This window comes from Chlamydotis macqueenii, chromosome 21 (assembly GCF_036417535.1).
Source record: "Chlamydotis macqueenii isolate bChlMac1 chromosome 21, bChlMac1.mat, whole genome shotgun sequence".
NCBI classification, from domain to species: domain Eukaryota; kingdom Metazoa; phylum Chordata; class Aves; order Otidiformes; family Otididae; genus Chlamydotis; species Chlamydotis macqueenii.
The window spans coordinates 2,930,471-2,999,810 of NC_141576.1; the positions used below are offsets into that span (position 1 = coordinate 2,930,471).

The 69,340-nt window shown below is 45.5% G+C and overlaps 2 protein-coding genes across 5 annotated transcripts; both read left to right on the plus strand.

The window, feature by feature from the left end:
* Window positions 1-6,598: 6,598 nt before the first annotated feature.
* Window positions 6,599-35,796, plus strand: SSU72 (SSU72 homolog, RNA polymerase II CTD phosphatase). The gene is made up of 5 exons (XM_086764283.1): window positions 6,599-6,818; window positions 13,900-14,043; window positions 32,035-32,174; window positions 33,979-34,097; window positions 35,134-35,796. The coding sequence occupies exons 1-5, from the start codon at window positions 6,739-6,741 to the stop codon at window positions 35,233-35,235; spliced, it is 585 nt and encodes a 194-aa protein (XP_086620409.1). The 5' UTR covers window positions 6,599-6,738; the 3' UTR covers window positions 35,236-35,796.
* A 6,281-nt stretch (window positions 35,797-42,077) lies between these two features.
* Window positions 42,078-58,125, plus strand: TMEM240 (transmembrane protein 240). Of its 4 annotated transcripts, none has more exons than XM_086764659.1 (4): window positions 42,078-42,110; window positions 43,158-43,264; window positions 54,408-54,616; window positions 57,690-58,125. In XM_086764659.1, the coding sequence occupies exons 2-4, from the start codon at window positions 43,173-43,175 to the stop codon at window positions 57,836-57,838; spliced, it is 450 nt and encodes a 149-aa protein (XP_086620785.1). In that variant the 5' UTR covers window positions 42,078-42,110; window positions 43,158-43,172; the 3' UTR covers window positions 57,839-58,125. The 4 variants fall into 4 exon arrangements, with proteins under 4 accessions (XP_086620785.1, XP_086620784.1, XP_010114145.1 ...); XM_086764658.1 differs by lacking the exon at window positions 42,078-42,110 and adding an exon at window positions 42,541-42,929 and having other exon boundaries at window positions 43,123-43,264; XM_010115843.2 differs by lacking the exon at window positions 42,078-42,110 and adding an exon at window positions 42,541-42,929.
* The last annotated feature ends 11,215 nt before the right edge of the window (window positions 58,126-69,340 follow it).

The window sequence follows — 69,340 nt, forward strand, 5'->3', positions numbered from 1 at the left end:
GCTGAAAGGAGAAAAAGTGGCAGCTAACAGTTAACTGTGTCACATTCCTGGTAAAGGTTTAGGAATTCTAGCAGTGCAGCTTGGACGAGGTCTTTTGCAGTTTTAGCCTGAGCAAATATACCCTGACTGGTATTGCTTCATCATAGACCTGGTCACTGCATCTCCTGTCTGATCTCATCCGGGAAAAAAATGCCCAGTCCCCTTGTTTTGTTTTCACCTGAAAGAATGTTTTTTGAATTTTTCATATCACAATGTTTGGCTTGTCATTTAAAATTCGCTGGCAGTATTTTCAGCCTGCTTTGCTGAGATGTAAATGATAGCACGTGCAGTACGGTATTTATACAATGTGCCAAGAAAACCCCTCCAAAAGTGATTTGGGTGGAAAATTTTTCCAGAGGAGATCTCTGGGCATTGCCCCATAGACCCTTTGGGAAAATAGACATACACATTCAGCGAATTAATTCACTAACCTGATATCCCAGAACTACCAGATGATTTGCAGGGTTTCCTTTGCCGAATAAGAAGTAACAGAAGAGCGGGAATCGCAGCCAGCGAGGCAGATTTATGAAGAATGGCTGAGAGGAGACCCGAGGCAAGAGGTTTTTTTGCAGAAAAGGCTGAGCAGAAAGATAGACAGGTTTCAGTGGGGAGTGCAGAGGGGAGAAACATGGGCGGGCTGTGCTGAAGAGCAGCGAAGGAAGAGAAGGAAAAAAAACAAAATCAAAACCCAAACGCTTTGCCGGGAGGGAGGCAGGCGCAAAGGAAAGGAAAGGGGAAAGGCTTTTGTCGGGAGGCGCTGAGGGGGCGCGTTTGGGCGGGAAACGCTGGGTGGCAGAAGGGCTTCATCCGCGCGCGCCGGGGCCGGACGTGAGGCGGGAAAATCTGAGGAGATGGCGGGCGGCCCGCCGAAACGGCTGAGGGGAGGGAGAGGGAAAGATTTTGCGGGGAAAGTCGAGGGAATAGTGAGGGAAAAGGTTGGTTTGTTTCTTTGTTTGTTTTTAACGGGAAATGCAAGAGAAGAGAGGTTTTACCGGGACGCGCTGAGGGAGGGCGAGGCTTTTGTGCAAAGTGCTGAGAGGAGAGCGACCGGTTGCGCAGGCAGGTGCTGAGGTGCGGAAAGGCGGGAAAAGGCTCCACTGGAAGTGCTGAGCGGGAAGAGAAACCGTTTGTCAGGAAGCGCTGGGTGTGTGAGAGAAGAGACGTTTTGTAGGGAAATGTCAAGGGGGTAATGGGGAAAGGCTTTCTGTGGAAAGCGCTGGAGGGAAAAGGCTTTTGTCCAAAGCACAAGGGGCAGGAGGAAAGGATGAGCTGGGAAGCACTGAAGGGAAAGAGGTGAAAGACATCTGTGGGAAGTGCTCGGGGGAGAGAAAGGAAGAGCTTTTCTCAGAAAGTTCTGAGGTGATAGCGGGGAAAGAATTTCTCAGAAAGCACAGAGGGAAAAAAATTATTAATGGGAAGGCAGTAAATATTTTTAGGAAACACTGAGGAGAGAGAAAGCACCTGTTCCTGGGCAAGGAGTCCTGCCTCACTAGGTGAAGTTCAGCTGGGCTTCTTCAATGTCCCGAGCTTGTATTTCTCTTGCTCCCAGTTCCCTGCTCCTGCCATGCAGAAGTGAGCAAGATGACAAAGGTTTTGGAGAAACTCCAAGCAATGAGCAGAAGAATCCGCAAGTTCACAAGGCCAATGGTGCACGTCCCAGGAGATGGAGGAGAAGGATGTGGGACAGTGGCACTTCTCTGAAGGTAGGGCCTGGGATGCAGATCCGCGTTCCTGTCTAATCTGTCATTAGTCTTTGTCTTATTTTCTGTATTTCCTTTTGTTCTATAATGGAGCTGCAAGATCTGTGTGAAAACATGCTTGTAAGATGGTTTTATAGCTCTAGTTATGTATGAGAAAAGTTCCTGAGATATATTCAGCTGGTTATTTTGTTTATGGTCTGTTATCTTCTTCTTACTTTAAGCACGCTATTCCTGCTGTCTCTGAATTTTCAAGTTATGAATTTTGCCATTTTTTTTCATTTCCTCACGTAAGTGTGGAGGTACTTTGCTCACACATCCTTTGTTGGACCTTGTTTCTCTAGGGGTACTTTTTAAGAGCAAGCAAAGGCATGTGAGTACTGGGACCACTGTGTAATTATCTTGGGTCTTTTTCTCCCAGATTTCTGCTCTATTGCAATAAAAATTTTCATGGGGTAAATGCAGCGGGAGATTGTTATTTCGGTTCTTGCTTTTGGAATATATATGTCCTGAATTCTTCTGCCCTCAGTAATCTCACATTTGCAAGCTTTGTGTTTTGAGGTGTTATATTCCAGCATACAATAATATTAGAGGTGTACCTGAAGCTTTAGTCTTTGCAGTAAGGTTTCTGGAAATGTTTTTATAAAATACTTGTGAGCATCTTAAGGAAAAGCTCATTTGTAAATGTCCTGTCAGTTATTCTTTTCTTACAAAGTTTTCTCTTTTTTTTTTGTAGAAAAAGCAAGGACTTTTCCAATCTAATTTTTGCTCTTTAATATTAATCACTCCAATAGTATTGTTTAGAATTTGGTTTTTATTTGCACGTAGTATTGATCTGTATGATCCTCTCCATCTCATAAAAAATCTTTATTGTCATTCTGATTAGAGGCCTAAGGCCTACATAGTTACTTCAGCTCTCACTCTTCTATTGCCTTCCTGAAATGGAGCTGGAGTCATACTCAGTTAAGCTTCCCAAGTACGTTCAGAGTTTCATGTCTCTGCTGACTGCTTTCCAATGATGTATTCTACTTAATAAACCTTACAAGGGAAGGAGTCTCAGTTCTGTCTTAGACCAAACAAATGGTAAACTAATAAATACTGAAAAGAATTAGAATGAAAATTAAATAACAGTTAACTGTACTGTCTTCTTTAATAGTCCTTGTATGTAATGCTCCTGTTCTATTATAAATTTCCTGTCACAGGAGTATATAGCAAATAGGTTGACCTGCTGTGTGCAGTCTTGATGGCAATTTGTTTGGCTTGCTTGAATCTTGACACTAATTTGGTATAGTGTGACTAAATCGGTTTCACTTGTCAGCAGCTCCACTGTATGTGCTCCAGACGAGCCTGAGATGGCACTTTTAAACTCAAAGGTACGGCTGACACAGGAGTGGAAGTAGAGGGCTAGTGCATATGGTGCTCTGCCCACAGGCAGCTGTAGCAGTAGACATACTATCTGTCTTAGGCTGCTTCTGGAATCTAATTTGGATGATGATTCAGAAGATCACAGTTAGATGCAAAAGTTTCATGTAAAATGGTGGTCAGAGGAAATTTTTTTTTGTGAGAGGGGAGAATGCAGAATACCTGAAGTTAAGTACTCAAAATGAGTATCTCCCTAAAGATGAAACTTCCAGTTACAGAATAATAAAAACTTTCCCTTCCTGACATTGTGCAGTACCATGAAAAGGGTAACCCCAGAGGCCACACCAGCTGCAACCTGATATTGATGAATCTAAATCTTTAATGCCTTCCCCACCCTGCGACCTGTGCATTCCTGGTATGAATCATCTCAGAGCTAGAGGGAAACTGATCCAACTTCATGGCCAGAGCTCTCGGAGTTTCCAAGGTCTGTGTGGAGTGATGACATAAGCAACTATCTTAAGAACACAGTGGGGATCTAGACAGCTGTTCCTACATGATAATAAAAATGTTTTTAGTTACACCACTAGTTGTTCCATCTTGTATTCAGTGCAAGGTAGAAAGAAGATGTGGCCTCAGTCATGATTTTAATATTGTTACAAATTTTATAAGTACCTTTTAAGACTCCACCTTGTAAATAATTCATTGGCCAATGGCTACATTGAATTCAGCAAGAATGTAAGATGCTTGTTGCCTTGGCAGGAAGCACTTAGCATCTTGATGGATCCATTTAACTTCCACTCATTTTAATATCAAATTGATTTTGTCACAGAGTTGCTCTCAGATCACAGTTCATAGTAGGCAGTTGATAAGAAATTCATTCTAGCTGTCTGAGACCAGATAAATAGAGCTAGAAGGCTATGAGAAAAAGTCATTTCCAAGCACTTACCCTGGCTGTGAAGCTGCTCAGGGCCCATGCAGCCAAATCTGACACAAAGTAGCATCGTTGCGAGATTTTTAGTAATGAGCATTCTTTCACTGTCAACATTTTTGAATTGTCAGAAGCTGGGGAGCAGGTGTCTGCTTAATACAATCTCTCTTGTTACCACTATTCACATCCCTCTAATTGTGTTAATTATGGTGGCACCAACAGCTTCTCAGCTCTGCTCTCAGCCCTGAACTGCTAGGGTAGGGCCTGTGGTGAGATGGACCAGACTTGGGTGCAGAGCATGTCGCTATTGTCATGGTGCTGAATTTTAACAGGCAACTTTTGTACTTGGAGTCCATGCACATTCAAATTGGAGTTGGTTTCCTTTGTATTCTGCACTGACAGCAAAAATGTCCTTGTAAACTCCAGGAGATAAGCTTTCACCTCACCGATCTGCTAATGTCCTCTCACTGCTCTAAAAGGACCTTTTCTGCAATGAAGGAGAAAAGCTCTCCGTCCTGCTGACGCCTTGGTTTCTCATCTCTCCTAGCTGTCTCATTTCTCAACCACTGAAGCGTACTGGAGTCAGCTGAAATAATGCAAGTAATCCAAGGTGGAAAAGTGCAGTGATATGGAAAGGGGAAAAGATGCCGAAAGCCTCAGAGAAAAATGGAATTGGTCTGGGCTGAGCAAGGAGTGCCACAATCATTTTGAGCTGTATGTGAGCGAAATAATTCTGAAATCAGTGCAGTTTACCAGTCAGTGGGTACATAAATAACTCCTAGTTTTGGCCATTCTTCTTTGAACAGTTTTCAGTGAAAGCATGAGAGTTTACTCCTAAAATGCAGGATTCTATGATAAGCATAACAGAAAGCATGCACCTGCCTCAGCAGAGTCCTCAGCACAGTGTTCTGGGCACAGACATGGAGATGGGATTGATCCAGGGTGTCAGACCCAATTTACTTTTCAGAGGTGATTCAGCTCTCCATCCAAACGCTGCTTCTTCAGATCTTTTGTCCATGGCCCAGCTCAGTGGACCCACTGCAACATTTGGCTGCCACCTAATGCTGAGAAAGAAAACTAGCCAGAAAACTCTGCTTTTCAGGAAAAAAAAAAAAAGATTGCTTGAATCATGTTCTTCTGAAAACAAACTATGTGGCTTACATTGCCAGGCAAATGAGAATTATATGGGTGTGAAGGATGGAAATAGGGCATATTTGGGAAGAAGGTGGTAAGACCCAAGACTTTGCATTGTAAGTTTGGAAAAATTTATTTCTAGCTGCTGGAAAATTGCCTATATATTAAACAAGACAGGGCTGTCCAGTAGCTAAGTTAGGGGACTTGGAGCTGGGGGTGATCAGAATGTGTCCCCTGTTGTGGGCACAGCACATTTGTCTCTGTATTAGGCACGTGTAGATGAAACCTGATAGCACACACATACGTGTACACATGCCTGAGACTCTTCAGAAACACAGAAGTACCAAATAGAGAAGCTGCTGTTGCCTCTGCCGGCATCTTTTAGCTGTTGTATTTGACTCTGCGAGCCACTTGTTTATGCAGTAACAGTGCAAGGCCATGGTTAGTTGTGACAGCGCTAAGCCAGACAGGTATGTCATCCGACATTTCCTACATCCCTATGTTTATGTTTAATTTACACGAGGGGTGTGAATGTTTATCCAGTAAAATGCAGGGGTGTAAATGTTTATCCACAGCACTTAATGGTGATTAATAGCAAAGCTGGAGCTCTTCTCGCAGCTACTCCCTGTTTTGCACTAGCCCTCAGTTCAATTCAAGCACCTTTCTCTGCCTCACAGTTGCTCCCAGCGTTGGAACTGCACTGGTGGAGAACATCTGGTAGCTGAAAAGTCCATCAGGACAAAGTTTTGTCATTTAGGAATAAGAGGCTGCGTGCTAATAGCGGGTTGTCCTGTGGGAAATCAGAGGTCGGGTCAGAAACAAACCCTTTGTGCAGCGCTGTTTCCAGCCACTTGCTCTGCTTCAAAAACTGGGAAACGCAGTTGGGTGGGAGGAAATAAACTGTGCTGTGCTTGGCCCTGAGTGACTGCAGGAACATCCGTGACTCTTCTGGTGGCTTTTCCCGCTCAGTAAGCGGCTCTCAAGTTAGGTGGTGTTTTTAGTTGAACAGCCCAAGCAATCAGGAGGATTCACAAATTCAGGCTAAATGGCCTGTTTTCGTTCGTAAACACTTGAGCTCTTGCCGGTTGCGCCTGCTGGTCCGCCGGTGCTGCCCGGAAAGGCCCGAGCTCCAGAGGAAGCTGGAGAAGAGAACAATCCGGGGCCTGTCGATCGCTGCCGGGTTGCGTGTCGGCCCCGACACGCAGAGAGGCGGTCAGGGACTCGGCGGCGCAGGCCGCCCGCCGAGCCGGTTCCGCGGCGCAGCAGACAGGACCACGCTCGCCCCGCTCCGGGGACCGGCCTCTCCCACCGCCCAGAGCCGCCTGGGGCGAGGGCGGAGCTGCGGGACCCGGGTCGGGTGCTGCTCCCTCGCCGCCCCGCCTCTCTCCGTGGTAAGGCGGCGGCTTCCGCCCCCTGACGCCTGCTCCGCGGTTGGCCGCGGCGGGGCGGCGCGGCCCTTGTGACACGTCCCGGCACCGCCCGCCGCCGGGCTCTCGCCGCCATTTTGTGCGAGCCGCCGCCGGGGCTGAGAGGGTTTGGGAGCCGCGGGGAGGGAGCTGGGTTCTTCCCCGCGCCGCCATGCCTTCCTCGCCGCTCCGTGTGGCCGTGGTGTGCTCCAGCAACCAGAACCGCAGCATGGAGGCGCACAACATCCTCAGGTAACCAGGGCCTGCCCGACCCCCTTCTTTCCTTCCTGCTGCCGGGCCCCGCCAGTGAGGCCTAGGCCCTGGCCGCCGCCTTCCGTCGCGGGCCGCCCCTCCGGACCGCATCAGGGCCCCTTCCGTGGCCGCTGCAGCACGGACGCTGGCTGCCTCGCCTGCCGTGGAGCTGGGCTCGAGTGGGCTGTCGGGGCAGCGAGGCTCCGCGCTGGCTGCGACCCGAGGCCGTGCTCCGGGCCCGCGCCTGATGCTGCTAGGCCCACGGGCTTGGGAAGTTCGTCCTGTTTGCATCCTGTCTCCTCCGGACCCTGCTCCAGGCTGGGTTCGCCGGAGCGGCCGGTGCGGTGGGGCCTGCACCACCGTCGCTGGCGGGCCTCCGGATCCAGTGCTACAAAACACGAGCTGGCGAATTCGACAGGCACAGAACAGCTCCCGTGTCTCGGCATCTGAAAACTTAAATGCTCCTGTTGTCTCTCTCTCTTTTTTTTTTTTTAATTTTTTTTCCCCCTTTAATGCGTCTGAAGACTGGAACTGCTCTGTGCACTGAAAGGGATCCTTTTCCTGTTGCAGGAGATCTGGAGGAAGTATTTGGTTCAGAATGTTAAATAACTGTCTTTGAGATTACAAGGGTTCATGTGTTTAGCACTGCACGTATTTTCAGCTTGGCTGAATTCACAAGGGGAGACGAGAGACTAGGGATGGACTGAGGCACAGGAGAGGCTTGATCTGCTTGAATTAGTGTTCTTAAATCTTCCCTATGCACTGCAGGAACATGATAAAGGCTTTTAAAAAATTATTATGCAAAGTAACATTCATCTTAAAAGATACATATTACTAGCACAGTAAGCCGAACAACGATGTGTAAATTGTGTGCCACATTTAAATAAAAACAGCAGCCTTGAAATGAATAAATAATAGAAGTATCTGATCTGGCAGCCATCTTGCTGTGAGCAGCATATGATGCTGTTAATGCTTAAACTTGGCATCAGATGTTACCTGTGGCAGTTCTATGAAAACACGACGTTATCAATAGCTGCTTGAGAAAGAAGGATGCTATTGTTTTCTGTTGGTTTTCTGCTACTAATACTGGAACTGAATTTTAATTGAAACCTGAGTACTAAGGACAAAGTTAAATTCACTTCTAATGTCTAGCATTTTTCTTCCTCTCTGTTTTTGCAGAAGAAATAAATCACTTCCGGTGTGACTAGTGTTCTTCTGGCGGATGTGGGAGGGAAATGTTTTTTTTTTTTTTTTAACTCTCTTCTGCCTTAAGATTTTAATGAAAAATTATCAAAATGTATGTATTTGGAAGATGCTTATTTTCAGCAGCATCCTATGTAAATATAGCAAGAATAGCATAAATGGCAAAATAGAGATGAATTGCTGATGCTGTTCTAAAGAAATAACGAGCCCATGCAATGGGAGTGATCGTTTGCCAGTAAACTTCAGGAAAATCAAAGCCAGTCTGCTTTACCAATTCAGGGTAAAGCCTTGCTGTATGTTGCACTGCCATTTGAAAGAACATAGGCTTAAAAGAGAAAGAAGAGGTAGGAAGAAATTGAGGTATTATGAAACTTCGAGGTATTTTGTTAAGGGGTTACAAGACTTCAAAGGGTACACATTCTACGGAGCTGCAAGTGATTGTTTGAAAACAAAGTCTGGAATCCGGCCTTCAATTTGAACATCTTAATGAACACTCATGAACAGCGGTTTGTAATCCGTAGCCTGAGATCTTGCAGCAGTATTTTAGATAGATTGCTGTAGTTTGTTTTTTTGTTTGTTTTGGTTTTTTTTTTTTTAAATACTAGGAAATGTATTAAAATTTTTATTGAAGTGTTTGTCTTATATTTTAATAGTCTTAGATTTTTGTAACACTCTAAGTCAGGTTTCAAAATTAACTTCTCTAGTCTGTTCAGTGTTTTAATGAATTACAAGTTTTAGTTAAGCCAAATTTTTCATGTAGAATTTTTATCAGTAACTTTGCTTATTACATTCTTCAATTTGTAGAGAAAAATATCTGTCAGTAAGGCGAGCTTATTTCACTTTCCAAATGTTAGGACTGCCTAGTGCCTACTGAAATTGGAACTTAATTGTGTGCTGCTTCCTTTTAAAACAATTCAGAAATGTCTGAATTTTAACTTCTGATGCATTTGTAAAACATAAAATTGAGCCCTCTGTGTATAACATCTAGGTGAAATGTTTGATTTACCCAGTAGGCTTTTGTTGGAAGTACCTGCAGTCCATCACTTCTGGCTTTTATGTTTCTTCTTAGTAGTTTATACTTTGTGATGCATGGAATTATGAACTGGTTTAAACAGGCTTGATTTAACATCTTAATATACTTACATTTTGTAACATCCTGGTGTTCTCTCTTTTAGACTTGGAAAAGCAAAATTGTCATAAATACTGTGTTCACACACTTCAGCAATTTAGGGGGTGGTGGTATTTGGGTTTGTTTTCCTTTGTTTCTTTAGACTTAATGTACTAGATAATAAGAGTTACTTTTTATTTTATTATTTTTTTTAGACACTTATGAACTTACCAACCTTTTAGATTGCAGTGGTTCATTCTAGAAGGTTTTGCAATGAATCTCAATTGCCAACCTGAATTTCTCATTCATCCTTACTGTACTTGATATCTCTGTGCTGCCACGTGTACCTCTGGAAAACAAATTATGCTTTAGATCTTTTTCGTATCTGAATAAACAATCTACCAGTTTCTGGTGTTACCTTAGTTCAGTACAGTTTCCACTTGCTTTGTAGTGTGCTTGCATATTTCTAACTAACCAGGTTTTAAACATTTTGTTCTAATCTTCCAACAGAAGTTAGACTGAAGATCTTTGAAATTTGTTAAGAGTAGCAGAGGGGAAGGAGGAAGGCAATAAGGACTATGCAGAAAAACATAACCCTTCCTTAAAAGCCATCGAACTGGATGTCCATCTGTAACCAGTCCCTAGGTCAAATCTTCCTCATCCCACTTTTTTTTTTTTTTTTTTTTTTTTTTTAATATATATATATATAGTATGCAGGCTTAGGTCATAGTTCTCCTTCAAACATAGAAGCGGAAGGTGGAACACTTCTCTTATTACTAAACTTTATTACACAGCAGCTTTGACATTGCCATTTGTGTATATTTATTTGGTAATACTGATGGCTGTTAAAAGGAAGTTACAGTTTCAAACTTTCCCGGTGTATAGGAGATGTTCTGGTAACTTTGTATTTTCAGGCTCTTAAGGTACAGATATCCTATCTCAGTCTCCTGAGGTCAGGGTCTCTGTGTTACTACTGATAACAGCTTAAGCTACATAAATATTCCTTTGTTTTGGGAAACTGAGTGTGTTAAGAAGTTGGGAGTGTGAATATGAGATATCTTAGTGGCAGTCAACAGATTTAAATATTGAAACCCTAGTAGCTGAAAGTTAAATTTCATATTGATGTTATGATTTGTAGACCAACACTGACCATGTAAGAGAACTTAAGTTGCACCCTTGCAGTTTACATAATTCGGTAGTCACAGCTTCTCTACTGGCATTATCTGTCAGCAACTAAATGTATTGAGGTATTGAAATGTGCATTGCTTGATTTAAGAAATCTTAAATTAATAAAACCTCAAGAAGGAAATATTTTAACATTTTTTGTATTAAAGCACTTTCATTTGACAGATTATCAGTGATAATGCAAATCACTACAAGTTAATGTTTTAAATATTTCATAATCAGAATTTGTTAACAATGCTTGTGTTCCTCCTATTTAACAGTGTGAGGTGGTTTTTTTTTTTGTTGGGTTTTGTTTTTTGTTTTGTTTTTTTTTAATATTGACTGAATGCCATGAGATATTTTCAAAGTGGTCTACAAGGAGGGCATTCTTCCTAGTTCTTTTCCTGCTACATGTAGTGGAAGGGGATGTATTAAAATTAGTGATTTGTCCCCTGAAAATCTTTACCACTACCAACTGCAGTGGTACTGCAGGACTTATTGCATTTGCTTTCATGTTTAGTAATAGGCCATCGTAAGAAGAGAAGCTGGACTGTTATGACCTTACAGTAAGGTGAAAAATACCTTAATGTAATAAGCGTGTGTGAGATCCCAAAATAACAATAAAATAGAAGAAAGATGTGAATAAAAGTTCATGTCTCAATCTGCATGGATTAATACTATTTCTCCTCTCAGTACCTGAAACTGAGGGGGTAACCGCTGCGTCATGTGTTAGTGTTTTGTTAATATAATCCCACGTTGATCTCTGCTTTCAGCAGCAGTTGTGTCCCACATGAGAAGTAGTATTTGCAATGAACTCTGAGATTCTTTGGAGGGAAATGCAAAGACTGTTTTCAGGTTCTTCAGTTAAAAGTCTGTAAACCCATGGGCACATGAGCAGTGCATGTGATCTCATTGTAGTGAGCTTTGGGCTTAAACTGACATGAGCATGCTTGCTGAAAATGAGATCTACGTACTGGCTTACATTTGTACTTAGTATATTGATAGTTACATACATTCGTCTTAGTAGTATTAATAGAGCTTCCTGAAACTTCACAACATTTACAGTTCCGTTAATGTTTAGGCTTCATGTTTTCAGAAGGCAGTGCTGGGGTAGTGTATTAGTATATCTTGCACTTCACTGTTCATGGTAAAGGTGAAGCTTATTGTTTTCCATCTTTTGCGTAGTTTTACTAGGCCTAGAACAAATCCTAGATATACATTGTCTTGGGGAAAATGTTCATTGTTGAAAGGCTATGCCACGTTACAACAGAAACTTGATGACTCACTAAACTAGATCTGTCCAGCCGCTTAATAAAAGCAGTCTCTGTTGAGTAATGGTTCTGTGGAGGCATTCTTCCCTCTCCCCGCCTCTCAATTGTTGCAAGAAATGTGTTGAAACATTTTTCAGAATATTTCATAATCCTACACCTGGTTCTTAAATAACGTAAAAGCTGTACCCTGGCAACTGCTACTGTCAAAGCATGAAATTCATATTTCATCTCTCATGTGAGAAATGCATATTCCAACTATTCAAGGAGGTAATTTTCAATAGGACGCATTTTTGATGTGTGTAACTTCAAATGAAGATTTCTGTTTTGCTTTATATGAGATCATGCAAACTTCAGGGACATTGCTGCCAGTAAGGTATGGGCATCTTAATGTGTATGACCCATGTAGACCTGCTTCAAAGAATAATATTAAAGAAAATATTAAAGTTAGGAGGAAAACATAGAAGAAAATATTTTCCCAAACTCCACTATTTCTCAGTTGGTTGGTATTAAAATTCTTGGCCAAAATAACTTCAAGTGGTAGATACAGAAAGGAAAGAAGATGAGCGAGACATCTGGAAAAGGTCAATTTGAAGCATTACTGTATTAGCACTGCACTTTCTTCTATACATGTTACGGCTCCCTTCATGTCCAGTAGAAGCAGTAGAATAAAAGCTTGGGTCTGGAAGTATTGCAGGGAAAATAAGCTAAACATAACTGGTGCAGTTATGAGTCATTGTTAATGTGATGGGAGGCTGGGAGGGGGAAAGAATTGCACTTTTTTCCACTTGTATCCGTTTTTGGTTGTCAGTCCTGCAGAAAGAAGGAAAAAATCATCATATATCCTGTCTGTCTACAGAAATAGGAACCTATAAATAGTTGCTGGAAGAAAAAGTGTAGCAAAGCAAGAAAAGATAAAGGAGGGGCTATGTTCCAGTAGGACAAATTAAAAGAAATAGCGTTACTGATAGTTGCATAGCAGTGTTTGAGCTTGGGGCAAAGTTTGATCACAGTTAGCCTCTGTGTAGAAGCTTTTGGTATCACTTTGAAGACACCATTTGAAGGCAAACATGCAGTTTGAATTTTTGTCTTCTGAATTTCCTTGCTGCCTTCTATGTGAAGACCAGGGAGTCAAGATATGAGTGACTCTCGCACTAGTTTCCAGTCTCCTGTTCACTCTTCTCAGAAGAAAGCTCTACTTTTTCTTTTTTCTTTTTCTTTTTTTTTCCCTAATTATTTTGGGGGAAAGGGGATGGGGAGGTGGGGCAGGCATTATTTGCTTGCTTTTTGGTTTTCTTTTAACACTGTTCACTCTGCAGTCTCTGCTAAGTCGTTGAGGCTGAAAAATGCGAGCCTTTAAAAAAAATGAGATTAAGCTGTGGTCTTGACATGTTTCAGAAGTTAGATTGTCATTATAAAGCCAAATGTTTTGGCATTCTGGGCAGTGACAACAGTATTTTACCATCTAACTTTCTCCATTAAACCACCAGAAAACAATATCTTTTTGCTTTTGTTATTCAATAAATACATTGTAATGTTTCTTAATATTACTGAAGGATTTGTTCGGGTTCAAGTAGGTGTACTTAGGTTAATCAGAAAGAACATTTTGACATTACCCTAAAGACAAGCAGGTTCCTACCTTTTTTTTCTTTTTCTTTTTTTTTTTTTTTTTTTTTTTAAATCCTTAAACAAGTAGTTGTTCATAAGAATGGAATTAAGCTATCCCTGGCTTACCTAAGAGTTTTTGGTACCAGCCAGCAGAATATTTGCCCCACTCCTGTAAAGGTAATGACACAGTGTATTTTTCAGTCCACTTGAGAAAAATGCCAGGCACAAAAATGTTTATGCTACTAAATTACACTAGTGGTAGTTTTGGCAACATAGTGATGGGAATAATGTAGTTAGCCCAGCAACTTGAGCAGAATACTTCAGTGTTGATCAATTGGTGTAGGTACTTGCTTTCTTATGTTAAGACAAAAACATCTCTGCCTGTACTGTATTGTCTAAGACCAAATAAAGAACCCATGCTTTTTGCAAATCCAGGATCCCTGAAAGCATAAAAGAAACATTCAAAACACTGCATACCATAATTCTAAGAAACCTTAGTATAAAATATAGGTGCTCCTTAGAAATGATGTGTGAGTTTCAACTGTAACTGCAAGGAAATATGCATGTTAGGTACGCTTGGCAATTTACTTGATAAGAGTTGCCCAACTGATTGGTTGTGATTTGACTGATTGCTAAGAGGTGTTTAAAATTCAGTGTTCTTCAGCACTTTGATGTTTTAAGTCCATCCAATCTAATTGCATTTCCCCCTCTCTTCTTCTCTGTCTTTCAGCAAACGAGGATTCAGCGTCCGATCCTTTGGAACAGGGACTCATGTGAAACTGCCAGGACCAGCACCGGACAAGCCGAATGTTTATGATTTCAAAACAACATATGATCAGATGTACAATGATCTGCTTAGGAAAGACAAAGAACTGTATCCCTGTGGCATGACCTTTTTAAAAAATCCAATATGGTTCATCCTTGAAAGGTGTAATTCATTATTTGGCATTATGCATTAGTAATACATAGTTGCTTGACAGGTGAACTTAAAATGTTTTAAGTTTATAGGAGGTTTTCTTACCATGGGCCTCTCATGCTCCCTTGTAAATGGCTATTGAGTTACAATGCACACATTCAGAATGCTCTTTTGTAGCGTGTTAACATGTTCAGCTCTTGAATGAAAACACATTAATACTATCACAGATTGTCCATTACCTCCACTGCACTGTGGATTGTATTTTCTTAGTGCAAAGACTGTCCTGATAATGGATATGTGAAGAGCGACCACCTCGACACTAATGTTGTATTTAGCTCAGACAAGCTGACAGGTAAGGTTTACTGTATACTTTGGGAGAGAGAATACCATTCATTAAAGAGCTCACCCTTGTCACTGAGAATTTTTTGATACATTATTTGATCAGTGCACCAGAAAAAAATAAAAATCATATAGTGTATTATAAAGAATGGACATAGGAGAGCCCAATAACATATTTTATCCTAGAGAGCAGAGGCGATCAAGGCTATGGACACTACTTAAAACCATGACAAATGTCAAACTGCATGAGTTTAGAAGTCTGTATTTGAAGTTGATTTTTCATTTGTTTTTAAGAAAACCCACAAACCTACAAAATTGGGGCACTCATTCTAGATATTCTTTTCTCAACAAGGGATCTAATTTTAAAAATTATTTTTAAAGTGTTAAGTATGAAAGAGAAAACTCACCCTAAATAAGGGCTTCAGTATATGCTGAATTTGTGCTTAAAAGATAGAGGACCCTTTAAAGTGAAGTATCCCCGCAATGAATCTTGGTAGTTTAAAAGAGCAGTCTTTATACTTTTTAGTGATATAAGGGGTTTTTTTCCTAAAATCTTGAGTATGGCCATCCGAAGATCCAACAGGAATGTTAACATGGTTTAAATGTCTTAATTGTACTCGCAGCCCAGTTTTCTTGCATATTTTTGAAAAATTTGAAGAAAGGCTAATCAGGTTGTCAGAGACTATGAAACTTGGAACATGTTAGAAACAGTTCAAGCTGTTTCCCAGGGAGTCAGGAAACTCAATAACTTTTTTCAAGGTAGCTCTACAGTTCTTTTATAGCAGAGATTATACTATAGCTTACTACTGCTCAGCAAATTCTATGTTGTAGTTGCTGGCCAGAAATAGTAAATTTGAGCTCGCCAAGACCCCAGGAGTAGTGGCTTCTTTTGCATTGTCCACTGAAAGACTTTGGTTAAGAAATGTTGGGCTGTACAGCACAGTGAGAACCGATTAAGCATTGAAATACCTTTCTGCATGGTGTTGTGCACAAATGGCATCCCTTGCCAAGGGGTATTGTTTTCTAATAGTTAATTAGAGGTCCTTTTTTAAAAAAAAAAAAAAAATTCAAAATGTAGGGTATAGTCTTAATGAATCACGTGTGATGTGCTGGATTTTTTCATCCCTGTGCCTATAGAGGAAAGGACAACCTTGCAAACCTGTCTTAACAAGGTATGCCGTACCTCAATTAAAAAAGAATTGCTTCAAAATATTTTAATTGAGAAATAATTTTAACAAGCACTATCAGCTTGTGATTTCCTTGTTCCATTTTTCATTGCTGCTGTACTGAGTATGGCAATGCTTTGAGATAAAACCAACGGAAAGCCTACCTAGCCCCACTCCATTCTGCATATTTTGGAGTTACCGTTTTGGTTCTGCTCCGTGCTGGAGATAGTTGCTGTGTTCCCCAAATGTATTAGCAGTGTTAAACCATTTCTCTAGATAAAAGAAAACAAGTTTAAGCAATAGCCTTGCAAGGGAAATAGGGCAAGAACAGTTGCCTGTACATCTTTGCATTTTTGATTCTCTGATAATATAAGCTAAGGTTTTCAGAGTGAAGACTGTCAGTGCAGAAAGCAACTCTATTTCCTGAAATGGGTTTTGAGAGTAAAGACTTTACAGTAACCAAAACCAGAGCTACTCTCATCCGAGAGTTATGGAATAGCTTTTTGTGAACCAGTTGTGTGGATGTCAGGTTTTTAGGGTTAGCATTAATTCATAGAGGTGATTGGCATGCAAACTTTACTTGCTGAAGAGTGGGAGGGCCTGCTCTTCTGGTTGATTTGGAGTGTAATTCGTATGGGGAAACAAAAGAAGGTGTAGTTCTTCATATGATTTAGCTACTTATTTGGTTCCTCAGCCTTGCGTTCATCAGCTAAGGGAGGGTGACTATCATCTGTAGCCTTTCCACGTGGTTTGAAATAATGTATCTTGGTGGCAAATTATTCCCATATTTCCAGTGGTGGAAGTTTGAGTCCGTGAAGTTTGAGTGCTCAGCATTCAGTACTGCCTCACTTAGGAGTGACATCCTTCCTCCAGTTCTGTATGCCAACAGGGGTCCAAAGCGTTTTGGACACTAGGTACTCAGTGAAATTGTGGCTGTAAGGGACTTAGAATGTTCTCTGGGCAGCCAAGTCAATGACTCCTGTTTGAGAAAGTGGTAGTCTTAAACGGAAATGAGCTTCTGCAGTGTTGGACATCAGTCAAAGCAAGGTTAAAAATGTGAAACTCTCTTAGGCAGTTATGGAGAGGGGAGAGAACTATCAATACCCCCTCAGCAGAGACTAAAAGCACTTTCATTACAGTTAATGAAAAAAGCACTTTCATTACAGCACAAGCTCACATACCTTGAAGGCATATGTTGAATTTCAGAAGCACAGGAGTAAGGCATTAATGGAGCCAGGCATACAGATTCGGTTGAGTAGGTGGTTACAGTATATCTAAAATGGAAGTACTTCAAAGCGTTTTAAGGTGTGGTAGTTAAACCTTATAGTTAAAGTTAAGTATCCACATCGACCGTTGCATTTTTTAGACTATAGCATTTAAATTCCCTGAGTCCTAACAGAGAGCTGCAACAAAACCATTTAAGGCTGTTCTGAATGTGGCTTTTGGTTGCTTTTTTAAAATATTCTCTTATTTTTAGGAGAGTAGTTCTATTAGTAATCTGTAGGAGACATGACCATGGTCTGCGGTACTTCTGTGGGGCTGTGTGAGCGACACTACCTTGTGGTATTTGCATGTGTAACTGGACTTCTCAAAGATAAGCCACGGTGGTTACCTGCCCCTTACAACTGTGTGAAGGGGTTTAAGGACTTAGTTCTAATTACATGGGGATGACTTTAAAGATAGAACAAAAATAGAGGAAAACTGATGAGCCTTACCTTCAAGTGAATGCAAAAACTAGTCAAGGATGAAACTTTCTAAATGCCAAATCTGGAACAGCAGTTGCTTTTATGCCCAGGGTTAGGAACTGTTCAAATGGAAATTTGACCAAAATTCTGCAGCAGTAGGTTCTGGGTTTTTTATCAATGTTAACTAACTCCATGATTTATTTATTCCCCACCCCCCTTCTCAACACTGATGTATCTGTGACCCTCAGGTGGAAGATACCTAATAATTTCCATAGATACGGGTTATTTAATTAGGATTTCTAGGCAGCCTATCTCTACTCTGCAAGCTTGGCCTCCTGCTCTGTTTCCTACTTTTCTCACCTCCTCTTTTAATTTGACCTGCTCTCTAACTGTAGATGGGATTCCAGTTTTAGCTCCATAGTTACATGATGATATAAAATTGTGGGGAGAGGGGGCAAAACATATCCTCAAGAAGTTACTAAAGGTGTGCTTCGGTTAGAAAGGAAAATGTTTCAGAAAGGAAGAAGAAAAACTGACTTGGTACGTCTCACTCAGACATAAAGATTCTTTTCTGTCAAAAAAGCAATAGTGATAATCTAGGTGATTGGGATCTAGGTTTTTTTTCTCTGTGAACTCCATATTTAATCTGAATGGCCATATAGTACTTTTTGTGCTATTGCTGATGTGTGGTGGTTTTTTGTTTTTTTAATAGTACCCTTCACATTCAGAATGAGTGGAACCAGTTTCTTCTGCCATATGCGGACCACTTTGCCAGTAAATACTCGTAGTGTTATGGTCTCCCTGTAGCTGGCACTTATCTCAGGTTTATCCGCCAGTCTTCCATCTGTCCAAGAAGATGAGCTCTATTAACTGGTAAGATGCATTGTGATAGAACATCAGTAGAGGAAAACGCGGTGGCTTTGGAGCAAGTGTAGGCTTGAGGGATTATGTATAGTCGTTCCAGAAGTGAAGGGGGCGGGGGGGGAGGGGGAAATCTGAAGCAAGTTCTGACATGTACAAGATCTTCACGGTATCTAGATGAATAAAACTGAAACCTTTATTTCCTTACAGAGGGTGAGGAAGGCCAACAGTAGTATATTGTTGAACTGAATTGGCTTCACTGTAGAACTGAGTAGGAGAAAGATTCTGTGTCATTCCCAAAACTTTTCAGTCCCACTTAAGACACTATCTCCTGTGCCCATGAAGAGGAATAAACACAAAGAAGATAGAGACTAGCTGAGAAGAAGGGGCATCCAGAAGCAGTGGGGCTGTATTGAGGAGTAATTTTTCTGTTGTAGGATGGTGATGAAGGAGGATCCTGTAGTGCTGAAATCTTAGACATCACTGCGGTTAAGCTTTTCTTGCAGAAAAACTGCATTTCCTGCCTTAGAATCAGACTTAGCTTCGTGGGACAGTACAATTTGAGCATTTATACTCATCTCTTCCAGAAGATTTCCTCTACTCTCCCTTAACACTACTACTGGAAGAAAGGAATGAGTTTTCTTGTGCAGTGCTGCTCAACTGTAGTAGAAAGTTACTTGGCATCAGCCACAGAATGGATAACCTCACCGCTGGAATACTGCATATCTGTTGTAGTGTGAGTGTGTTGCTGGGTTCTGCTCAAGGCAAGAAATAGAATTACTTGTTGAACCATGGTCAGACTATCTTACAGGTCAATAGGAAGTAATTCTCCATTCAGTCTGAAGGGTGGAGTCAATGAGAGATGAATATTTTAAAATTGGGGACTAAAACTGAAAAGGAATTGTCATAACGCACTTCTTAATAAACTAAAATTCTGTAATTATGCAGCTAGTGCAGGATTACATCTACCGCCTTTTCCCACTAGGTGTATTATTATTATGAGGATGGTAGCACCTGTTTGTTACAGCCTTGATCTTAGCTGTTTATAATTCCTGGGTTCATGTAGTCAGGTTCTTGAGAATTCTTTCTCTTAAACTGATCACTTTGCTCTAATATATCTTCTTGACATCAGAGTAAACTGGTGTGGAGGAGCTAGTTAATAAGTAGTGGCTTTATTCCATTTTCTTAGCCTGGTAAGTAAGGGAACAGATAAAAGGATTTTGATTTCTGATACAGTTCATCCACAGCATAAACCAGATTTTTTTTTTTTTTTTCTGCACTTCACATCTCTTAAAATGTTTACTCATGTAAGACCTTCCTTCCATTTGGCTTAGACTTTCATTTTCTTGAGAGTGGTGTAGTATCAAATAGTATCTTGGATCTTGCTGATTGCTTGTGTTTTTCCACTTTCAAAAAGTGATGTATGATACTGATACCCAGATGATTCATGGCCTGAGCTGATGACTGCAGGCATTGATGGGAAAAGCTATTGGAAGAAAAGCTGTCAGCGACAGGAAGATCTTGCTGGGGACCACTTCCCCAGTTTCTTTTGAATACTATTTGTCTGTTGTAGAAACTCCTGCCACCTGTAACAAAGCTCTAGGATCCATAATGCTTGAGTAGTAATTCCTGATGTTTCTGGAACAATGAGCTACCCTAATACCTGGAGTGTTTATGTTGGACCGTTTTACTGGAGGCTGTACAAAGAAACTGTAAGTTGCTTAATGAGGAAAGTTACCACAGCATGGGTGCACAGGAGTGCTAGTGAGACCTGCAGAACATCTGCACCCTGCTTGTTGGGGCCATATAGCTCAGTCTTGAGGAGTAACTTAATTAAATTCCACTTCAGGTAAGCTCTTCATGCATCTACTTATCTTATGTTTTCATTTGGTTTTCTTTGTGGATTTTGAACCAATAAACAGTTGTCAGCTTCTGTTCTGTGCTGTCATTCCAGTGGTCAGTGGGATAGTTTCCGTATCTCTGTAAACCACTTTGGAATGCTTTATTTTAGGTGTGTTGAAGGGGGTTGGGTTTTTGGTTTTTGAGGGTGTTGGGTTGACCTTGAAGCTTGACCTTGCAAAAGCCAAAAATGGTTGAAATCATGGCCTGCTGCATGTCAGTGGCAAAACTTCTTTTGAATGCAGTGCAGCACAAGTCTCATTTTCTTTCTTAACATGTCTTTCAAAGTACTTCAGTGCTCCTAGAAGTAGAGGGAAGGGATGAGGATGCAAAGCAGTGTAAGCAGTGTTTAAACTGAATTTGAACAATCTTGTAAGAGACACATTTCTGTGAAGGGTCGTAGAACTAAAACACTTCGCAAAATCTCAGGACTTTCACAGGCAGGAGTTTTCAGTTCTCTTTAGCTTGGCTTCTTGTTAGACTGTCATTAAGCTTGGTTTCATTCACATTAAAAAGGAAATATTTAAAATTATTTTTTAAAATATATAAACCATAAATATTTGTAATTTAAATATTATTTTCTCTTTGTATTAGAACTTCTGAGACATGGTAGAAATGACAGCCTCCAGTCTAATATTAAATATTTTTCAGCATATAAAACATCCTCTGCCATCCTGTCTTCTAGGTAGTCTTTGGGAAGGTTTCCTTAACCAAGATGAGTCCTGAACAGATGCTCTAAGGAATTCTGGCTAAAGGATCCTGTCTGAGGCTAATAACTATTGAAAAATGCATTTAGAATTTTACAGTGATTTAACTGACTGTTTCAGTCATGATGTATCAACTCTGAATGAACATGTATGTTTGAATCTTTGTCTTTAAAACGCCATTGTTGGCTTTTTGCATAGCTAACTTCTTAGCATGGTTTTTCTTTGTTTTTAGGCGATCGTCTTTGTAAGGGACTTTATATAAGGGTAAGCAGAAGATTTTGCTGCTTCCACTCCTGAGCATTGGTTAAATCTTACTCCTGTTGTAATCAGTACTGGATGAAACTCAAAAGCAGTCTGCAGCATCAAAATGAGCATAGCTGTGTTTGGTCCTAGTTTGGCAATTTCATCCCAGACTTGAATGAGGGGGGAGAAGTGACAGTGGGCTACTGTTTCTTGCCTTGAAGAGGTTACCTCAGATTAGCACAAAACTTCTGTGCCAATGTAAAGGACACTTATACATATTTTTTTTTTCTTCTTCTTTTGATTCCAAAACAATTTCCAACTTCAGGGTAGAGGCTAGCGTTAGTTCAACTAGTGTTAGTTGCGAGGCAGTAAAACCTGTGTGCCTGACTTCTGGGATGTTCTTGCCATTTTTCTTGGATATGCAGAAAGATGGAATATGTAACAGGTGGACTGAAGATATATTTAGAATTATAGAATAGTTTGAGTTTGAAGAGACCTTTCAAGGCCACCCACTCCAACCCTCCTGCAAGGAGCAGGGACGTCTCGAACCGGATCAGGTTGCTCAGAGCCCCGTCCGACCTGGCCTGGAACGTTTCCAGGGATGGGGCACTCACCACCTCTCTGGGCAACCTGGGCCAGTGTTCTACCACCCTCATTGTAAAAAAATTTTTTCCCTATGTCCCGTCTGAATCGACCTCCTCCTATTTTAAAGCCGTTACGCCTTGTCCTATCACAGGCCCTGCTAAAGAGTTTCTCCTCGTCTTATCAGCCCCCTTTTGGCCCTGGAAGGCCGCTCTAAGGTCTCCATGAAGCCTCCTCTTCTCCAGGCTGAACAGCCCCAGCTCTCTCAGCCTGTCCTCACAGGAGAGGTGCTCCAGCCCTCTGATCGTCTTTGTGGCCTCCTCTGGGCCCGCTCCAGCAGGCCCATGGCTTTCTTATGGTGGGGGCTCCAGAGCTGAACACAGTACTCCAGGTGAGGTCTCACAAGAGCGAATTTCCACATAAAGTACTTAAACTTTGTATATGGAGTATTAGTGTAATGTCTGCCACCTTTTAAAGTGGTAGAGCTTTTAAGTATAAATCACATTTATTTCTATTTAGGCAAAGTTAGCATTCTCTTGCTACCAGCATTGCTTCTTACTAAAGCTCTAAGTTAAGCGCCTTTGTCTAATAGAATCTTGTGGGATCATAGCTTCTACCTTTACTAAAGCATCTAGAAACTTGCAGGAAAACCAACAGCTTAAGTTATAAAAGATAGTTTTGAAAAATACTACTGTGAAGAAAGAATTTGATTTAATTTACTGTGAAGACATAGATCTTCATAGTTTTAGCAATTAATGTTGATGCTTTTGACTAGAGTGATCAAGTTGTGTTCATGTAAGAAAAACCTTAACACTTTCTAGTATGGAAGAGCAAGTGAAAGTCTGATGCTTCATGATTCTTGTTTAATGACTCTGATCTTAAAATATTTCTCAGTACTCCCAAAGGTACAAATTGTAGAAATTAAGTGAACTGTGCCAGATTTTTCTGATAATCTACATGTGAGATTGCTTATGTCACCTGCTTCCATGAAGCGTTTCGAAAACTCACTTCTGTGTAGCTTGCCCGGTGTCCACGTAGATTGGCATAAAACATCCTTCTGCTACTTAGAGGAGCGTTTTGAAAACTTCTAGCAGATAGAAATGAAAGACTGGAAACTTTGGATACATTTGGAAATGTGATCAATAACCCACATCTTGGCAGAAGGAAGATGAGAAGAATGTGAAAGGTAAGGGAAATCTGAGTAAGGTGGCTGTTGTTACCATTTTACACTCGTTGTCATACTCCAAGTACACAGGAGTCTGTGCAGGTATGTGCTTCAAGCGTTGGCAGAGTTGTTTGGCTCACAGCGTTTTGTGAAGGAGAGCATATATCCTTCTATGTATTTCAGATATAATTGTTCTGGCACTTGGGGATCCAGATGTAGATTTATTCAGCTGGAGTAAATATAGCAAGGTTTCAACGATGGATGAACATATGGAGAAAATGAAAAAGCAGTGAAAATGAAGAGGTCTGGAATGGGAATGGCAGGAGAGGTGTGTGCCAGTTTCTTACTTTCCGTCTCAGTAGAAACCAGTTGGCTGACACAACTGTATTTAAAATCCCACTCAATACAGAGAATAGTTGCTGGTGTGGAAGTCTTGTTGGAAGATCTTGTTCATGTTTATTGCTAGTGTACATGCAAGAAGTGTGTGAAGGGTTTCATATCTCAGAGCTCAATCGACCCTCAGGAATTCATATACATGAGAGCTCTTTTTCCAGAAAATTCTGCCATAAACTTCTGAGAGAAAGTCAACAAAAGAGAGAATCCACTATAAATAGAAATAGCCGTTTACATGCTTAACTTTCCCAAACATGATGCTGCTACTTTATGGGATACTTTTGACTGATTTGATACAAGGTATTGAAAGTAGCATTAAAATCAGAAGTAGTGTTAACTACTGAAGTCTGTTTTCAGGATATGTGAAAAATTCAGACTGTCTTGCTGCCATATACCTCTAATTGGCATAGCATAGATACCATTTCAGGAAAAACCCTGAAGTGATTAAAGTACTATATTTTCAGAACACAGTAAGTTGGGGTGAGGGTGAGCTTTGTTGCTGCCCAGTGACAGAATCTTCAGTCAGTCTTCAGGATCTTTAGAATTTAATGCAAAAATAGAGACATACTAATAACCAGTGGGAGAAGGGCTTATTGTGACACGTTTACCCAAGGCACACCAGTTGTATGTATGTAAGCTTTGCAAAACTGGTTGTTGATCAGACTGTGGATTAACCACATCCCTCTGTTCTTCAGTATCCTGTTTGTAGTGTTGCACTAAGGAATGTTTCCTGCAGACTTCATCCAGCATGTGTCTTGCTCTGCATGCTGCTGCTTAAAGGTATTCCTGCTGTCTTTATGAAAAATGTGTTCTCAGGTTTCCTAAATGTCTTAAATGAAGCAACTTAATTAAGTTTTGTAATACTTGTGTTTTGCTTTATCTGAGTTACCCTCTGTAGCTATAACTCTTATTTAGTTCAAAATTACCTTTGAGTTTTACATTACAAAGCAATGACAACAACGGAAACCAATTTGAGAATAGTTGTTGCAGACCCTGTTTCTCTGAGGCATTGAATGGAATGACTAATGTTTTTCTCGCAGACCTCTCTTCTCACAGCTACCTCAAAGTACTCCACCCAATCCTGTGATACTTGCTGCTCATCTTCTGAAATCTGGCACTTGTTTCTAAACCTGAGAAGAGCATCCAAAAGTAATGTGTGATACTTACAAATCCTCTTATGGTTCCCTCTTGCTTGCCTACTGGTCCTGATAATGATTTCTGTATTCCTGTCGTATGTCCGTGTCATGTGCTGCACTTATCAGTTGTTTGAGTTATCTTGCCAAGTGACCAAGACACTGTAGAGTCCAGCAGCCAAAGTCAAATTTCTCTTGAAGTACACACTTGGATGAAGTGCGTAGTCTGCTGTTTGATGGCATAGTCAAATAGGCCACGTCTTTGAAGTCACCTTGTGTTCTGTCTCTGGTATCCTTGTCTTTCTGGCAGTCCCTTCAGTGTGTCTGTGATATCCCTTCTCCATCTCTTTGACAGTGGGCTTTGCCATTGCTCCCGTTCTTTTCCCCTTTGACAGCTTATATCTGTCCAGTTTCATCCTCAAATATCGTTTCATTTGTTCAGCACTGACAAGTCATTGTCTGGCACTTGAGCTCTAGGCTAAAGTAAAGATTTTTCCTTCTTTCAGTGATGTGTTGATGTTATCCTCAGCTTTTGGGCTCAACCAGACTTGAGGAAATGAGCACGGCTAGCATGTTGTTGTATTTGGACCAGCTACTGTGAGCGTGTTCAGTTGGATTTTATCTGTGCAGCTTGTAGCTTGGAAATGCTGTGTAGTTGTCCTTAGCAATGAAAAACAAATGACACTTCCATTCTTTGCCAGTCATTAATGCAAGCAAAAATGTTATCAGAAATGTTATTTAACCCAAATTAGTACTCTTGTGATGTTTTGGGATGGTGTATTCTCAGTCTTAAGACTGTAAGTTACACAGCGCCACAAAGAACAAACTCACTCTGTACTAAAACCACACAATTTTAATTCCAAATGAAAGTCAATTTGCGCCGCTCTGGATGTGGAATGTAGGCAGTTCTTGCAGTCTTAATCACAGTTGCTTGGAAAGTAGAATTCCTAGGGCTAGTGCCCATTTTTAGTCTTTTGTTCCCTGAAAAGGAACTGATTCTGAACATGGAAGAAGATTGGTCAGTCTCACACTCGCTCACACTTCGTTTTAGGAAATGCCTAGTTCCTAGGCATTTTGCCAGCCAGAGTTTAACACAATGTATCCTCTGTTCATAATGCAGATACTAATAAATTAAGATGAGATGGAAAAGAGACCTGCAAGTGCCGTTCATACTACTGTGAGAAGTATTCTGCTCTGTTCTTTTTTCACAAAGAAGAATTGCAGTGTTTGAGTATGATGACAGCTGCACCAAAATGAATAGTCAGCTTGTCAGATTTGTTTGAAGATGTAGAAGCTTTTAGTGCTCGTCATTGCTTTAAAGATGATTTTTTTTTCCTAAAAAGTATGTATATATTTTAGCAAATATAGTTTGCCCAACCATGTTTAATAAGTTGGTCTCTAATATATTTTAGATGACTGTGTAATTAATTTATATACCCCAAAACTTTCAGCTCAGATCACTTGTTTCATTTTCAGTTTCACCTGGAAGTTGAAATGAAACTTACTGAATACTTTGATCAGTAAGAAAGCATTTTTCTTCTGTCACACAAGAGTTTAGCTTAAATAGGCCAATATACTGGTGTATAAATTGTGTAAGGCAACTAAGTTTAGTCATTTGTAGACTAAACTAATCGTCTTGATGGGACCTGGTTGGATGCCTTATGCCAAGAGGAGACAGAGATATTTGAGATAATGCTTTTTTTTTTTTTTTGTGTGTGGTGGATGGAAGAATTAACACAGAGTAGCTAGACTGCAGATACACCATATTCTTTTTCACCATCAAGGAAGACTTTCTGCCTTGATGACCTTGGATATAGATGTTTACATGCAACTTTCTAAACCTGCATTGGTTGAATTCATCTAGATTTGCTCTTAAGATATGAAAAACGCTTCTGAAAGTAAATTGTCTAAGTGCAGTGATTCCCACCAGTAGAATGCAGCTCTGTAAGCAGTAGTGGTAAGAAATTAAAACAAAGAAACCTTTGTCTTAAAATGCAGCATCATCTGCTGAAACATGTTAGTGTAAAGAAGTAGGCTTGAAATTTAGTTTTCTTCCTTATGTTTCTTACATGGTGTTTGGTATCCAGGTGGTGTTTTGCAAGTTCTGAAATACACCTTGCTTTATAAACATGCAACTTAAATGGCCTAAGGTGATGGTCATTCCTGTCTATCCATTCCTGAACATTAAGCACGTGAGATTGAACTACTGTTGACATTTCCCTGCTGAATTAATAGAGCATTCTGATTCCAGTTGGACACTCAGCTCTGCAGAACGATAATTTAGTGGGAAACAGAACTCATCTGGCTATGCCCAACTCTGATTTTAGTCCATCCTATTTTCCTGAATTTCTCATTCAGAATTTTGCAGTCTTAAATCTCAAAACTGAGGTGGTAGGTGGAGGACCCATCATCCTAGTTACTAGAAAAAGAACCTCACCATTAACTAGATCTCTTCCCAATGAAATTAATAGCTATTCTTGATTCCTGCTGCTCTGGGAAAAGAAGCAGGGATCTTGTACTCTAATAGATTTGAATGTGTCTACTGTTGTGCAGTGTACCTCTTTCAACGTTTAACTATCTGATCTTAGGATTTATCAAAGCCTCCTGTTTTGTTTGTTTTTTGGTTTTGTTTTTTTTTCTTTGCTAATCTGTAGCTTTTTGTCAACCTCAAGAACAGGTTCTCTAAATATAATCCACAGTAATTTCTGTGCAGACCAGTTGCTTTCTGTACCCTGTATCTTGCCATATGCTTTGTGCCCAGACAACAGTATCTGTTTTTATTTCATGCAAATAAAACTTGGTTTTCTTACATAATATTCTATAAGCTTGTTTGGTGATAAAAAATCTCAAGTTGCAGCCAATACATTATTGCAATCTTATCTTCTGTTTCTGAGCTTGCTTTCTTCTTGCTGCCCTCTTATGCTTCGACTTAAGAAGTCTATTCAACATAAAACCTCGAGGTCTAGAAGTGATAGAAGGATTAAGGCTGGGATAGGTGTCACACATATTGGGAGAGGGGGTAGAATTCTTGTTAATGGAAAGTCAAATCGGATGCATTTGGCTATTATTTTGAAGTAGGTTATTTAATACTCTTTCAGGTGCTGGTGATCTATTTTAATGTTGGTATATTGGGGGAATGAGTGTCGATGTGTAGTTCTGTAGGGAATATGCCATATTTTATCCAGGAGTTATTTAAAAAAAAACCAACCAAACAAAAACCCCCTACTGTCTATCCCTGCAGAGAAACTCTGCATCACTTTCCTACGAGATTTTGCTGTTCGGTGTGAAGAAGAGAATCCTTCTTTAATTCTTCATACAGATTTACAGGCTGTTCTAAAGATCACCTTTGGTTTCCTAAAAAGTTAACTTCTGAAATAGAACTCGGAATAGCTGCTGTTCTCTGATATGGCTAAACAGAAATGAGTGCATTGTTAACAGGCATAGATGGGGAGACAGCGCAAACATTTGAGTCATTAAAAAAAATTAATTGCACCATAAGTGATTTTTACCTAACTGTATGAGCATATTCAGTACAACTTTAACAGTTACAAAAATTTTTTTCATTTTTTTTTTTTTCTTAATGAATTTCCAAGAGTAGTTTTCTCAAGATTATAGCCAGAAATATCTTTCAGATTTGTAAGGATCCAATGTCCTAACAAAACCAGCAATCTATACTTTGTTGAATTTCATAGTCTGGTAGCCACCAAATCTTTGCCACTTCAGTTAACTACACAAGAAACACTATCAGCAAAACAGGAAGTTGGACGTTTCTGAAAGCAATGCTGTTGTTATGGCTCTCTTTCAGCATGCAAGTGGTGTATGTTGAAAAATAGTGTTCTGGGGTGGTGAAAACTTTCATTGTTTTAGCCTCATTGTAGGTTTTATGACATACAGTGCAGGTTTGGGGAGTTGAGAGCAAGGAGTTACGCTGATCATAAGAATATATTGAACAAGAAAACATTTCTTCTCAGGATTGTCTGCATTATTCTGTGAATGTTCTGTGAATGTGTATGCCCATTCCACTTTAACAAAAGCTCCTGTTCACAGTTTCTGCCAAGACTTAATCGTATTTTGTGAAGTGGATCTATAAACAGTTACTTCAGTGCAACAGTGGAAGATGGGCAAAACCAGCAAATAGACTTTCAGTTCTGTAAAACTTCTGAATATTACTAGTGTTTGAGGAGAATAGTTTATACAGTATCTTTAATTGAAATTGCTTTCAGTAGAGACTTTTGGAGAGGACTTGACAAACTCAGAAACATTTTTGTATTTCAGAACTTTTAAACTGCCTGGGAGGAGGGGAAAGGCATTTAGAGAGGATATTGTGGATCATTGGCATTTTCTTTGTTATTATGGCACTGAGTGACTTCCTGTGTCTATCCTTTCGTCAGGTAATACTGGCCCCAGGTTTTAAAGTTTGGAGTGCCCAGTTGAAAGCGAACACTTGCATGAAAGGACATCTGCAAAAGCAAAGGCTGAATGTGAGAGAGAGGGCAGAGAGAATGCATCGGTATTACTTGGTGATGTTGAGGCAGTTGGTAGAATCTGCTTGTTCTTGCTCTGTCAGTGATCTAGGTTTCTGAACAAAATGGGACCGCTGAGTGGTCTTTTAAGTGCAGTCACTGCTGGCTATGCTGTGCTGAAGAAGGGAGGAAGACACTGTCCTGCTTTGGCTATATGCATCTTTCAGTTAGTGTTTATAGCTACAAGTGTTCTCTGGGTGCTATCTGAACTAATTACGGATAAACTGATTAGAGGGGTAAAAGGTGGTTGGCCACGTGCATTGGGCAGAGACCCATCGAGTAGATGCTAAAAGGCATTTCTGCTGTTTGTGACAGGAATCTTAAATTTGGGTAGCAGAAGCTATGAAAGCTTTAGGAGTTTGATCTGAACACACACATAATTTAGTATTTTTTAAAAAAAAGTGTATATTTTCATCTATACATTATTATGGGATGTCCTTAAGTAAATGGAGAGAATGCGCAGTCAGTAACAATAGAAGTAGCTGGGTATAGCTGTCTCCGTAAGAACAAGCAACAATGCTGTCTCTGTTGGAAAAACTCAACTTGTATTGCAACATCTCCTTTTGATATCAAGTCTTTTCACTGCTGACTTGTCATGCCTAAGTTTCATTATATTGTGGATCTGTTTAGCGTAGTTATTCCAATAAAGGTGATATCTGAATTGAACTCACTGTAAAATGTGATGGATTTAATATACCAATAGTTTGCAGTAGGTGAAGGCCTTTTAGGTAAATGTATACATGTTTTGTTGATTTTTCTGAGCGCAGTAGTGTTAAGAAGGCTGCTGTGGCCAGACAACATAACATCACTGAGAGCCAAGTGAAAATTTTGTGAGTACCTTCTGAAGAAGTGACTGCTGAAAAGAAAGAACAGGTAAGGTAGGGAGCAGGGAGGTGAAATCCCTTGAAAGTGAAGTCTAACTGAAATAATTCAACATCTGGCAGTATAGTGGAAACCATTAATAAGTTGTAATATCTTTACACTTGCCTGAGCTCCTGAAGAGAAGGAAGCTGGATTATGATTATGTGTTGAAAACAGTCATGCAGATCACATCCCTCTGCCTGCTGAAAGGATGGTATGCAGTTTTTTCCAGGTGAAAAATATTTCAGACAACAGATATGAATGTACCATGAGTCTTAACTGCTGATTTCAGTCTCCTTTTATAGGCAGATGGACCCTTGGAAAAAAAAAATAGCTGTAAGTTGGCAGCAGAAAGCTTGACTGTGTAAAGCAGAAAGCTTGACTGTGTGGGTTTTTTGAATATGCGTAGTTCTGTCTCCAAGCTCAGTCAGGAAAGCTAGGGGACAGATGCCAGCAACATTTTATCCTAGAAAGGGAAAAAAAGTAACCCAAAAAAGTGTGTGGGATGTTGTGGATTTTTTTTTTTTAACTGCATGATGTAGAAATGAGGAATATAGAGCCCAAAAAGGGCTCACCTTCAAACTGAGCAAAGCCATGCAACCAGATATTTACAAGTATTTGGAAAATGGCTATTGCAGTCATTTTCATGCTTTGTAAATAACCACAGGTCTCAAATGGCTACATTGACATGGATTTTTTCCAAGCATGACAAACCCAAGGAGAGTTTACAGGGGTGGGTACTGTGAGGAAGCAGTGGGTGCTGGTGTGCCAGCATTGCTTCTGAGAGAGCTTTGGGCTACAAAGGACAATAATTATACAGGGAGAATTCTTTTGGGAAAGAAGAGTGGTAGAAGTCTTGATGGTGACTGAAGAAAAGAAATGCAGTAGAAGTCCATTAGATCAGAGAGAATTGACAACATATATTTGTGATAATGTATGATGCAGTTTGTGATTCAAAATTGAAATTTTCTTTAGTCATGTAGTTAAAGTGCAGTGATGCAGACACGTAAGAGAACTGAACATATTTTTCCATGTGAAGTACACCCTTATAGGTAGAAACATGAGTTTAATTTTTAATATAGCTTGAACACTTGAAAGCTTTGGAGGTCATTGGCTTGAAAACTGTTCAAGACCACTTTGAAGCATATAGATTAGCAGGTGCAGATCTTGCTACCTAGATCTAGGGCGGTAGAACTTGAGATACCAGAGGGCAGCTGCAAAAAAATAGACAGAAAGTTGTTGGTCTCTTGTTACAAAAGGCTAGGACTGTTCTCTGAAAAGAATTAAGATACCCACTAGATATGTGTATTACCTTTTCAGTGAGGAAATAAGCCAGGATGGCCTCTTACATACTTGCTACTAAATATAGATTTATTTTATTTTTTTTTTAATCAGAACCCTTCTGTTGTCTCAAGAAATTATGGACTATTATCCTTACTGCTATTTTAATTTAAAAATATATACTTAGATGGCTAAAAATACTCCTCCTTCCAAGCAAGGAAGAGATGCATCAGTTTCCAGGCTTTCTTAATTCAAACCTTTCCTGGTATTCCTAATTTACCCATTAAACTTTGCCTTTAGGGGCAGTTTGGTTTTACTCAAGTGAGCAGATTTATGTGACAGTCAACCCTGGTGTGCTCCTAATTAAACTGCATGTCCCAGAAGGCTGAGAAGACAGTGGGCTTAGTGAATCCTGTCTGAAAGGGGGATACAAGATGTAAATTTGAGCCTCAAGGTTACAGTACCAGCATAAATATAGTTACCAAGCAGTATAACAGATTCCTTTCACACAGTGACTGAAGTTCTGACAGGCATAAAGTCAGTGTTTTTCCTCATTCACATTTATATATCTTCGGATATTTTTAAGGGATAGCGCTTCTGTGATTTATTAAACTTTTTTTTTTAAGTTCAGTTGCATAAACCTGAGGCCTGAGTAGGACTTCATGCAGATGCGCAGCTGACACTGGAAACACCATATAATTGACTTTCAAGACAGAGGCTCCTGGAGTGAGGGGCGGTGACTTCAGTGAATGTAGGACATTCTGCTCACGCAAACAGCCAAGTCTGTGTTCTAAGCATAATGGATATAAAAATAGTTGCCCAAGAAAAGTTGTCCTTCTGAGGAACTCAGCTCTTATGAGGGCCTTTTAAAGCTGTCTCTGGCGTTGTTCTAATGACAGTGACAGGTCTCTGAAAACCAGAAACTGCGTTAATTCCCCTGATGGGAATCGTGCTGCCCCCTTAGGAATCTGTTTAGTGGTCACTGAGCTTTATATTTGCAAACAGAAAGAATCTTATTTTAAAGATACAGTAATAATTTAACTTGTATTGGTCATTTCCTCAAAAAAATGATTTTTCTGAAAGTAAAGGTACTTAACTCAAGCAACTTCAGATACACACAGAATGGAATTTTACACATGTTGGACAGAAATAAGAGAATTAAGCCACGACCAGAAAGATTCCAGAACTGCAAAGATGTTTTTGATTTGATCCTAACGTGTGAAGAAAGAGTCTATGATCAAGTAGTAGAAGGTAAGGATCTTGAACTGATAAACCACGTTAACTTTGAGTGCTTTTTTTCCTTCCTCCCTCAAGTCTTTCGCAAATCTGGAAACTTCTCTGACTACTGCTGCTGCAGGGACAAGAGCTTGCGGTCCATTGATGCAGACTTTATGTACCAGAGAAGTGATGGCTGAATACTTATTTCTAAAAGATGCTGCTTTTGGCAGCTACGCAGAATGTATAGCAATGTGTATGTATAGCAATTTTAAGGGCTGACATAAGGAAGGAGAAACTCAAATACATCTTTGGTTTGAAAATGCTCATAGATCTAGAAAACTAGCAAGTTGTATCTGATGGGCATTTTTTCACCCTGGGTTGGCAAGAAAAACAAAGTCTAAGCTGTCTTCCTTACGCAACTTCCATTCCCTTCTCTGCAGAAGACTTCCTATGACCTACCAAGCAGTTTATCCACGATAAATATCTCCTGTGCAGGTGGAGAAACTGTTCTTGAGCGTGGTTAACACTGCAAACGTGCTACGGCTTTGCCTTTAAATGAGTCAAAGTGAGATGTGCCAAAAGAATCTCAGTTGGGGACCGGGTTCTGCACGAACACAATGCAGTAAGCTCTGTGTGAACTCACTTAAGTCATGGGGTTTCAGCGATGAGTCAGTTACCTCCTGGACCGAGAACCCTGCCTCTCTCTGGAAATGCTGGATACAGGCTTATGTGAGGTTTAAGGTCTTTCTTTACATTGAAAGACCAGTCAACTGAATTAGTTTCATATGCATAATTTAAAAGGCTGTTGCTTTGCCTTCTCCATCCTCAGTGGTCATGTCACAAGCAATACAGAGCACAATACATTTGGGCTTCTGCAAGCTGAGCAATTAGTGTTCTGAATGTTTAAGTGTTGTGTTTGAAATGTGTTGGTAAGTTCTGAGAGCAAGTGCCTTGGTACTAGAATGGATCTTCAGCAAGTTCAGCATGTCTCGTACAGAAAGCAGCCTTCAATCTAATGTTTTAGGTGCATATCCTGAGGAAGGGATGTGAGGAGCAACGACTTGCTAATTTTCCAGTTGTGCATCTCTCCAACTTCATGGTAATGCCCTTCATAATTGGCCAATAAAAGGAAGAAGGCTTGAGTGCTACCAAATGGCCATAGATGTGAAAGGTGAAATTTTAAAACGGAGGCCTCAACAGGTTTGCCAAAACGGAGATTGCAGAATTAGGTTAGAGAACAGCTTGTAGCTTAAAAACAGTGTGTAATGGGAAGGTTATGTTAGAGAGACAACAATAATACGTGGGTGGATTGGTAAGAAAAGGATGTTTTATTTTTCCCCCTTCACCCCTTGTTAATAAACAGAACACATTCTAGCTGGAATTTTCTAGTGTGACTATCAGTGCTTAACTTGCAGAAGTTCGCCTTGCAGTTTAATTTTCAGAGTGCTGGATGTACAGTGCTTTTTTCAAAAACAGTAAGTTAAAACTCTCCAGGTATGGAAGCCCAGAATAATTCTTGGCTTTAGACAATCTTGATCTTGGTCTTTAAAGACTGTCAGAGTAAGGTGAGAAGTAACTTTTCTGGACCAGGGCAAATAAACTGTCGTCACCCTTCTGCAAAACTGAGTTCTTTCGTCTCCAAAATATCTCATTTTTTAAAGAAGAGGGGCACTTGTTTAAGACAATATTAAATAAACAATTTTCTAAAAACAAGTTTGGAGAAGGCAGAGGTGGACAACATCTATGTATTTTAAAGAAATCTTACGAATACTCTGTGTAAAATATTATACCACTCCACCCAAAATTTTGCTGTTACATGTGTTTTGTTTTCACATAGATTTAAATTCCAGAGAGCAGGAGACATGTCAGCCCGTACACGTAATCAATGTGGACATTCAGGATAACCACGAGGAGGCAACCCTGGGAGCTTTCCTTATCTGTGAGCTCTGCCAGTGTGTAAGTAGAGGCTTCATTGCCTGTGGATACCTTGGACCCAGCAGACTGTACAGGGGTTGGGGTTTGCTTAGTACTCCTTAAAGGTGCTGCACATTGCAAAAGGTGTTTAAGTGAAATCCATGTCAAGAGATGCAAGTTTCCAAATTCTTGTGGTTATTTTTGGAGCTGTTGTGCAAACAGATGAATTCTGAGTTCGTGGTTTCAGAAGCGGGCTCTGTGTTTGCATTCAAACCCAATGCATTGATAGCTTTGTGAAAAGCAGCGTTGCAAAGGCGTGTGCATGACCACCGTGCGTATTGAGCCTGTACTCAAAACCCCGTTTATAGCAAAAACGGCCATTTCAACAGCGGTTGCAACACGTGGGATTTAAACACCAGAGTTGCATTCTGAATCACGGTACATTTGAAAAACATCCTATGGAGGTGTATTTCATAGTACCACCCTGTTGCATGTATGGTGTGGAAGAGCAAAATGGTGCCTTCTGTCATCCGTATTTGGGGGCCCTAGCCCTTGAAGTAAGACTGAAATAGGCTGCACTCAAAATAATCATTGTAACTGTCAAGAGAACAGTCCTTTTTCAGTGTGCAAGTTCATGAGTTCACCTATTCCAGTGTGGCAACAGGCTTTTTCGCTCCAGCCTGTGTGATCTGTTCTGGTCTTAAATCCTTTCCAGATTCAAAAAGCCTAAGAGAGTTCAAGGACTTGAAATTGTAGCCGTCTGCTCAGTGCGCTTGTAGCTATTCTGAAGCTTCCATTTGTTATCTAGTGAGGATGGATGTTGCCCGCTCAACAAAGTACTAGTTAAGTGCCAGTTCAGAGGGTTGGAGAAAGAAGGAAGGATACACAGATAAACATGATGCAGAATATGTGTACATTTGGGAATGTTGTGAATCTCAATAAAGCACCCAGTGCTGCACTGTGTGGTACAGCCTGCTGGTTTTAGATTTCATGGTAACCGAATGAATTGAATTCTTACAGTTTTCTAAACTACATGGTATCCTTGGAGTCCAGTTGCTTAGTGTTTTTTCTCTTCTAGATACAGCACACAGAAGACATGGAAAATGAAATAGATGAGCTGTTACAGGAATTTGAAGAGAAAAGTGGAAGGACTTTTCTTCATACTGTCTGCTTTTATTAAAGCACATCTGTCTCTTAGGCCTTAATACAGATGAGGGAAGCATGTGTTTAAAGCTCTGATTATACTGTATTTTCCTGGAAAATTAATATTGATATTTTTTTTGTTGTTGTTGTTTAAAAACTCCTTTTCAGTGTCTTTTTGTTTTGTTTCAGGTATGCTGTCAGGTAGGCAGAGATACTGGTTGGGGTTGTACATATGAGATGATTAAAAGTATACACAAAGGCCACCTATTTAAAAATTAAAATCAAGATTTTCTTTAAATCCTACTTTAATTATTACAAGTAGGTTTTTAATTATAAAGAGAATGTTTCTTGAATATAAGTTTATAATGTATTTTTCCAGCCTACAAATTTATTTTATTTCAGTTGTGCTTTTTTTTTTTTATTTTAATGTGACAGAATGGCTGAACTACGTGAGGATATGAATGGAACAATGAAAAACAAGTATCTGTATATTATTAGATATAAAGTTGGAAGCATCCAATAAAAATGAAAAAAACCTGTAAGTTTGTCTGTTTTCAAAGTAGAAGCTAGGTAGGTGTGGCTGCTCTGTGAGGTAAGACACAAAGTATCTGAAGTTCATCCAAAGTGTCTTGGAGAGGGTAGAGACAGCAAGAAGGTCTTGATAGAAATCAAAAGACCTGAACTGTGTCCCTTGTTCAGAGAAGCTGTGTGTTTGGGGAGCTCATAATGATTCTGATCCTGTGTGGAACTGAAGTGAACCACTTTCTCTGCGTGCATCAGGGCACTGCCAGGAAATCTTACGGGGTCTTAACTGCTTTTGAATTATCGTGTGAGATTAATAAGACCGATAAAAGTGAAAACAACTAAATTATTAGACATTCAGAATGTGAATGCTGAAGTGCTGCTGCTTACAGGCAAGATAACTTCTTAAAAGTTCTTTTGTTAAAGGAACCTGTAAACGATTTGGAGCAAAGGAGGTTTGTGTGCTCTTTAATACTTGGATATGTGAGGACAACTCTTTAAACATCATGTTAAAAGTTCAATAGTATGAATTGGCATTTGAGTTCCTGGCTTCTCTTTTGTCATTCTGTCATTGACCTCTGACAACTCACACGAATCACCTAATTTTCCGTAACTTAAATCATTTTGCACGTGCGGAAAGTTTGTGTTCTGTATTTTCTCTCGATTTAGGGCAATGTTACCCATCTATGCAGACACCTTTGTATGTTGGAAGTCATATGGCAGTGCTACTTAACCTCTTTAAGTGAATACACTCACATATATTAAAAGGCATCTGCTCCACACCTGAAAAATTGTAAGTCCATATGGGAAAATACTTCTTTGCAGCTGCAAATCTTGAAGTCTGTTGAGTCAGGCCTCCAAAGAAATCTTACACCTCTCTCTACTCCTGGGATTTGGGGGTTGGATGCGGTTTCAGCTGCCTTGTGGGAAAACTTAGACCTCTGCCAGTTCAATCTGTGTCCTGGATGGTGTCCAAATGGGTCATTGCATCATACTCGGGTCCCAGGAATGTTTAATATCCCTGAATTACCTGTGCTGTTTTTCTTGTCTGTTAAAAATACTTAAAGCAGAAATTTTGTGGAGAACGAATGAATAGATCAGAACAATTAGGGGATGTGGAGTTTAAGCAGCAATTGTGATGAGGTTTGCAGAGTGTATGTTTTCTGATTGACTTGTCCTGTCCCATTTTGTTCCTGGATCCTCTATTTGAAGGATTTTGTTCAGCCTCCTCTGCTTCTGCTCATTTGTCTGTCTGATAACATTGCTTGTTACCATGGGGATATTTACAGCCAAAGGAAGAAGATGATTCTGTAAGGACTGAACTGCTTTAGTGATCTATTTAAAAAGATATTTCAAGCAAGCATGGTACTGAGTATTTTGAGCAGAGTTTTCCTTCCCTATGCAGTATCAGTACTGAAGTCTACTCTGTGGCAAGATGAAACTTTGAGAGTGTTTGAAAATGTTTTCTACTTTCAACTTAATTTATCCTAAACAGAGCTCTCTTGTTACTTTACAGAAAGGCAGCAAAAACCCAAATAGGATGTTTTAACTCGTGTTGTCTGTGTATGTGGAGACTTACAGAAGCGTCCTTTTCATTACATAAAGATTATGCTGTTCATGTGCATCATTGGCAGAGAATTCTCGTTGCTGTAGTGCTAAGTAGGAATGAATCGATAGAACTTCAGTTCACTGCATCTCTTCAACTGAAATGAGAAGCCTTGGTCTAAAAACATGATACAGTATACAGGATGATACAGAATTGTTCTTTCTATCCTAAACTTTCAACTCATAAGCAAAAACAACACTGGGAGCTGGTCATTTGTCACTTGTCTATTTACCAGCATGCAGAAGGATGTTTGACTGGATGGATGACTGACGTGGATGGACAGGCAAGTATTCTGAACAATCCACACTCCGGTTCGAAGTATTTCAAATTTCTGTGAGCGAAACTTGTTCTTCAGCTAAAGCTGTTCTTACTCTGGCACTTAACTTACAGCTTAGTAAGGTTACACACACACAAATATATATGCAGGTATAAAATAAACTCTGGCTAAACATGAAGTCAAAGTTATTTTTCTGTGTCAAAAAGAAATTTCAAGTGAAACTTTGAGTTAAAGGAAATGGCAAAATTAATGTAGTCTTCCTTTCAGTGGGGTGGCGTATGTATGATGTTAATGTTCTCTTCCCTGCCTTGTAGGTACATTGATATTCCTGTTGATAAGTGTCAGTGCTGAAAGATGGTCCGTTGCTTTAAGTCCAGTAGTTGGCATTCTTCCTGTTTAATGAAGGAAAGCAATGAAGGGCTAACACCTCGTGAACACAGACGGTGAGCATTCAGAATTTGACAGTGATGGGAGGTGTCACTTGTAAATGACAGTTTTCAGTTCTCTAGGCTGTTCTTCCAGTTTCCCTAAGACCAGCAGAGGTGGCTTTCAAATGCAGATTCCTCCCAGAGGTCACCCCGCCATTTTCTAAATGTAGTGACTGTGTTGTCAGCATTCCTCTCACTTTTTTTTACTTCTAGGAAAGACTATACTGATTAAAGAATAGTGGCTATTGAAGTGCGTTCATAAGATTTTGCTCTCTTGCTATTGTGAAGTCGATGCTACCGGTTGTGTGGGCAGATCTTTGCTGAGAACTTCTTGAGGTTTCCACCTCTCACATCTCAGCCCTCTGCAGATCCTATCCCTGCAGCACAGAGCAGTGAGCCCTGTTCACTTCTAGTTTGCAGGCTGGTTTTCTTTCACACGAGTCACTTTTGATAAAAGCTGGTGATTAAAGAGCAATGCCTTTTCTCCCCTCTGCACTGTTGGTGTCTGATCCCTGAAGTTCTCTGCTCGTTGGCTTCCTTCACTTGCATGAAGTAATGCAGAAAATGCAATCAGACTGCATATGGTGGAAAAGAGCATTCTTCCCTAGGTAAATATTGCTGGATCTGCCCGTGCAAAGATCAGTGATCCTAGCTGTATGTCCCCAATGCAGCAGCATAATGCATTTGTTGCTAGGCAGATTATCCAGCTTCAACTTTTATTTCTTATACAAGTAGGAGCTTAGAGGAGAGTATCGATAAAGACAAACACAAATGCTTGTACCAGTACAGGAACTGTGGAAAGAACAGGGGAATAAGAAACAGTCAGTGGAGTACAGGGAGGGTATAAGACAGCTGAGTGGGTTCTTATGCAGGAGAAAAAAAAAGAAAAATGAGAGAAATGCTAGCTCTAGTTGTTATTAGACTCTTCTATAGATTCTGACTTGTATGAACACCGCAGAACACCACCTGAGGTCTGTGCAAAAGGGAAGTGAGGGAGTCAGTTTCTGTGAAAGTGGCTTGTTCCTAGCTGGGGCTGCATACTCACAGCGGAAAAAAAAATAAATCTGAGGTGGTTCCCATACAGCTCTCTCTGCTCTTTTTCATTATTTTAGCCAGTAATGCTGGAGTATAAAAGACAGTTAATAAGGAGGGAAGGATGCATTCACTATATGCCCTCCAGTGCTGAGCTCTAGAGGAGGCTGGGTGATGCTACCAGGTCATGCAGCAGGGTTGGGTTCAAGCAAAGGAAAAGGCAGTGGTGACTTGATGAGGGACAGGCCAAATGCCGCTGAGATCTTGTAACGCAGGCAGTGGACTTGCCTGCGTAGGAGGGTGGTGACACTAGAACATGAGGCTTGAAACTGAACAGGAGCCATAGGTAAGGTGGATGCTTGTGTTCAAAAAGGAGCAGTTTACTTCTAGCAATATTAAAGTGGGTAGGAACACGTTTAACAAACCCATTGTAGACTATTGTGGCAACCTGAAACTGTCTAAGCATCGGTTAGCACCTATGTTAAAATGGCGGTCTTCACTCATACCAGTATAATGCCAGTTTGCTCAAATACAGTCAGCTGCTGCTGCTTCTTTTCATTAGATGGAAGTGACTAGTGAAAGTCTTTTTGGCCTTTTTTCCCCCTAGACATGCAGATGAAAGGCCAGACTGGCTGAACACCGTGCATGGCCTCAGGTTGTTCTTGGGTCTCTGGCTAACCAGGCTGTGAGCAGCCAGGAGCTCAGTATGTGCTAGCACTGACTGGGCCAGAAATGTGACTGCTAGTTTGTTTCTGCAAGAGTAGTCTGTTCGTGTTTGCCCAGGTTTGTCTCCAGTATGATCCCTGCCGTGGCTGTCCAGAACTCGTCGTTTCCATCATAGGTTGCTGTGAAGAGCTGCTTGTTGGAAAACTCAGTAAGAGTCTGTACCAAGTCTAGGGAGCAAACCTAGGTGTAGTGGGGTCAGGAGGATGGGACAAGACAAGCTTTGCAGCCGAGTCTGGACACGTTGAAAATGGGTCAGGAAGAACAATGAGGGAACCTGCTTGACTGACACGCCGCAGTAAAGCAAGTGTGAGACGCTCCTGGCTGCAGAATGGCAGATGTCACTTTGCTGCTGCCAACTGAGGGAGGATGAAGTGAAGAGAGGAGAAGGCATTTCTGACACAATTCAGTGCCACAGAGGGCCGTTAACTCAAAGGTTCTGCCTGGTGACTGGATTTAATAAAAACTGTGATAATTTCATGGCCGCTATCCACAGTTGCAGCCCTGTGAGCCTGTCAGACTCAGGAAATCCTGTACTCTGGGCAGTGCCAGTGGGTGCAGGAAGGGCCTCTGTGCTACCCCATCTGTGAGCACCATTTTGCCCAGGAGTGGTCTGAAATTTCTGAACTCAAGCAGCTGCTCTATAGCTGGAGGTGGGAGGTGTAAAGGGCACTAGGTGCAACCAGGACTGCAGCGTACCCAGAACAGAATGATCAGAATCAGTGATACTCGGAATCCCCATCAGCCAGAATTTTTGCTCCAAAAGGACAAGAAGGGAAGACGGCTCCTCCAGAGCTATGTTGAGAAACCCAGCTTATATCTGAGCCGATGACAAAATCTTTCCGCAGCGCCTTAAACCTAGCTGGGAGCTGGCCTAGCCTGGTTCATGGGGATGGCTGGGAGATCAGAAACACTGGCTGATGTCGAGCAAGAGTTCAGTTACACAAAATTCCTTGAGACTTGTCTTCAAGTTATTTGTTCTCTGCTGTGATTTTATTCAGCTGTTACTTTAAAAATGCATGATGTTTTCTACAACTAGCAGAGTATCTGGCTGCATTATCTCTGCATTACTTCTACTGAGGTCTGCATAGAGATGGTAGAAACCACGGTCTGGCTCAGTAAGAAGTGAAAGCAGCTTGGGGCAGAGGGCTCTTGGGGAGGGAACCCTGATGGGGTTGGGCAGGATGGCAACGAGAGGCGGTGTCCCAGCCTTGCTCCTCTTTTGCATGAAGTGCCTGGTTATCAAATGTTTCATGTGTGTGGTTTAATTTAAAACAAAAAAATCTGCAGTGCATCTGTGCTCTAATTTGAGGACACCATTTAGTGATTTTAATTGTGTGACAGTATTTTGGTATTTTCAATACCCAGTAGTAGGTTAATGACTGTTCCTTGAAGAATGGATTTTATATAACACAAGTCATTACATAAGGAGGCTGATTGTGGCCTGAGGAACAGAAGAAAAATAAATATGCAAGAATGCAAAACCCAGAACAAGCAAACTCTACCTTGATGGCTCTGAGAAGCCTAAAAAAAATAAATGATACTTGCGTTCCCGCAAGGAGAAGGTAACCTTGAGGAAGGCTGAGGACGTGGAGGGGAAAGCACTGCACGACACGAGGCAACAACCATCAAGCTCTGTGCTACCACGCATTTCCCACGTGGTGGCTGTAATCTCTTCTGCTCATCCAGATTGCACAGTTTACATTAAAAAGAACAACAAGCAAGCAAGCAAACACGAACTTACAGGCTGGTCACTTACGTTCTTTTATCTTTCCCAGAAGCTCCTAAACATGGCCTGAGTTGGACTGACCAAATAGCACGGTGCATTAAAACCGTGGGAGAACCTGAAGCATGACCTTTTGCTTGGACTTTAGATCTCAGGTTTGATAGATGGGACGAAGTTGTAGAGGGTAATTTTATTTCTGTTACAAAAGTGAGGGGGTCTCCCGTGTCTGCATCACCCCGGCTGTTCTTAGGGGGCTCTGGTGCCAGCGTTCCTGAAGAAGGGCCGGGTGCCCACAGCTTTCCCTGGGTGCCCCTTCCCCGAGAGAGGGGCGAGTGGGCGCTCGGGCCCAGGAAGACCCAGACCGGGGTGCGGGGAGGACGGGGCCGAGCCCGGGCGGGAGGAAGGGCGGGGGAAGGATGCTTTGTGGGACTCAAAAATGCGGCCAAGCGCCGCTGCCGAGGTTTTCGCTCGGGAAAAGGGTTTGTGGCTGCGATGCTGGGGGGGGGGGGGGGAAGCCCGGCAAGGGCAGGTCCGCAGAGCTGTCGCTGCTGCTGTCGCTCGCAATGAGCCGCTCTCGGAGCAGCACCTCCCCGCCTAGGTAAATGCCCGGGGTGGGCTGGGGAGGGGTGGGGAGGGGGCGGCCGGCGCTGCCTGGGCGCATCTCCCCGCTGCATCCCGCATCCCTCCCCCGTGCGGGGCTGGGCCGGGGGCTTCCAGCGCGGAGCGGAGCAGCGGGGACACGCAGCCCAGAGCCGGGAGGGGTGGTGGGTTTTTTAGGAGGTGGTGGTTAGGGTTTTGGTTTTTTTTCTGGTTGGTTTTTTTGTTTGTTTTTTTTTTTTTTCACCCATCGGGAGGAGGGAGATTTTGAGGAGGGTCGAGCAAGAAGATGCGATGAGGCTCCCCCTGGACTGGGTGATTTTTGCAGCCTGCCTCCTCCTCCCCCAGCCTCCCCCCCTCCCCGGTTTTGGCTGGCTCGCTTTCCAGTTGCTGCATGAAGGGCTGTGATTGTGGCGGTGTGTGCCCGCTCCCGGAGACGTGGCGCACCTCCCTCGGCTGAGGCCGGCGGAAGGGGAGAGATAGAGATTTTTTTTATTATTATTATTATATATATATATTTTTTTTTTTTACCTGTCACGTTTGTCCTAGAAAAATAAAAAAATAAAACGGGCAGGGAGAGGGAGCCCGCGGCATCCCCGGCGCGGGGGGAGTGCTTGTGTGTGCGTGTGTGTGCGGGGGGCCCTCCGCCGCCCCCCGCCGCACCGCAGCCTGCGGGCACCCAGCGCGATGCGCCCCGGGCTGAGCTCTGCGGAATAACGCGGGCTGGGGGCGGACGGACCCGACCGCTGGCAATTCCCTATTGATGTCCATGAATGCAAACACCATGATTTTCATGATCCTGGGCGCCTCTATCGTTATGGTAAGAGATTTTGCTTTTTTCCCTCCCCTCCATTCCCCCCCCTCCCCGCACTGTCCCTCAGCCTGGGCACCTCTCTGTGTACGCGTGTGTGTGCATGTGTGTGTGCCCCATTAAACACCAGAGATTATTTTCTTTATGACTGCTTTGGTCTTTGGCAATCAAACTAGAGTCAATGTTTTATTCCATCATCCAGAGTTGACCAGATGCCTTGGTTATGGGCTCTTACAGGCAATAGCTTGCTTGATGGACATGAATGCGTTGTTGGACAGATTTCACAATTACATCTTACCGCATCTGAGAGGGGAAGACCGAGTTTGTCACTGCAACTGTGGAAGGTAAGTTACTTGTGTAAGATCTCTCTCACCTGTCGTCCCCCACCCCAGCCCCTTCCCATCTCATCTCACTGGAAAGGCATTGGGAGGTGGTGGCCAGCAGCAGGGTGCTGCTGGCTAGACTACCATTTTTGCATTCTGGCTGTCTCTCACCTTCCTCAACAGCTCCTGCGTGAACAGAGCGGGGTTTCTGTTTGTTTTTCTGGAAAAAAAGAGAGTTTTCTGTGGGCCTGGAAGTCCATTTTCCTTTGTGTGCATGCTTGTGTATACGCATTTGTGAGCCCTGGAAAGTGAGTAACTTTCATGTAAAGGCTTGTCATTTTGCCTTTGTTGTCACTGGGCTGTGTCGTTTCTCAGCGTGTTTGTGGTCAGGGTGTTGCAGTTGGTGGTTGTGTGGGAACGGGGTTTGGAGAACCCAGAGGGTCTGTGTCCAGGAAGGAGCGTTGCTGACTAGGACAGTGTCACTTTGAGGCTTTGTAACCTTTGATCAGCTTTTAATTCTCTGTGGCTTTTCTCCTGAGAGTTGTAATGATGCTGGACAGCACGCTGAGGTACCTGGTCTGTGCTTTTGCAGAGCGTTTAGCAAGCTGCGAGCGTCGGGGTGGATTCTGCTGCAGGAGCAATGCTATTGCTGTGTACAAGTTCATGGCTGGACAAACACCTGCCTCTCTCCATGGCAGTTTGGCAATGCTTCATTCTCCTGAACGATGTAGTGCTGCTTGTGTCGTGTGTAACCGCCCAGGTGCTCAGCCTGTACCTGGACTTTGGCTGCTCTCTGTGTGAGAGCCTGGGGACTGAGTTTTGGGGAGGGGAGTTTCTCTCTCCTCTCCTGGACTGTTGTGAGTGATCCCTACCCTACGCTCCAAAAAGCCTCATTCCTCTCCTGTGCCTGGTTACTCACTGCCGGCTGGAGTTTCTTGTCTGTGTGGGGAGTGAAGCAGCATGAGGCTGTGCCAGCTAAAGGACATGGCTGGGGGAGCCCTCCCTGCCACATCCAGCGTTTAGACTGAGCTTTGCTCCTCTTCGAGCTGCCTCTGGGACCAGCTGCATCCTGTCTCCCAGGCGTCACATCCTTCTGGTGTCCCTGGTGTGGAAGCGAAGCTGAAACTGGGATGTGCATAGCTTAACAAAGGGAAACCGCTTTGCCCTTCCACTCTGCCTTTGGTGAATGAAGCAATCATTACCTTTCTCCTCACGGTTCCTCCTCAGCCTTCTGTGGCAGAACAGCAAAGAAGGTACAAACAGCACCTCTGCGGCCAAATGCAGCCAGGCCTGCGTGATCTAGTAAGCAAAGTCCAAATACCTGGCTCACTGGGCACCTCTGTGTTAAGACTAGTTAGGAAGACTGTGGACAAGAAACGTCCACAGTGTCTTTGACTTTCTTGGCAGTATTGTATTTTTCTTAGGTAATTTTTTTTGAGTCTTCTTGATGTTTTTTGACTAGTTTTAGAGTTTTCCTCTGCCGCTTCAAACTATTTCTCTTTTTGCTTATGACAACTGTGTTTCAACACCAGTGGTGGTGAAAATTGGCTACTGGTAGTAGACTTCAACATCTTCTGGAGTGACTGAGGAGTGTCAGGTCTCACTGGTGGTGTTGGCAGAGTGTCCCTTCTGCCCAGGTCTGAGAAGGTGGCAGGGGCACTCCTCTCTCTTCTAACTGTATGTCTGCAGAGATGTTGTTGAGGCAGACAAATGAGCCATGGCACTCTCCCCAGACATACTTAGGTCATTTCTTAGAAAGTGCACAAAACAGCTTCCAAATTGTCAAGTGTGGATCTGAGAGGAGGCAAAAAGCAGCAGCTTACCGGTTGCCTTAGGTACGTAGAAGCAACGGCTCTTGCCAACAGAAATAGCATACCAGTCTCGGCTCCTGAGCACGGGCTCCTGTTGTGCACGAGCATTGGTTTCACTGTGTTTGTGCTCTGACGTCGGAGACACTTGACGAAGCATCCCTATCCCATGGGACTTTGCGTGGCCTCATGCTAGGGTTTGGTTTGTGATCCTCACCTGCTCTCTGTAAGCCATGACTTGCTGCCTGGATGCTCGGTGTTTTGAGGTCTCTGATTTAAAAGGCAGGTGATGCTGAATGCGCCTTGTCCTTTTTGTCAGCTGTCTGAGCACTCTGAGCACAGGCCTTTAGCATGAGCCATGAGCGACACCGCCTTGCACCGGGCAAGGGTGCATCCTGTTGTGAATGGTGGTACTGGGCGTTGATAAAGGACTCTTAATTTGCCAGTAACCAAAGGGAGCCCTTGGAGGAGGGAACTGGCTGCAGTTCAGTGTGTTGCAGGGAGGAATGGGGAAAATGAGTAAATGTTGCAGAAATGGAAGGGAAGGAGGAACTGAAATAAATGAAGATTGATACGCCATAGGCTGAGCTGCTACGATTACTGTTTTTCCCTCCTGCCCTAGCCTAGGTTATAGTGTCAGTCACACCAACTAATTAATTCGGAAATGTTTTCCTTCCCCTCTCCTGTCGTGGTTGTATTCTTCCTCAGGGTGTCAGAGTGGACCCCATTCCCTAGGAACAGTGCCATGTCTAAGCACCCCAGGCTGGCCTGGGGCATCCAGGGTACAGCAGGGTGTGCTCTCCGGAAGGAATCGGAATCCATGCTGAGCTGATGTCAGAGTGAGGGTCTGGGAACTGTGGCCATGCTGGTGGTGGCTGCAGGCAGCGAGGGCTGACTGGGTTTGTGTCTCAGGTGCCAGCTGAAGCCGGCTGTGCCAGGGGATTTGGGGCTCTGTGCTGTGCCCCTCCCCGGCCTCTGTGTCCCACTCTGCAGGGCCCCAGGAAAAAAGCCCAGACTGGAGCCCTTGGCTGTCCCTGCTGCTCTGTGGTGTTGGAGTGCCCTTCCCAGACAGAAGACTGGGAGGACTGCAGGCAGCCCTGGGTGGCCACCGTTTGGCTCCTGGCTCAGACCACAGCAGGCAGCGGGGCAAAGGCAGATGTATGTCATTAGTGCCTCTGCAGCCCAGATCCCTGCTCCCTTGGCTGTGTTTCCAGCTCCCTCTCCTCCCTTCTTTCTGCCCACGCTCCCTGGGGAGGGGCGGCTGGGACACCATGAGTCTCCCTCCAGCGCTGGTCTCTGGTGGGAGGCTGGCAGGCAGCAGCCTGAGCCATAACAAGGGATGCCCCAGGCTCTGCCCACATTTTGGTGGCTCTGGGCTCATTAGAGTGGGCAGGATGTGCCTTTCCTTGAACTCTGCCAATTCTCCTCTCCATGAGGGACTGGACCTAGCAAGAAGGTCCTAGGAGAAGTGAAAGCAAGTGCTCGCTTATGGCACCCTGCCCACTTCTTCCTAAAATGCCCCCTGCCAACCCTTGCCTCATAGAGAGGGCCTAATTCCATGCAGCTGGGGACTATACTTCGGGGTTTTTTCCCATTTTCCTAAGCACTTGTTGTGTTAGCAATAACTGGGGAGAGTCACTGGGGTCAAGACATTAGGGGAAGAAAACCAGCCCCATCTTCAGGCGCTGCTGAACGCTGGACACTTGGCACTGCTAGGGCTGATCTCTGCCATCGCCACGCACGTCCCTGTGGCATCGGGGTCGCTGGCGCTGTTTGGGGCTGAAGCTGTTTCTTGTCACTTGATGCTAGAAGCAAGGTAGCAATTTGTTGGGGCAGGAGTGACCTCGTTACACTGGGCCCTGGCAGGTGCTTCTCAGGTCTGTGGTGTCAGCAGGGAGTCGTGGCCCCTTGCTGGAGGCAGGAGAGCTGAGAGGGTGCTTGTGGAGGCTGTGCTGTGCCAAGTTCTCAGTGACTGCCGGGACCCCGTGGCTGGCCGGCTGCGTGGTGCTGGGAGGTGATGCTGTCTGGAGGTGCAGCTGCCAGCCGCCCTTCTCTCCCAGCCGTGGGTATTTGTGGTCTGTAAGTGGCAACGTCCACCGAGCCACTCTTTTCTGTTTGAGCCAGCCTGGGCCGGGCAGTGCCTTTGCCAGAGGAGCGGTCCTGCTCTGAGAGCCGAGATGGATGGTCCTCTGGGCTGCGGGTGCCAGCAGATGCACGCGTCTGTGCAGGTGGGCTGTCACTGTTAGGCTGGACTGATGGTTTCCCACTCGGCAGCTCTAAACCCAAGGAGGGCAAAGCTACTGGAACCCCTGAGGCCAAAGTTCAGCTGTTGAGTGGGAAAACAATCCTGCCAGTTGCTTGGGAAGAAAAGCTGGTGTAGTGATGATGCACGAAGCGAGAACATCAGCAGAGAGACAGGGCTGGCCCTGGCACCTGGCGCTGCGCTGAGCCTGCGCAGATGTGCCTGGTACGACAGGGACTGTTCCTCTCTTAACACCTGCCTTCTTGCTGGAGGAAGAAGGGGTGACAGCCACATTTACGCTCTGCTGGCTCCTGTTGATGCCATGCAGCAATGTGCCTGCTGGAGCAGATCCCTGGGGGAGCTTGGCACCCTCTGTCCTCAGCATGTGGACATTCAGGCTGTCCAAATCACAATGCTGGGGCCTGCTTGTGTGCAGGCAGCTCAACCTCTCTGCTCCTACCTCCTTGGGATGTAGCTGTTTCCAGGAGAGAGCAGGGCTATGGAGGACTGCAGAGGTGTAGCACTGCCCCAGTCCGAACGTCTTGGTCCCAGCCAGTAAAGGGTCCTCTCTGGAAGCAGAGAGCTGGCAGCAGATCAGGAGCTGGGTGATGTCATGCAAAGGAAAAACACCAAAGGGCGTCCGTAGAGGCAGGGTGAGTTGGAGAGAACAGACAACACCTGCATGGAGCAAGGACCCGTCAAAACAGCCTGGAGGGCCTGGAAGTTCCCTATCTGGGAAAGGATGGGGACCTCAGGAGCTCTGGCATGTGTTCTCCTTGCCACTGACCTTCTGAGTGACCTTGGGTGAGTTGTTCTCTCCCAGACAAGGTCTCTCCCGGTGAGCAGGGTTAGAAAGGGCTGAGAGGAGCATCAGCCTTACCTGAATGCCAACACCCTGCAGCAGAGCTGGGGGCCTGGCCAGCCCTCAAGTCAGCTCTTCGCGTCCGGGGATACTTCAGCCCCCCTCTCTGATCCAGGAGGGAAAGTCGCAGGGCAAGGCTATGCTGGACCTGTCCTGAGCGACTGGTGTGCGCAGAGACCCTGCGGTGCCATGGGCTGCTTCCCCAGAGAGCACAGGGTGGAAATGTGTGAGGTGGCTGCTGGCTGGGGCTCTGCCCGGCTGCTGGGGTCACTGGCAGCACCAGTGACCGGGGGGGCTGGCTGGTGGTGCTGCAGAGCGTTGTCTTGTGGCAGCACAGCTTTGAACAACGCTGCTCGCTGGGCTCTGTCCGTGGGGGAGCCAAATGCTGCCCTCCGCACTCAGAGGAGGGTCGGGCCAGCAGCGCCGCTGTCGGGAGGTACACAGAGAGTACATTTTTGCTCTGTTTCCTCCTTTCCCAGCCACTCTGGAAAAGCCATTAGACCCCTCTGTCCCCAGATCCTCTGTGGATGTGCTGGGAGTGCTTGTTGCCTGGTGATGGAGACCACCAGGCCTTTCTTGGGCTTCTGGTGCGAAGGGTCCCAGGTTTTCACCTCTGCAATGGTGCCCTCCACATTGGTCTGCTTTGCTGGCAGTGGCTCTGAGAGGCGCTGGGCTGTTTTGTCACGTTTGGGGAGAGGCTGCAAGGTCAGGACAGGGAGGCTCTTTGCTGTTCCCCAGCTCTTCTCGGAGCCCCTGTGCTGGGCGTGCCTGGGTGCTGTGCCTGGGGGCTGGCTGGCAAGGCAGGATAAGCCATGTTCCCCCAAATCCAGCTGGAGCTGGGGAATGGGTCAGTCTAGCCAGGCTGTGACAGCTGCAACGTGAGCCTGGGAGATGTGACATGTCTGCTACCCATGGAGAATGACACCTGCCCAGGAGGGAGCCAGGCTGAGCCAGAGCATCGGCGGCGCCGGCAACCCCAGCAGAGCGGGGAAGCAGGAAGCGTAGAGGCGAGGCAGCGACGGGCTCTTTGCATTTAAACTGCCAGATCGGTGACGTTTTTTTTAAAGGCTCCTGTGCTGTGCTTCGGCTGCAGCAGCCAGTACACACGCAAGGTCACTGGAAGGGACAATAGCGCTTTGGGCAGCTTGGTGGTGAAACTTCCCACCACGCTGGCCAGGGCTCTGCTCCAGCCCGGCTGCGCTGCTTGTCCTGGGAGGGAGGAGACGAGGTGTTCCCCTTTTGTCACAAAGACTGGGAAAGGGGACAGGGATGCTACAGCGTGAGCGTGCGTGCAGACACAAACACTGTGCTCCCTTTGTCCAACAGCTTCAGTTTCTCACCTGAGCCAGGTGCTGTCGAGCTGGGGATGGCTCAGCAAATCCAGTCTCTCACTCACTTCAGGAGAGCAGCTGCTGGCAAGCACCAGGCTTTCCTGCTTCGGAGGGATTTTCTGGCCTGAAATGTGTGATATTTCTTTTCTTACAATTATATCTGCTTCCTGTGGAAGCTCCTTTGTATCAAGGGTGGAGCAGGGTCGTTAGATGTGGCTGCAAGCGCATGGCACACGAAAGGAGGTGGCGCATGATGAACTTAGTTGGAATAATTTGGCCTGGATCTGTGGTGAAAATGGATAGCAGCTTGAACTGCGTATGACCCTCGGGTTGTTTGCTACATCATTTTCTTGTAAAGAAGTGTGGTCAGGACATCGGTTTACCTTTTGAGGACCACACGCACTTTGTGACAGCTGTCACAGCTGAGGATGCTGTGAACCGCACTGTCCTCACACCCGTGTTGGTTGTCTAGCTGCTGGCTAAGGTGATGCAAGGCTGAAGGAGATTTTTGTCTCTTCCCAAAGGTCTTTGGTTGGTGAAACAGGCGCTGGCTGGAGGGCTGTGTCAGCCCCTGGACAGCCACATTTCTGAAAACAAGATTTGGCCAGGAGCATTTGCTCTGAGGAGCTGCCCTGACAGAACCTGGCCTCCAGCACCGCTCCCCTCCCTGGCAGCGCAGGGGCGTGGAGCTGGTGGTGGCTTGCTGCACCCACGTTGTCCTCAGCTTAAAGGTGATGTGTTCCCTCACTGGATCCAGCCCCCAGAGCCATCCAGGCCATGTTCCAGTTTCCAATTCCCTGGATAGGTGGTGGGGATCCTGGACCTCTGCACACTATTAATAACAAGCTGTGCTGATGTGCCCGTGCCTCTGAATCACTCCTGTGACATCCCCAGCTTGAGCTGCAACAGAAAACTTCTGGGGGTCTGTCCCTGGTCTCCTCCCTGTCTCAGTGGCGCCACTCTATCCTGTTTTGCCAAAACAAAGCTTACAAACCCCTGCAGCCCAGATCTCCCAACTGTTGCACCAGCAGGAAAAAATAATCTTCCCTGAGCCTTTCCGGAAAACTCTGAGCAGTGGAAACCTAGCATCGGCATCTCCACCGCATAGAACTGCTCTGGTAACCCAAGGCTCCCCAAAGCTGCCTGGAAGGTAGCAGTGCAGGGCCTCACGTGCTTTCCTAGGGTACTTTAGTGACCAGAGGCTTTCATTTTAGGGAAATTTGTACCTGGGATCCAACTTTGATTTAGGACTCTTGGAAAATTAAGTTGCCAAATCCAGGCAGGTCAAAGGGTTTGCTCTCTGTTGAATCTTGCCTCCTATGAATCTCCTTTAGACTTCTTGGTCGCTCACCGTACAACAGGACTGACTCCTTTCTCCCCTGGGCACTACGGTCCCACAGCGCTTAAGGCTGTAGAGGCAAAGGGCTGGCACAGGGATGCTGTGAGGACTGACTCCCTCCTTATGGGCTGCTGGAAGCCCATGGTCACTTTGTGTGCCCAGCCCACACAGGAACACTGAGAAAGGGTCAACCAGCCATCCCTTCTTGGAGCTCCTTCCCTCTGTTGTCTGACTGAGATGCGCCTTATAGCTCATGGCCATGCAGAGATGTTGGTGGAGTCACACTGGAGAGGTTGTGTTGGAAATAGTTGTTGCCAACTTCAGTTGCACCCCAGAGCCGGTTACGCTGTCTGTCTGTCTGCCCCACTCCATCCAAATGACCTACAGACCTGGACTCATTGCACTGTGCAGCCTGGAGAGCAGAAGGCTCGGGAGCAATCGATGTATACAAACACATGAAGGGAGGGTACGAAGAAGGGAGGGCCAGGCTCTTGTGTGTCCTGCCAGGACCAGAGGCAGTGGTCACAAACTGAAACACGGGAGGTTCTGCTTCAACATCAGGAAATACTTTTCACTGTGAGGGTGACTGGGCACTGGGACAGGTTGCTGAGAGAGGTTGTGGTTTCCCTCCATCTGAACATGGGCCTGGGCAACCAGCCCTGGGTAGCCCTGCCTGAGCAGGAGTTGGATGGGATGATCTCCAGAGGTCCTTTCCAACCTCTACCATTCTGTGATTCTGAGATTTTTATGGAAGCTACAGGGGCTTCACCTCTGAGTCTGCACTCTGCAATCGCTAAGCTTTGGGGGCAGTCCCCTGCACATGGCAAGGGAGTGTCAGGCCCTTGCTGCTGCCCCTGAAGTGCTGCTCAGCCCAGTGATGACCAAAGAAGAGCTGGAGGAGATCCCATTGCAGCCTGCAGAGTCAGCCTGCGAGAGGGACGAGGCAGGGAAGAGGTGACTGTGTCCCTTCCCTCAGTGTCCTGCAAGCAGAGAACAAGAGCTGTGAAGAAAGCAGACTGCGTGGTAGGAAAAGCCTCTTGTGAAGCCTGTGAGGAGAGCGCCATGTCCCATGTTACTGCAGTGCTGGGCGTGCTGCACGTGTGTGTGTGTGTGCAGATACGTGAGTGCTGCAGGCACATCCCTGCTCCTGAGTACTGGGGGAGATTTGGCAGTGGAAGGAGTGTGCTCGGACTCTTTTCTGGTACATGGCTGAAAACCATCTCGTGTGGACCCTTCCTAGGCATGGGTCGTCCTTGATGCATCTGAGTTTTGCTTCTCTCAAACCCAAAGATGGCTGTGTGTTAGTGACGCTTTGCGTGAGGAGGCTTTGGATGGCCCTGTGGGTTGTGACACAGCGATGAAGAAGAGGTGCACACCAGCTCCTGCTAAGGCACTCGAGCTCTGGATCGTTTCAAGGAGTCTAGGTTTCTGGAGATGTTTGTGGACTCAGCTTTTAGGCTGTTTCTGTACTGCAAGAAGCGAAAGGGAGTAAGTTAAAGACCTGCCAGGTATCCCAGGTGGTGAGTGGGGAAGCATGGCGCATGGGAGGTGTGAGTGAGGCTTGCTTCTTCCCCTCCTGCAGAGGGGCTGTGTCCATTAAATCAATGTAAGCCCTCCCATTCGTGAGTAAGAGCCCTCCCTCACACACCCTCTGTCTCCTGGGTTTTCCCAAACCAAATGAGGGAAAACCATCTCTGTAGTAGACAGCCTGGCTAGGTGGGCTTCCCTTCCACCCAGCCTTTGCCACCCTGCCCCATGCCGTGGCACCAGGTTGTACGCCAGCCCTATGTGCCTTCATCTGCTGGGAGCTGGAGCCTCTGGTGCAGGCGGTCTCCATTAAGTCATTGCTGAGATTAGGGCTGTTTTCGGTAGGTTCCTCTGAGTGGAGGTTTGTTTGTGTAAATATTTGGACGTTTCTCAGGCGTGATTATTGAGCAACCTGCACCTCATGCATATTCAGAGGCCTTCAGCGATTGCCTCCTCTCCTGCATGTGGGAGCAGGCCTGGGTCCGTGGATGTGGGAAGGGTGTGAGTGTAGGTGATGCTGCTGGGGGTGGAAGTGGGCAACGCTGGGGAGACCCCGTGCAACTGTGCCCTGGTCTTGAGCGGGGAGCACTGCTGATGCATCTGTGCCACGGTGGCAGGACGGTTGTGGTGGTCTGACACTTGCAGCCAAACCGTAGAAGTGCTGGCAGGCATGAGGGTCTGCTGAGCACACCTCACCATGGCTGGGTGGCCGTTCCTGGGCTCCCTGGCAGCGGTGACAGCTCCTGCCCAGGCAGTGCCTGCCTCTAAATCGGGCAGTGGGAGGAGGCAGGATGGCTGTGCGCAGAGCCTGGGCAGCCTCATGGCCCCTGGCTGCTCTCAGGGAAGGTTACGAGCCATGTAAAGCGGATGCAGGGGCTGCAGAGCAGCTTGCTTCCAGTTTTACTTTGCATCCTGCATCCCCTGTCACCTGGGATCCTCCTGTCCCACATGCTCAGCTCACCTGTCACAGCTGGTCCCCTCCCATTCACCCCCAAGGACCTGCCTTCTATTTCTACTCTACCACTCCCTCACTCCATCCCTGCCATTTTCCTTCTTCTCCCAAGTTACCAGGGGCTCTCAAGCACTTCATCCCAAGCTTCGTCTCTACCATCTCATTGCACAAATGAACCCAAGCGCCCTTTTGGCATAAGATATGGAGCCAGCCTCTCCAAAGCCCCCGAGAGAGACCGAAGGCTCCGAAAGCTCCAGGATCCATGCTTTCCCTCTGAGGAGAGCGGCAGGCTGTGGCACAGCAGCCCTCCCCACTGCATGCTGCTGTGCATGTTGGCGGGCAGGGCATGTGCCGCACGCCTGTGCTGTGCTGTTTGAGGACAGGCAGGCAGTAAGAGAGCCTGAGATGGTTTTAGAGCTCGCGTGGCTTTTCCAGGAGGGATGTGCTGCGGGGTCTCTGCCATCTGCTGTCTGAGGATGAATTAAAGGCACACTTTCCAGTACTTCCTCCATGGCTGTAAACATGCTCTGGTCTAATATGTGAAAAACACAATTCTCATTTTACTGAGCGAAGCAGCTCACGTCTGGAGCCGTGCCGTGGAGCTGTTAGCACGGGCGGCACTGCGCAGCAGAGGACTTTTCCGACTCCGGTGAGGCAGTGTGTTGTGGATGCACTTGCAGAGCTGCGCTCTCGGGCCGTGTGTACCCGCAGGAGCAAAGTGTTACTGACCTCTGCCTGCCAACACGGACGCGGCGGTGCCCTTTGCGTCCCTGGGGGGTGACCACTCCAACCTCACGCTGTCCTTAATATTATCTTTGGTTTTACAGATGATGAACTTAGGCACAGAGAGCCTGTGTCAGGAATGCGACATGAGCTCCAGGCATGGGTTCAGGTTTCTGTGCTTTTCTACCTCGCTCTCTGCCAATTCCTCTGCTCACACAAGCACAAAAAGCCGAGGCAGCACTTCTGCTCTCGGAGATGTTGGTAGGAACTGGAAGGAATGGTGTTAAACCAGCCCCTGGCCACAAGAGCAGGCACTGGATGGAAAACGTATTCTGCTCTTCTCCACTGATGCTTTTCCCTGTTTCTGTTCCCTGCAACAGGCATCATGTCCATTATGTTATCCCGTATGACGGGGACCAGTCAGTAGTGGACTCCTCGGAGAATTACTTTGTGACTGACAATGTAACCAAGCAAGAGATCGATCTGATGCTGGGACTTTTGCTGGGCTTTTGTATAAGCTGGTTTCTGGTGTGGATGGACGGGGTTCTCCATTACGCGGTGCGAGCCTGGAGAACCAGCCGACGGTATGGTAAGTGCAGCCTGATGGGCTCCCTTTACCCTTCCCTCCTACACAGGGAGGAACGTTCCCGTGGAAATAGCCAGCCGAGGATCCTGGCCTTGAGGGCTCTGCTCTGGAAAGCGTGAAGTGTTGGTGCAAAGGGGTGTTTGATGGAAAGCAACACCTTTACCCGTAGGCAGGCTGGCAGATGGTGGTTGTATGTCTGCACATGTGGGCAGAATACCTTCAGGCCAGACAAAACTTCCCTGAAATCTGGATTTTTCTGTGCATATAATTTGCAGCCAGGCACATGCTGATGGAGCGCAGCCTCTCGTTGTTTGTGTAAACCTGTGACAAGGTGCTGATGATGACAGGCATTTCTGTGGTGTGCGAGGGATGCAGCAGCTGAGGTTTCCCTGTCCTCATTGCTGTTCCAGATGTGTCAGTTCTTTTTTCAGTGGTGACATCAGCCCCACAGGGAGAAGTGTTAGCCGTACCAGTTAGTCTTTGGACCAGTTAGCTCAGCATCCTGAACTAACAGCCCGAGAACGACCAACAGGCACTCCTCTCCTTCAGAGTCCCTCTCTGCCCCTCTGTGCTCTCTCAGCATGGACGTGCCATGGACTTTAATTGTTGGAGGGGAAGAAAGACAGAAAAACTATTAAAAATAGCAAATGATTTGAAATTCCATAACAGTGTCCCTATAAATCTCAGTCTCTCTCACTCTGACTGGTGGTGTCTGTGAAATTACAACTCAGAGGAAAAGGAGAGCAAGCAAGAGAAAGATTTATCTGTAAACCTGTAAGAAATTCTAATTAGGGAAGCGGACTCTCTCTAAAAACTGAGATCAAAACAATATTAATTTCTCATCAGTCTTCCCAAATCCGCAGCAGCCCCAGAGCAGTTTCTGAATCAGGACTCTCTGGGGGCTGCGTTGCTGTTATGTCCCAAGCAGAAGGCTAATTGTCAGGGTTTCCCGTGAGTTCTAAGGTACCGAGCCAATGTTGAGGCCATGACACCTGGTTTTGACCTCCCCCCCGGCGGCTGTGATCTCCTCAGTGCCCCTGGGGTTGGCAGGAGCTGTCCTTGGGCGAGATGCTGGGGAGTACAGCAACGCTGCTCTTCAGAGCTGCTGCCTTTTCTTACGGAGCTGGGAGCTGTAGGCATGGTGTCGCCATCTAACCTACCTTCTGTGAATGGACACTGCGTAGGTTTTTATTTTTAGTAATTAATTTAGTATTTAAACCAAATTATCTTTTTTCTTTTTTTTTTCACCCAGTGTATGCATATTCTAAGGCTTTAAGAAAGGGATGGCCAATGGTGCAATAGATGTATGGATACATCTTTTCAGAAAATGCAGGATTACTTTGCACCCAGCTTTTTCTTCCCTTGGCAACCCCACTGGCAGTGCCCCTTTCACGCTGCAGACGGCTGACCTCCCCTCTGGCCTGAGATACTGTTCCTTAGTGCCGTCTTAGTGGTGTTGCGCTGGTAGCACAGGACTGGTCTGCTCTTAAACCGGGCTGGTTGTTGCACAGCCGTGTACTTGCACGGATCCCGGCTCTGTTCACAACCCTGTGTCCTCACCATTGAACGCGTGGGAGAAGAGACCCTGGAAGCTCTCCTCATCTAATCTGTGAGGGTTCCAGCGTGTACTGTGCAATGGGACGTCACGTCTCTTTCCAGTAGAGGTTTTTACATGCCTTGGACTGCTCTGACAAAGAGCAAACTGGGCTTCTGTGCGGTGCTGAGCACGTTTCACTAAGGGCAGGCTGAACAATCACTGGGGAATTCAGAGCAAAATAATGAACGTTGAGCTTTTAGGTATTTCCTATTAATTCAAATCAACTATGAAAATCTAGGGATTGTAAAGGCAATAAGCAGCAAGAATCCCTATTTCCTTGTTGAATGAGTACCTAAGCTAAAATTTCCTTCTGAAGACAGAAGTGATGCTTGTGACGATAGGGGTAGGGGTAATACAGCCACTGCATGGGTACAGAACGTAGAGCCCTCCCTGAAATACAAGAGTACCACTCAGCAATGACTCAATGTCACATTGTGTCCTGATCAGCTTAAATTCTGATCTATTAGGATAACCTATAGCTCTTTCCTGACGGAAGAGAGTTCTTAAAATAGCAACTATCCTATGGAAACTCAGACATCAGAGAGCGCCTCACAGTAGCTGCAGTCACACAGCACCTCGTGCTTGTTGCAATAATTCAACTTTGTACAATCTCTGGGACTTTCAACTTCTCCTTTGTGGGGCTGGGCTGTGTATTTCTGGGTGGAACGAGCCAGAGCGCTCATAAAACTGAGTGGCAGCTGAAGCATTGCTACAGGCAAAGGTTCATGGGCCGAGAGCTGAAACACTGGCTAAAAAATGATGCTGTCCAGCCTGCACCAGCTGCGGGGCAGAAAGGGGCTTGTGCTGATGGTGGGTGAAATTGGACAACATTTCAGAAAAACCAGGATTGACCAGGGATGCTGATTATTCAGCAGCAGTGTGCTGCTGTTTCCCTGGCAGCTTGGTCCCCAGAGCAGCTTCCTGCTAGCTACAGAGTTTAGCAGAGCTCGGCGTGAGGTTCCTGCCTCTGCTAAATCTTGCCCATCCTGTTCGCCCGACGTTGGGTGTGTGAGTAAAGCACAAAGAGGGCTGGAGGACAGGGCTCGTCATGAGGTGTTGGTTCCTACCAAGAGTAGAAAGCTGGACTCTGCTTTTTCTAACTCCCACTGTCATGATGGGCCAGCGCAGCCCATCCATGCCCATCTTAAAACAAGCGGTTCTTCCAGCAGGCACAGCCCAGGTGGGCTCTGCTGCCTGCCCAGGGCCATGGCTGAGGGGTGGGTGGCTGGTGGTTGGGTCAGGGCACAGGCTGGTGCACAGCTGGGAGAGGAGTGGGCAGGGCTGTGGCTACAGCCAAGGAATGGTCCGGCTGGGGAACAAGTTTGGTCCGAAGGGGAGCCCCAAGGATGGCCTTGCCAAGGCCATAACTGGTGCCTGATTTCTGGGGGGCAGGCCAGGAACAAGGCTACAAAAGGCAGGAGAACATGGGTCTCATCATCCCTGTAGTATTTAATCTTTCTTCTCCTTTCTGCCTTCCAGACAATTCCTGGTCTTGGATTCCGAAGTTTTGTAACTTAAAGGAGTTCAGAAAACGTCATCACAGGCAGTACGAGGAGGCGACTGGGAACATGGTGCACATCAAACAGAAGCTGTACCATAATGGGCACCCCAGCCCACGGCACCTCTGAGGAATGCCTTCCCCTCCAGAGACTGCAGTGAGGTTTTAAAAAGGACTTTGCTTTTCTTCCAAGGGAACAGCTACTAGTTTGCTCCTCTATGGAAGCCAGCCGAGGACACAATTTTACTTACCCATCCCGTGTGTCCCTGTGGCACACCATGATGCACAACTAAGCCAGTCCTGGATGCTAAGCAGCCAAGACATTGCACTGTGTTCCACATTTTATTTTCAGACTTGTGTATATATGTAAAAAGCAGACAAAAACAAAAAAAAAAGAGAAAAAAGAGATTTGCATTATACTTTCAACCCCCTTTTCCTGGCATTCACGGCTGTCCTGCACATCCAGCTACCCTTGGGGAATGTTGGCCAAGGGTATGGAGGTGGGACAACATGAAGAAGATGCAGAGTTTCTCATCCAAGAGCTCAAGTCCCCCATTTCTTTGGTTCTTTGGCTTGGTTTTGCTCTGTTGTGTTCCTTTCGTTGCTAGAATGGCTTGGCTGGTCACAGGTTTGGATGGGGACTGCTGCCAGTTGGTGCTGAAGGCACGGTGTCCCTTTTGCTTTGGTTCATGGTTGTGGGAGTTGCTGTGGGGGAAGTCAGTCCTGGGAATAGATAATGGATTTGTTCTTTGCATTGCTGTACACTGAAACCTGCCTTAAGCAATCCATGAAATCTTCGTAGCTGGGGAACGGTACTGGAAGGTGTCAGTCCAGTTAAGGGGGCTGGTGCTGCCTGGTTTACACCGCTGTGACCGCGGTGGCACCGTGCTGAGGGCACTGCTGTTAGTTTTCGGTGACGCTGGAGAGGAGTCGCTGCTGACGTGCGGGGAGAAGCGTGCTGAGTTGAATGGTGGTAGATCTGACTTGTGCCCTGACCGTACCCCTCCGCTGCGTAAACACCACCCACCCCTTCCCTGGGAGGAAGGAGCTGCTCTGCCCCTCTTAGGGGGCGAGCCTGAGGCCCTGGTTAATAACCCCCTAGAAACACTGACGATGCAGTGAGTGGGACCTGTTCGATCTCACTCTTCCTGCGCATGAACAGCCACCGATCGTCTTGTGTTCCTGCTCCAAGCTGAAACCTGCAGCAGCAGGCTGGGCTTGGCTGGAGGAACATGGAGACACCTGAAGCCAAACTCAGCTACAGAGCCAAATGTCCCAGTAACGGGTTGAATCAAAGTACGAGGATGCTCTAACGTGGTTTTGCCTTTGCTTCCCCTGGTTGCAGCTCAGGTGTGGGTTTCCAGTGTCTGAAACCAACCTCCACAGCCAGAGACCTCCTGCACTTCCAGTCAGAGCTGCCTGAAAGAGCGTTGCTTGACAAAGCCCGCGTGCACCTAGACAGCGCGGTGGGATCTCATTCCTGTAGCAGCCATGTTCTGCTGGGGGAGAGAAGCAAAAATGCCCAGAGTCCATTGCTTCTGCACATGCTGGGCAGCAGTCAGCAGTAGCCCTGAGATTTTTGTTGAGAAGAATAAGGGAGGGAGCTGCTGGCCCCAAGGTGTGAGGGTGATAGCCCTGAATTCCAATAATTTTTCTTTCATTCCTCATTTTGTATTGAGTGGGCTTGTGCTTAAATGAGGAAAACATCCAGAACAAAAGTATGATTAGAAAAATATGTTCAGAAATTGCTGTTTTCTTCTGTGGGTTCCTTGGCTCTGTCAGTGGCCTCCTGTTGTTTGATTGCAGTGTCTGCGAAGGGAAAAGGACACCATCACTCCCTGCTCTTTTCCGCCCCACTCCACCTTCCATATCTTGGGGTTTTTTTTCCAATTGTTTCCTATGCCCAGGATCAGTTCAGTTATTTCCAAGCCCCAAAGCTGGCCAAGAGCCAAACTTGCCTGTTCTCTGCCATCCCCACCTCTGCTGTTCCCTAGCACCTCTTGTCTTGGAGCCCCAGTTTCTGTCAGGGCCCAAATAATTGCCCGGTCTGTACTTATGTCTGTCTGCTTGACTGCCATTCAGGACTTCCTCTGGATGTAACGGCTGCACCCTGTAGGAGCTGGGTGCGTTTGACCGTATGGACTCACCCTCCAGTGGTGTGAGACGCTCACTTCGATGGAGGGTTACTCACACCGTGGCAGAGGAGAGCTGGCCAAGCAGCCGTTCCGCTTGCCCTTGTGTGGTGGCACACGCTTAATGTCAGTGGAGATTAGGCACTGGGTTATAAACCAGGTACAGGTCATGGACGTGGCTTCAGATGGAACAGTGCTTTGCAGGGGAGAAAATTCCATCATGATAAGGACAAATAGGGAGTCTCTGGAGCCAGTTATGGGGGATAAATAAACTACTTGAAATAATCTTTCTACTTGGTGCCTCCCACAAGAAAGATCAAGGCAGTGACCTAAACTCAGACTGAATTGAAAGTCTGGTTCTCCCGTCCTCTAGCAATAGACCTTAGTTGAAATATCGTTAAATATGAAGCTCCCAACTGTTGTGGAGTGATGGCTCACATTGATTAAGTCTGCTCCACACCAGAATTTCAGAAGGAAATAGGAAAAAAAAAAATCTACATGATACGTATTCCCATTGTTTAAGTACAGATTATTTTTTTTTAATCTGCTGTGGCTGCAGCCGTTACCTTGTGAGCCTCTCTCTTATTTACACTTAGTAAAAAAAAAAAAAAAAATACTTGCAGTGCAATTAAATTTACTGGGAGTAATTAATTGGTCTTAAAGCCAAGGAAATGAGAAACACCCTCATAGAGCAAGGTTTGCCCCAGCACACACTAAACTATGGGATTATTTCTGGGGAACTGACCAGGACTTTTGATTCTCCTCTGTAATAAATAAAGGGTGAAGTTCCTTCCTACGCAGCAGGGTCAGGTCCTGGTCCTCACCTGAGAGATCTGGTGCATCTGCTGTGCACGGGTGATTTTGAGCAGCCAGTTTAATCGAGACACAAGGTCAGATTCCTGGTGTGATCCTAGGAGGCTACTGTCGGTTTGACTCTGGGTGACGGAGACCAGAACGTGCCTGTGGCTGGGGCTGGATAACCCGCGCACCGAGCAAGGCTGCAGCGGTGAGAGCTCCCTGCACAGCAGCGGCCCAGGTCCCCCTGCCATTTAACCCGCGCTGTGGTGCGAAAGGCGGCAGTGGTTCCCACCAGCCAAGCATCTGCCGTGGCTCCTGTTTGGGGAAGGAGCTGACAGGCCCCACAGAGAAGCGGAAGGTAGAGGAGGCAGCTGTGGTTTGATCATTGCAAAACCCCAGCACCGCGTCGTGTGCCCCAGGCAGCACCCGCTCTCTCTCTGCTCGACATCAGCACTCTTGTCTCTGTCCCATCCCCTCCGCCGATCCTGCTCCAGGTGTGAGCCGTACCAACAGTGTCTGACTTCGTGGTCTCTTGTTCCGCTGTCCCAAGTGAGGTTGCTACTGTCGCTCGCAGCTCGGTTGTCTGTGAAGTCTGCCTTGCACTGTCTTCTTCTCCTGTGCATGTGTTCGTTCTGCTTTTGTCTGGTTGTGGGGGTGTCTTCTCCTTGTTTAATTGTCTGAGATGTACCAGTGTTGACTTGTTTGTTGTTCTCTTGCCTCTGATCCAGTCTTCACACACACAAAAAAAATACAAACAACAAACCCTCACAGATCAAAACAACAGTACCCAGCAACAACCCGAAACAGAAAGGGTTCAGCTGGGAGAAAGTGACTTTGGCATCAGGGAGTTGACACAACAAGGGCAGGGCTGGACAAGATGCTGGCCAGAGCCTGTGGAAGAGAAAAGATGGGGTTGCAGAGCTCACAGCTGGCAGCTGTGGCTGTAGCGGCAGCTCTGTAGGGACAAAGGCGTGGGAAGTGTGCACCATGTCTTAGCGCTCATCCGCCAGATGCTTTGAGGGAGGCTTCTGCAGAATTAGATAGCAGGGGGAATTTTGTGCCGGATCAGGAGGGGCTATTTTTAGAGCAGAGACAGAACTTCAAACTGTATGTGCCAATTCTCCAGAGCTGGGGTTGGTGCTGGGAACGTTCTTCCGCGTTTTCAGTGTGAGGAGCCCGGGTTTGGCTGCCTGCACACCCAACGGGTGCGTGCTGGTGGCTGGGATCTGTTGCAAAGGAGAGGCATGGAAAGACAGGTGGAGAAAAGCAGAGGCTTATGAAATCCATTGTAGCAACCAGTAGCTCCTTTTTGAATTCAAGCAGCCACTTGTCAGCACTGCTGAATAAACCCCTCGCCCCTCGGTGAGATCCCTGAAGGCAACGTAAAGCCAAACCCATTCTGTGTCAACCTCCATTCTGTTCTTAGCACCTTCTTTCTTCTCAAGAGAGCCACACTTTGAAGACCAGGCATGCCAAGCTGGTTGTCTCCTATCTGGCATCTGTCCTTCCACCGCATTCGGTGGCTCACAACAGGATGGGCGTGGGGAAGGAAGAAATGACAGGAGGCCAAAGTCACTGTAGGTACAGGAGGTGCCTGCCAGGGAGGGGCAAGCAGAGCTGCACATAGCTTCAGGAATGAGAGGGAAGGAAGAGCCCAAAGCCACCACGTGCGGGATTTCAAGTGTAGCCCAGAGTAGACCCACCCATGCCTTCTTTGGCCTCCTGCTCCAACACAATGCAAAGGACCCTTCCCCTTTGAGGGACAGTTTGGAAAGGTGGCTCCTGTGACACCAGCCATCCATCCACCGTGCCCTCTGACTGCTCAGCTGGCCCTTGAGCCAGCGAGGGACATGCAATGAACAGTAACAGAGCAGAAGAGAGCCCAGAGTGCACGTCCCAGACATCCACAGCACGGTGGGGTGGTTTTGGTTACTCTCACTGCTACTCTCTACCTCATTTTCCAGTTGCACTCAGCTGGGAGAAGAGAATCCCTGATAAAGGGGTACTAAAAAGAGTCACTTAGGTGATTACAGGACTGGAGCATCTCTCCTACGAGGAAAGCCTGAGAGAGCTGGGACTATCCAGTCTAGAGAAGAGAAAGCCTGGGAGAATAAATGTATACAAACACCTGAAGGAAAGGCGCAAAGAAGACCAAGCCAGGCTCTTTTCAGTGGTGCCCAGTGACCGGACCAGAGGCAAAGGGCACAAACTGAAACACAGGAGGATCTGTCTGAACATCGGGAAACACTTTTTTTTTACTGTGAGAGTGACCAGGCACCGGGACATGTTGCCAGAGAAGTTGTGGAGTCTCTGTCCTGGGAGACAGTTGAAAGCCAACTGGACATGGTCTGGGTGGCCTGGCTTGAGCAAGGGGGTTGGACCTGATGACTTCCAGAGGCCCCTTCCAACCTCAACCATTCTGTGGAAAAAAAAAATAATACCATGCAAATGGTGTCAGGTGAGCTGAAGCCCACTGGCTTTGCGAGAGACCAAGAGCTGATAGAGAGCAAACACGAACATCAGTAGCCATTGCTTACCTTGTATAAGGTCTAGGTGAGCCCAGGCAGGAGAAAGCCCTGGAGAAGCCAGCAATGGAACCCCCCGTCATTCCCCAGCTTGGGACAAAGCACGTTGTGAAGGAAACATTTCACGTGTATCGGCTCCCTCAGAAAAGGGAGGGCAATGTTCACCCTTCGCCTTCCCTTGTACAAAGGCTGGAGGCTTGCAGGCGACAAATGACACAGGAAACCTCGGTCTCATTTCAGATTTCACTTCAGGACAGCTTCACAGCGGCGGTTTAACATTCAGTGCGGCACTGATGAGGAGTGTTGGGGTGAACATGGAGGTAGTGAAGGCCTCTTCTGCGTTCAGGGGCTTTGAAGGCAGAAACAGCCAACAGACGCTCGCAGAGCACCGCTGGGTGTGAAAGAATAGAAGAAATTCTATTAGTAGAGCATAAGCTCGCTGAGGTGCCCAGGAGAGCACAAAGAAGAAAGTGAAGTTACTGAAGGAGAAAAAAAAAACACAAAAACCCAACAAAAACCGGGCCTGCAACTTCCATGCAAGCGGGCTGTTGGGGCAAGAGAGAAGGAAGCGGAGGAGCGGGAAATGCGGGCAGGAGTAAGGAGGAGCTCTGCAGGGAGCTGGGCTGCCAGTTTGCTGCCTCCTGGCTGGGCTCTCAGGACACTGGTCCAGTTCTGTGTGTGTGTGCATCAGCGTGTTTATACCTGTGTGTGCCATCACGTGTTCACTGCACAACGCCTGTCCCTCTCCTCTAGCACCTCCCATTCATTCGCACTCATGCCTTTTCCACGGGAGTCGCTCGTTTGTGTCCCCTCTTCAAACGGAGCCCTGGGATTCCCATGGAGTGGTAACACCGGGAGGACGGCTCAGTCCTGCGCGGTGCCAAGCACCCTCAGCTCATGCCGACGAAGGCGGTGGAAACCCTTGCAGGACAGAGCACACAGGTTAGGAAGATATTTTTTTTTTTTTTCCCAATAGTGCTCTGCAGTGAGAACACAAGAACAAAACTTGGTGTGCTGTTTTCCCTGATTGTTAATCCTTCTTTTTTCTTTTTTTTTTTTCTGCACTCAAACCAGTTTTGCATGCATCGGACAGGAAGAGGTACAGCACACCTTGATACTAATGGGGAGATAGATTACACTCTGCTCTGAGTCTAATCACAGGATCATCTCTACTGTGGTTGAAAAGCAATAATGGCCAATTTTTTTTATTAAATACACTTGCACAGGCTAATGTCACCTGCAGTTTGCGTTCTCCAGCGGCCGTGCTGGGAGCGGTGGCAAGGCTGTGCTGAAGCGAAGGGGAGCAGCTGAAGGGCGCAGCGAGCTTGGGGTGGGGAGGCAATAGAAAAAGCACACTGTGATTTTATTTGGGTCAGTGAATGAGTGTATTCCAGCCATTCCTTCCCTTTCAGTAATCTGTTTGTACAGTAGGTAACCCGTTCAGCTCCTGGAACTAAGCCCGTCCTTTGCTGTTTGTCAGTAAAATAGTTTTTTGCATGTTTTGCATCTGAGTGGTTTTTCCAACCCTTTGAACCAAGTGATGCTCCTGGGGCCGCAGGCTGGAGGCCTGGCACGGGGCACTGCGGGCGAGAAGGTCACCAGCCCACGGGCAGAGGTTTAAGGGAGGAGGAACCACAAACACGGCTTGAGTGGTGTGGGAAAAGCTGCGCCCAGCCTGGATCTGGGAAAAAAGGCTGTGCGATTTCCCCCAGGTTATGTGACATCACAGGACACTGTCCCAGATTTTAGCTTGTTTCCCATTCCCTGGGAACACAGGGAAGTTCTAAGGTACAAAACTGATTTAAAAAGATAAATATTTTACTGTTAAAACCAAATTCTGGGTGCAAGCTAGGCTTGCAAGGGCAAGCAAGGAAGGCAGGGTGCAGGAAACCCCAGGCTTTGGCATGGAGGAGAGGGGTGCTCATTTCCCATTCCAGCAGAACAGAAACCTGCCACCACGAACCATTAACGTTCTTCATTCTGCTCTTTTCTCTCCTGGAACAGGACCACGCGTACACAAACAGCCAGTCTGACACTGAGTGGAAATCCAGTCCTTGTGCGCAAAGATGCTGATGCACCAGTTGTACTACAAGTCTAGGCAGATCCCGGCACATCTCACTCAAATTTGGTGGAGACACCACGTGAAAGCAGAGCAGCCATAAAAAAAACACCTAACACCCAAGCAAAGAAACCCCCCCAACAAGAATAAAACCCACAGCAGCAGGAGAGAGAAGAAAAAAACACCCAGGCAGCAAGGCAGGGAGCTGTTGTCATGGAACTGAGCGATAGTTGCAGGTACTGGCATCTCAAATTGTGTGTGAGGGTAAAAAATGGTCAACAACAGACAGATGATCTGACTTCTGCTGAGGTGAGAACAATTAGAGACAGGGCAAGAGCTGGAGAACTGCCTGGGGACTTCTCTGAGCTACCCATGCACTGCTCCCCGTTGCACATCTGATAAAACAATAAATTTAGCCTGGTAATGCTGCTAGAGCTTCCTTCCAGGAGGTGCTGTGTGTCAGACAGCATCACCAAGATTTGGTAAGGCTGTGCTGCCTCAAGGAATCAGAGGAAAGAGAAGGAAAACCAGCCAGTAAGGATGCACTGTCCCAGGTCATTCAAAGCAAGATCTGACCCATACCTGTCCTTCACCGGGCACCCAGTCTCTGCTGTTGGTGCTTGGTAGGAGGGGATGGTGAGTAAAGCAGCCCGGTGGCACTTAATGAGTACCCAGTTGGCTGAAGTCCTTTGGTTTCTCTTCTACTGCAGCTCAGATGGGGAAACTTTGCCTGAACCCAGTGCCTGAGCAGTTGACGTCTGTGTGAGCGATGCTGGCTGAATCATAAGGTGCAGAAGAACACCAGGAGTCTGTGCAAGCACTGACTCAGGGCTGCGCGTCATGGACGGCCTGGAGGTTGCAAGAGAAGCAGGGTGGAGAGGTAACTGTTGGAGAAAGGCTTTCCTATTGCCATTTTTGGCTTGTGACATTCCCGTGGGACAGCTGACCTACAATTAGCGCTCAAACTGGGGAGCTCCTTGCTCCCCGAGTGATGCAGTTACACGGTTGTGCTGCCCCACATCTGCGTTATCTGCCAAAAGCTGCCACGCAGCAGCTGGACTGCCCGCACACGCCCATTTGCTGCTTACAACACACCCATTTGTGCAGGGGTGACCACTAATCCCTGCTCCTGTTGCAGTCACACGATCTTCCAGCCCTTCACCTGCAGATGGGTTTGCTATGTATGATCTCCTGTGTTTGCTTTTGCTTCTTTTGTGGTGTTTTTACGTGTCTAGAACCCCCTGGCAGGTTGCACATCAGGTGGACATGGAGATAAGCCACCCCCATGAAACAGCAAACTCTGGCAGGTTTTTGTCAGGATCCCACCAATAGATCCCCTCAGTCACTGGTTGCAGAAGACGGACGGACTGCTTCTCAAAGCAAAGAACCTCCTGGAGTAGCAAGGCTTCCCAGGGCAGGCCAGTGACTTGCGTTACGGGCTGGAGAAATTAATCAGATTTGCCACTTTAAAAAAAACCACAAATATACAGGGAGAATAATAATGTTGCAATAAGATGGAAACAACCACAGACAAGGGATTATAAAGAATCCAAGTGTTTCTTCTCCATTCAAAACACAAACACAGGTTGGCAGGAAAATACTAAGTCCTGTAGCACGGGACACGCACTGGGGAGAAAATGTGCGGTGCGCCATCCTTGCACTTGCACGGTGGAACTTTCCTCCCAGCGCGTCACATTCTCAAGTAACTACTCTAATGGATGGGAACCGAGGAGAGATAGATGGCCATGTTATAAATCTGTCTCCCAGCTGCAATGTTGAAGCAGAGAGAAGGCGTTTCAGCTGGCAGGGACAAAGATGGGGAGTGATGGATGGCTTGCTAATCCATCTGCTCTTAGATTTGCTCTCCAATACAAAATACTATTTTAACAAAGTGCTGTGAGCTCATAACTCACTTGGTGTCAGGGAGAGGAGATAACCTCAGCCTGGGGTTGCCATCCCACATCCCTGCACAGAGCGCTAACAATCAGCTAGCTGGGTGCCACCTCCCCAGGGACATCACTCATCCTGTGAGCAGACAGCAAGTCCAACTCACTGATGAGGCTGGCAGAGGTGCCAGAAGCCCTGTGTTTAAATCTTTGATGAGGCAGGAGTTGAACAATGACAAGTGGCCTTTTTTTTTCTCCTTTCCTGCATTCCACACGAGCAGCAGCAGTGACAGCAACTGGCACAGCTGTTCAGCAGGCAGCAGGGCATGAAATCACCTAGCCGGTGGCCAGGAGTGACGTGCATAGCAGGAGGGACAAGGGACCCTTTTTCAAAGGCAGAATTTAGAGAGCTGGTAGCAATAGTGCCTGAGACTCAACGAGAGAGCTGGCTTCATCACTCCAACAGCTCACAGCACATGATGCGAAGGAAGAGTGGCATGCAAGTGTGAGAGAATGGATGGAGAACTTTATTTCCTGGGGAAATAAAAAAATGAAGTGTCGACACTGAGAAAAGCAGCACTTTCGAACCCAACAGCTACAGTTGTTCCAGGCTGCACTAAGACCGACCAGGGGCAGAACTGCAGAGTCCGTCAGCTACCCGTGTTCCCAGTGTTCCCCATTAACCAGAATACAAGGAGGCTGAGCTCAAACAATGGGATTATTTGACTGCAACCTATCCCACCAGCTTCCAAAACTGTCAGGGAAGAACTAACTGCATCAGCTTGTACAAGCGGAAACCCATGCTACTCTTTCAATGCAGTGCGAGAAGATGAAAACAACGGAGCTGGAAGATTGGACCCCAGCAAAACAAGTTGTCCACACCACCTCTGTGGCTCCTTACCTGGCAGATGTAGACCCCAAGCCTCCCAATCCTCTTGGATCAGGCTCATCTCTGGCTTTTCTGCTCCATCTCCTCGGTTTTTCCCAGCCTAGCTGCCACTGCCCTCTCTTCTTCACAGGTGGGAGGTGACATCCATCATCCAGCAAGAGCTTGATCAACGATGTATCCGTACTACCGGGCTGGATGCAGAGTCCTGCTGCTGCTGCCAAGGGTTATTAATCCTATTAATTGGGATCTCTCAGAGGGGGACTGGGGGACATGCCTGCTCTGCCCAGCACCACAAGCTTCTCTGGAAAGGAGATGAGAACTCACTGCAAATGTCAGACACACAGGGGCGGTCACAACCTGCCAGGTAGGGGCTGTGGAGGGGGACAGTGGACAGAGAGAAGAAAACAAGGGAGCCCTGCAGCATTCCACTCTTGGGATTTCAGCTGGCAGCAGGATTGCACAAGAGCCTGCAACACACGGCTAGCAAAGCACGAAGAGCACAGACGTGCAAAGCTCTGACCAGCTGATAGCTTGAGGATTTTTGAGGGTGGAGGGAGGTCGAGACAGACAGGACAAGTTCTGTATATCAAAGAGCCCTGTTCCTAGGGGCAAGTTCCTAGCAAAACATAATGAAATGTCTCTATTTACCCCTCCCCTACCTTTTTAAGGAAAATAAACTAAAGAAAATAGACTTCATTTAGTAGAGAGAACATAATCTCCTGGGCTGCCCAAGAAGAGGAAAGATCTTTGCCCCTTGGGACTCACCAGCCAGTGAGTCACACCAGAGATGCCTCAATACACACCAGAAACGCCAAGGCATCCACGTGTTCTCACAAGCACCCTTGTGTCTGTCTTCAAGAGAGAATCTCCTTTCCATCCATGCAAAGCCTACGCAGCACAGCTCAGGTAAGGACTAGCGGCATCCATCATTGAGAGTGGTCACTAAATGCCCTTCAAACCTCACTGGAAAGTACTGCTGTACTCAGGCAAACCTCAGCACCCTTCGGTCGGCCTGAGCTTCCTGCTGTCTTCTCTGCTACAGCAAGAGGCTACTTCCAGCTAATTGTTCTCCCGAGCCTGCAATTAATCACTGCTGCACAGCACAGAAGAGTGGATCATAGCTGCATTACAAGCACCGCGCTCCCTCTGCTTCCATGTAGGGACCTGATGCAATCTGAAGGAGGCATCGCACAAAACAGCTGAGACAGCAACTGCTGTGCCTTTCACACAGCTTTACAGCAGGATTCTCCTCCCAGCTAGCGGTACCAGCAAACGCAGAGTCAGACAGCATAAGGACAAGACAGAGCACCTTCCCCTCCCCCAGCTCCTTCTGCACTTCCTGG

Bases quoted from the DNA above. Each gene is read 5' to 3' on its own strand.
- TMEM240 (XM_086764657.1), top strand. From the start codon at position 43,065: ATGACTGCTTTGGTCTTTGGCAATCAAACTAGAGTCAATGTTTTATTC. The intron at 43,265-54,407 runs GTAAGTTACTTG...TCCCTGCAACAG, and splicing joins TGTCACTGCAACTGTGGAAG to GCATCATGTCCATTATGTTA. The intron at 54,617-57,689 runs GTAAGTGCAGCC...TCTGCCTTCCAG, and splicing joins GAGAACCAGCCGACGGTATG to ACAATTCCTGGTCTTGGATT.
- SSU72 (XM_086764283.1), top strand. From the start codon at position 6,739: ATGCCTTCCTCGCCGCTCCGTGTGGCCGTGGTGTGCTCCAGCAACCAG. The intron at 6,819-13,899 runs GTAACCAGGGCC...TCTGTCTTTCAG, and splicing joins GAGGCGCACAACATCCTCAG to CAAACGAGGATTCAGCGTCC. The intron at 14,044-32,034 runs GTATCCCTGTGG...AAGCAACTTCAG, and splicing joins CTTAGGAAAGACAAAGAACT to ATACACACAGAATGGAATTT.